Genomic DNA, 71651 nt, shown 5'->3' on the forward strand with positions numbered 1-71651 from the left:
TCTATCTATCTATCTATCTATCTATCACAGGCTCTGTGCAGCTGAGTACTTTCAAGTCTCTGCTAAAATATTAGCATAGAGAGGAGCCCTGGTCATTTCTCTCCTATATGGAGCCATTTCTCTGCTCCTTTCAGGGTCTGTGTGAGTGAGGCAGCTGCAGGGTCTGTTCAGCAGGAGGAACTCTGGGGATGGTCTTGCTTCACGTCTCAGCTGCGTTGACAGCTCTGGCTAGGAGGGGCATGGGGTGAGTTCCCCTTCTTCACATCTCATTTTGCACTGTCCATGATCCCGTCATCAACCTCCTCTTCACCCTCCCATGGTGGAGACTTTCCCTGTTCCTGTTTCTCTGGCCCGTTTGGGTTGGGGTCTCTCCCTGTGAAAGCTCCGGAGCCATTTCTCTGTCACAAGAGAACCGACCCCCTCATACGGCGGCCTGATCCCAAGGCCAGTGAAGTCAGTGGAGGGTTTCCATTGACACTAAGGGGCTTTGGATCAGGCCCTTTCTGGGCAGGATTATCTGAGCTCCAAGCAGGGCCCGGCTGCCATCCAAGGGTGCCAGCAGCTCAGCCTGACCCAGAGCCGCAGGGATCACTCTGGGCTACAGCCACCAGAATGTTCTACTCTAAAAATGATCTTTTTTAAAAAAGAGAGTTTTTGTCAAACATTTTCTTTTTTTCCAAAGTTTCAATTTTTTCAAAGAAAAAATTAAAACTGTCTTGGGGGGGTTGTAAAAACGAAACTGGAAATGTTTAAAAAAAAAGATGAAAATTTTCATTTAAATGACTGACTTTTCAGAGGTTTTTTTTTTTATTTCAGGTTTTGGTTTCCCCTTCCTCCATTTTTAGCATTTTGCCACCAAGAGAGAGGAAAAAATGGGGGAAATATTTTCCACACAAGGTTTGATATAATGATTTTTAAAATATTGCGAAAATATTAACACTTTTTCACCCTGCTGTCTTCTGGCCACTGCTCATAACAGGCAGTCTCAGAGTATGTCTACACTACAAAATTAGGTCGATATTATAGAAATTGATTTTATACAGTCGATTGCATATGTCCACACTAAGCGCATTAAGTCGGCGGAGTGCGTCCTCACTACCGTGGCTAGCATCAACTTACAGAGTGGTGCACTGTGGGTAGCTATCCCACCGTTCCCACAGTCTCTGCCGCCCATTGGAATTCTGGGTTAAGCTCCCAATGGCTGATGGGGCAAAAACATTGTCGTAGGTGGGTTTTGGGTACATGTCGTTAGGGCCGGCTCTACTGTTTTTGCCGCCCCAAGCAGCGCGCCGAATTGCCGCCGCAGACGGCAAGGGCAGTCCGTGTGCCTTTAGGGCGGCACTCGCATTTCCGCGGTGGCAGCAATTCGGTGGCAGCTCCTGTCTTCAGCCGGTAGACAGAAGCCGCCAAATTGCCGCCGCGGGCAGCTGAACATAGAAGCTGCCGCCGAATTGGCGCTGCCACGGAAAAGCTCATGCCGCCCTAACGGCACACGGACTGTCCCCGCTGTCCACGGCGGCAATTCGGCGTGCTGCTTGGGGCAGCAAAAACACTCGGACTGCCGCCCCTTGCAGATTGCCGCTCCAAGCACTGCTTGGAATGCTGGTGCCTGGAGCCGGCCCTGCATGTCGTCAGTTGCCCCTCCCTCCGTGAAAGCAACGTCAATCGTTTCGCACCTTTTTCCCGTGCAGACGCCATACCATGGCAAGCATGGAGCCCGCTCAGCTCAATTCACCATCACCACTGCTGTTGTGTCCTGGGCGCTGCTGTCAGCAGACGGTGCAGTAGGACTGCTAACCGTCGTCATCCACTGCTTCCGCTGAACTCTGCTCTCCTGCTCTTGTAAATGTGTTCAGTCTCAATAGCAAATTTCTCCAAGTTGTCAGAAATCTGCGCAGTGCTAACCGTCGTCATCCACCGCTTCCACTGCAACTCTGCTCTCCTGCTCTCCTGCAGACACCATACCACGGCAAGCATGGAGCCCGCTCAGCTCACCGTCACCGCTGCTGTGTTGTGAGCATTGTAAACACCTCGCGCATTATCCTTGAGTATATGCAGAACCGGGTTAAGAGCATGAGGAGGATTTTGATGAGGACATGGACACAGACGTTCCTGAAAGCACGGGCTGTGGCAATTGGGACATCATGGTGGCACTGGGCTCGTTGATACAATGGAACGCCAATTCTGGGCCAGGCAAACAAGCACAGACTGCTGGGACCGCATAGTGTTGCAGGTATGGGATGATTCACAGTGGCTGCGAAACTTTCGCGTGCGTAAGGCCACTTTCCTGGAACTCTGTGAGTTGCTTTCCCCCACCCTGAAGTGCAGGAATACCAAGATGAGAGCTGCCCTGACAGTTGAGAAGCGAGTGGTGATAGCCCTGTGGAAGCTTGCAACACCTGACTGCTACCGGTCAGTCAGGAATCAATTTGGAGTGGGCAAGTCTACTTTGGGGGCTGCTGTGATCCAAGTAGCCAGTGCAATCGTTGACATTCTCTTATCAAGGGTAGTGACTCGGAAATGTGCAGGTCATAGTGGATGGCTTTGCTGCAATGGGGTTCCCTAACTGTGGTGGGGTGACAGATGGAACGCATATCCACATCTTGGCACTGGACCACCTTGCCAACCAGTACGTAAACTGCAAGGGATACTTCTCAATTGTGCTGCAAGCACTGATGGATCACAAGGGACGTTTCAATGACATCAACGTGGGATGGCCAGGAAGGTGCATGATGCTCGCATCTTTAGGAACTCCGGGCTGTTCGAACAGCTGCAAGAAGGGATTTACTTCCCAAACCAGAAAATTACCACTGGGGATGTTGAAATGCCAATAGTTATCCTTGGGGACCCAGCCTACCCCTTTCTCCCATGGCTCATGAAGCCTGACACAGGCAGCCTGGACAGTAGTAAGGAGCAGTTCAACTGTAGGCTGAGCAAGTGCAGAATGGTGGTAGAATGTGCCTTTGGACGTTTAAAAGCTCGCTGGCGCTGTTTGACGACTAGGTCAGACCTCAGCGCAACCAACATTCCCATTGTTATTGCTGCTTGCTGTGTGCTCCATAATATCTGTGAGAGTAAGGGGGGGACGTTTATGGCAGGGTGGGAGGTTGAGGCAAATTGCCTGGCATCCGATTATGAGCAGCCAGACACCAGGTCGATTAGAAGAGCACAGCTAGGTGCACTGCGCATCAGAGAGGCTTTGAAAACCAGTTTCATGACTGGCCAGGCTTCGGTGTGCAGGTGTGTGTGTTTCTCCTTGATGCAAACCCGCCCCCTTTGTTGATTTTAATTCCCTGTAAGCCAACCACCCTCCTTCCCTTCAAAATAAAGTAGCTATTGTTTTGAAACCATTAATTCTTTCTTTAGTAATTTTTTTTTTTAAATAGATAACGGACAAGGTAGCCCAGGTGCGGTGGGGGAGGAGGGAAGGACAAGGTCACATGGTTTATTGTAGCCACACTACAAATCAAATTGCTTGAATGACAGCCTTCTGTTGCTTGGGCCATCCTCTGGAGTGGAGTGGTTGGGTGCCCAGAGCCTCCCCCTCCCACGTTCTTGGGCATCTGGGTGAGGAGGCTATAGAACTGTGGAGGAGGGTTAGCGGTTATACAGTGGATGCAGTGGGGGTCTATGCTCTTGTTGGCTTTCCTGCAGCTCTAACACACGCTTCATCATGTCCGTTTGCTCCTCCATTAGCCTCAGCATCGTGTCCTACCTCCGCTCTTCACGCTCACTTAATTCTTTCCTGGCCTCTGCCACTGAATGCCTCCATGCATTGAGCTGTGCCCTATCAGTACGAGAAGACTGCATCAGCTCGGAAAACATGTCATTGTGAGTGTGGTTTTTTTGCCTTCTAATCTGCGATAACCACAGAGATGGAGATGATGGGGGAAGCATAGAAACATTTGCACCTGGGGGGAGATAAAAAGGGAGAGTAAAATTGGGTTGGCTTCTTACACCTTCATAACATGTGGGAATGTTTTCACACTGCAGAGCCCCCCTTTCCCAGAGCAAGCAATGGGTTAGGTTTCACATTTAAAAGGAGGGGCTGCAGTATTCGGGTAGATGTGCAGCACACACCTACCCCCACCCCACCGCATGGCTATTCTCTGGGATGATCCCTTCCCCCCACCTCATAGTTATTCTCCAGGATGATCCCTTTTAGCCAAGTGCAAATGGCCCAGCATGAACGGGGTCCTATTACTGTTCCCTTACAAAAATTCCCCTATTTCAACCAGGTGACCGTGAACACTATTGCTTTTAAACCCTGTACTGTAGTTACAAATGTGCACTCACCAGAGGTGCCTTCTCTGGCTTCAGGGTTGGGGATCCCTCCTTGGGAGGGTATTGGCTCCAGGGTAATGAAAAGTTCCTGGCTGCCGGGGAGAACGGATTCACTGCTTGCCTGCTGCATATTCTCCTCTTCCTCCTCTTCCTTATCTGGAAAATCCTCCTCCATGTTCCATGAGACTCCCCCCTTGCAGGTGTCCACGGACAGTGGTGGGATAGTGGTAGGGTCCCCCCCTAGAATGCCATGCAGCTGATCATAGAAGCGGCATGTATGGGGCTCTGACCCAGAGCAACCGTTTGCCTCCTTTGTCTTTTGGTAGGCTTGCCTGAGATCCTTAACTTTCATGCGGCACTGCTGTGTGTCCCTGGTGTAGCCTCTGACCAAAATGCCCTGTGAGATTTTGGCATATATCAGCATTTCTTCTTTTGGATTGGAGTTCTGCCTGCACAGATTCTTCTCCCCATACAGCAATCAGATCCAGTGTCTCCCGTTTGATCCATGCTGGAGCTCGTTTGCAATTCTGGGACTGCATGGTCACCTGTTCTGCTGAGCTTGCCACGCTGACCAAACAGGAAATGAAATTCAAAAGTTCCCGGGGCTTTTCCTGTGTACCTGGCTAGTGCATTGGAGTTGAAAGTGCTGTCCAGAGCGGTCACAATGGAGCACTCTGGGATAGCTCCTGGAGGCCAATACTGTCAATTTGCGTCCACACTACCCCAAATTCGACGCAGCAAAGTCGATTTTAGCGCTACTCCCCGCGCCGGGGAGGCATACAGAAGTCAATTTTAAGAACCCTTTAGGTCGATGGAACGGGGTTCGTTGTATGGACGCAGTCATTCTTAAATTGACCTAACGTGGCTAAATTCGACCTAACCCCATAGTGTAGACCAGGGCTCACACTGACCCTTACCAGATCATCTGAGTTCCCCCAAACCTCCCCTGTCCAGCTGCTCTGCAGAGCTGACTCCATCCCAGTGGTGAAATGTGCCCAGACACCATCCCAGGACAATCCACTTCTGCATCGATTACCATGAAAAGTTGCTCTGCAAAACTGCTCTGCCTTGTACTCCTGACATATTTCGCTTGAAGCCCTCTGCTGTTTGGCTTCCCACAGAGGTATTAATGTCCATTCACAAGACTTTCTTTCTTTCCCACATTTTTCTTTGGCCTTTTGCCCTGGTTCCCCCACTCACTTAGTCACATTGATTCCAGCTGCCCACCTCCTCAGAGGTCACTTCTGGATGGTCTTCCTCAACTGCCTTGTGTTCTTCCCCATCTGTCAGTGACCTGGTTCCCGTCTCTCCAGGGGAAGCAGAATGAGCAGGGATGCAGAAGGGACCAGTAGGGGAAGGGACCTGGTGCCCATCTCTCAGCAGGGACAGCAGACTCCTCAGGAGCCCAGAATGGGGAGAGGTGGCAGTCAGGGCAGAAGTGGCTGGAGCTGCAGATGGAGGACGGGGCAGGGGGAGACTAAGGGTATGTCTACACTACGAGAGTAGTTCGATTTTACTTAAATCGAATTTGTGGAACCGATATTACAAAGTCGAACGTGAGTATCCACACTAAGAACAGTAATTCGACTTTGTGAGTCCACACTAACGGGGCAAGTGTTGACATTGGAAGCGGTGCACTGTGGGCAGCTATCCCACAGTTCCCGCAGACCCCGCTGCCCATTGGAATTCTGGATCGAGCCCCCAAGGCCTGCTGGGTGAAAAAATGTGTCGAGGGTGGTTTTGGGTAACTGTCGTCATTCAACCGTCACTACCGCCCTCCCTCCCTGAAAGCGCCGGCGGGCAATCAGTTCGCGCACTTTTCTGCCGAGTGACAGCACGGACGCCACAGCACTGCGAGCATGGAGCCCGCTGCGATCATCGCTGCAGTTATGGCCGTTGTCAACTCCTCGCACCTTATCATTCACCTTTTTCACAGCCAGATGCAGAGAAATCGGGCGAGGAGGCTACGGCAGCGCGGTGAGGACATTAAGTCTGAGAGGGGCACAGACCTCTCACAAAGCACGGGACCCCGCGCCGTGGACATCATGGTGGCAATGGGTCATGTTGATGCTGTGGAACGGCGATTCTGGGCCCAGGAAACAAGCACGGACTGGTGGGACCGCATAGTGCTGCAGGTCTGGGATGAAGCACAGTGGCTGCGAAACTTTCGCATGCGTAAGGGAACTTTCCTTGAACTTTGTGAGTTGCTGTCCCCTGCCCTGAAGCGCAAGGACACCCGGATGCGAGCAGCCCTGACTGTCCAGAAGCGAGTGGCCATAGCCCTCTGGAAGCTTGCAACGCCGGACAGCTACCGGTCAGTCGCGAATCACTTTGGCGTGGGCAAATCTACCATGGGGGTTTCTGTGATGCAAGTAGCCAACGCAATCGTTGAGCTACTGCTGTCAAAGGTAGTGACCCTGGGAAACGTTCAGGTCATCATAGATGGCTTCGCCGTGATGGGATTCCCAAACTGCGGTGGGTCTATAGATGGAACTCACATCCCTATCCTGGGACCGGACCACCAGGCCAGCCAGTACATTAACAGAAAGGGCTACTTTTCAATGGTGCTGCAAGCACTGGTGGACCATAGGGGACGTTTTACCAACATCAATGTCGGACGGCCTGGCAAGGTTCATGACGCGCGTGTTTTCAGGAACTCTGGTCTGTTTAGACGCCAGCAGGAAGGTATTTTCTTCCCGGACCACAAAATAACTGTTGAGGATGTGGAGATGCCTACAGTGATCCTCGGAGACCCAGCCTACCTACTAATGCCCTGGCTCATGAAGCCCTATGCAGGCGCCCTGGACACTGACAAAGAACTCTTCAACTACCGGCTGAGCAAGTGCAGAATGGTGGTGGAGTGTGCTTTTGGACATCTCAAGGGGAGATGGAGAAGCTTACTGACTCGCTCAGATCTCAGCGAAACCAATATCCCCATTGTTATTGCAGCTTGCTGTGTGCTCCACAATCTCTGTGAGAGCAAGGGGGAGACCTTTATGGCAGGGTGGGAGGTTGAGGTAAATCGCCTGGCTGCTGATTACGCCCAGCCAGACAGTCGTGCGATTAGAAGAGCCCAGCGGGACGCGCTGTGCATCCGGGAGGCTTTGAAAGCCAGGTTCCTCAGTGAGCAGGGTAACCTGTGACTTAAGTTTGTTTAAAGAGAAGCTGAAACTGCCCCTGTTTCTTTACCCAGTTAATGTTGACTATCCTCTCCAGTTACATACCCCGTTCACCCCGTTCACCCCCTTCCAACACACGTTTAAAAATAAAATAAATGGAACTTTGTTCATTAACACCGTTCTCTTTATTACTGATTTTGCGGTAAAGGGTTGAAACTGGGACGCAGACTGTGGTGGGGAGGGGGCGTAGTGATGTAAAGACCGCTTCTAAACTCGAGGAATGACAGGCTCCTGCTCCTAGAGCGGTCCGCAGTGGCGGACTGGTTGTTTCAACGGAGCCTGCCACCCCTCCTTTTCGGGACTCTGTGTGTGGGGGCTATGTGACTTTGTGGCGGGGGAGGACGGTTACAGATCCCCTCCTGCGTGGCTCTGTGATCCAGGATAAGGACCGCTGCATAAGATCTGTAACCGCCCTTCCCCTGCCACAAAGTCACATAGCCCCCCCCACACAGAACATGAAAACCACCTCCATCACTGATCAGGGTGCCTAGTGACTGCACTGTGTGTGGTACCTGCTGCTGAACCTGCCCCCGTGTCTGTGCCCTGGTTAAGGTGATTGTCCTCTCCAGTTACCAACCGCCTTCCCCCCCTTCAAACACACTGTCCTCTAAAAGAACATGACGGAAACAGTAATTAACAGAAATGTATTTTTTATTATCAACTTGACAGTTAGGGGATGAAACTGGGACGGGGGCTTGGGTGAGGCGGGAAGGAAAGGACTTATCAAAATTTTGGGAATGACAGCCTTCTTGTACTTGAGCACTCTGCAGGGGTGGAGTGACAGTTTTCACGGCCCCTGCCACCCCTCCTTCTTGGTACTTTGGGTGAGGGGGGTATGGGACTTTGTGGCGGGGGAGGGCGGTTACAGATAGACTGCAGCGGGGCTCTGTCCTCCTGCCTCCGGTCTTGCAGAACATCCACAAGGCGCCGGAGCGTGTCCGTTTGCTCCCTCATTAGTCCAAGCAGCGTTTGAGTCGCCTGCTGGTCTTCCTGCCGCCACCTGTCCTCCCGTTCGCTGTGTGAGCGCTGGTACTGCGACATGTTCTCCCTCCACTGGGTCTGCTGGGCCGCCTCGGCTCGGGAGCAGCCCATAAGTTCTGAGAACATCTCGTCCCGTGTCCTTTTCTTTCTCCGCCTAATCTGCGCCAGCCTCTGTGAGGGGGATGTTGGGGTAGGTCGAGAGACAGTCAGAGCTGTGTGATGGCAAAAAGGGAGTGAATTCCTTACAAAGATACATTTTTGCGAACAATGAACATAGTCTAGTCTGTCTCTGTGAACAAGACCATGCACAGCACCTATCACATGCGCACTCAGGACAAGGTCGAATTTTCGGCCTTCCCATTCAGTGCCTGGGGTCTTGCAGTGGAGATCAGACAAGCGGGGCAGGACAGCGGAATTCGTGCAGCAGGCTGACATGGTAAGCCGTGGACTTTTGGCTGCTTAAAACTTAATTTATAGCAGTGCTCTCCTTTCACGGTCAAAGCAATGCTCCTAGCATTGTCCAGTTCCTGCTGCCGGCAATCCAGCAAGCATGAACTCTGCCCCTGTCCCACCCCCTCACGGCTGTCCCCGGGAAAGATCCCTGTATGCTGCCCCTGTCCCTCCTCCACCGCGTGGCTGTAAACCACCGGTTACAGTTTAGTAAAGGAAGCAGTCCCAATTACTAACATTCCCCTAATTCAAAGCAGGTCACCATGAGTGACATCACCCTCATGAGGATCACTGACCCAGAGAAAGACCGCATGCTGCGGGAAAGCCAGCAGAAACCAGGGCCGTATGCCGCCATGCTCTGCGAGGCAATGATCCCCGAGTACCTGATGCTAGCCTGGCGTGGAAAAGTGTGCTACCACGGAGGACGCAATAAGGCCGCTCTCCCCAGGAACCTCATGCAGAGGCTTTCCAATTTCCTCCAGGAGAGCTTCGTGGAGATCTCCCATGAGGATTTCTGTTCTATCCCCGGACATATTGACGCTCTTTTCCAGTAGCTGCACTGGCAAGGGCAGAAAAGTAGAGCACCCAGGGAAAACTAATCATGAGAAACCGGACATTGTTAGATTCGTTTGCAGTACTTGCACTGCCAAGGACTAAAAAATTACACACCTCGGGCAAACTAATCATGCAAAACCCATTGTTAATATTCCTGTTCTTTTATAAATAAATGTTTACATGTTTAAAGCACTTACCGACTGATCCTTCCCCTGATTCAGGGTCCGGGTTAACGGCTGGGGACGGTTGGTAGGGGATCTCCGTGAGGGTGATGAAGAGATCCTGGCTGTCGGGGAAATCAGCGTTGTAAGCGCTGTCGACTGCCTCGTCCTCCTCATCTCCTTCCTCATCTTCCCCGTCCGCGAACATCTCCGAGGAACCAGCCGTCAACACTATCCCATCCTCAGAGTCCACGGTCAGTGGTGGGGTAGTGGTGGCGGCCGCACCTAGAATGGAATGCAGTGCCTCGTAGAAATGGCATGTCTGGGGCTGGGATCCGGAGCGTCCATTTGCCGCTTTGGTCTTCTGGTAGCCTTGTCTCAGGTCTTTGATTTTCACGCGGCACTGCGTTGCATCCCGGCTGTATCCTCTCTCTATCATGGCTTTGGAGATCTTCTCGTAGATCTTCGCATTGCGTTTTTTGGAGCGCAGCTCGGAAAGCACGGACTCATCGCCCCACACAGAGATCAGATCCAAGACCTCCCGATCAGTCCATGCTGGGGCCCTCTTTCTATTCTGGGATTGCACGCCCATCTCTGCTGGAGAGCTCTGCATCGTTGCCAGTGCTGCTGAGCTCGCCACGATGTCCAAACAGGAAATGAGATTCAAACTGGCCAGGCAGGAAAAGGAATTCAAATTTTCCCGGGGCTTTTCCTGTGTGGCTGGTCAGAGCATCCGAGCTCGGACTGCTGTCCAGAGCGTCAACAGAGTGGTGCACTGTGGGATAGCTCCCGGAGCTATTACCATCGATTTCCATCCACACCTAGCCTAATTCGACATGGCCATGTCGAATTTAGCACTACTCCCCTCGTCGGGGAGGACTACAGAAGTCGAACTAAAGAGCCCTCTATGTCGAACTAAATAGCTTCGTTGTGTGGACGGGTGCGGGGTTAATTCGATTTAACGCTGCTAAATTCGAACTAAACTCCTAGTGTAGACCAGGCCTAAGAAGGTGGGGAAGCCAGTGCAGTCCCGTGGTTGCTGTTGTCTGTGGGGGAAATTCACCCCTGTGCAGAGGGTCCAACTCGAGGCCCAGATGCCGTTTATGTCCCCTTAACCCCAGAGGGTGAATTTCCCCCTGGGGGAGCTGGGTCCTTTTCACCAGGGACTGGAGACCAGGTTGGAGGCAAAAGGTTCAGGCTCATCCAACATCCCAGGCCCCCCAATCACCGGGTGACCTTTCACCCTGGCCCAGCTGTGCCTTTAGCCAGGGGGCTGTCTCGGTCCCCAGGCAGTGAGATGGGACGGGAGACGTTTCCTCAGTGATATGTTTAGTCTCAAACAAGCAAACCAGGCCCCTTCGGTTCTCAATCTTCCAGCCCTAAATAGAGACGCTGTGGCCGGTGCAGGGTTGCGCAGTGCAGGAAATGACCGATACATCCAACCCTGGGGAGTAGAAGGGGACAGATCAGAGCAAAGAGAGAGAGACCAGAGCTTCCCTTCTGCTGAAGTGAGACAGGGCAGTGGGAGCAGATCAGAGCAGGGAGCGACTGCAGATTGTCCCCTCCCGATCCCATCAGAAGCAGACACTGCTGGGACGTTTCCATCCTGATTAGTTCCCTCCACCAGCCTCATGATACTGTCTCTGTGCCTCTTGCTGCCCGGTGAGTATCCAGGAACTCTGTGCTAATTAGTAGCAGGTTGGGAGGAAACAGAACCAAGAGCAGCCCCTGGCCCAGACTGTCGGCAAATCCTCTTTAGTGGGAGAGAAATGGGAACCAGTGTAAACACTGAGTATAAGAGCTACTGGGCCAGATCCACAGCTGGTGTGAATGGGTGTCGCTCCACTGGAGTCAACGAGGGCACATCCCCAGTTGGTGTAAGTCAGTGTAGTTCCAATGGAGTCAATGCCCGTTTACTAGAGAGTTTCTCTAGAGAGCTGAAGGGAAAGGTGGTTCCCAGCTCAGCCAAGGTCTGTGTGTGCGAGGAACCTGCCATGCCCCAGAGCTAACGGCCTGCCTGGTTTGCTTCTTCAGAAAAACTTGCATCAGGAAATTTTGTCCTATCTATTAAAGGCAGTTTTTGTCCCTGAAGAGGGACCTCAGAAAAGGGGGGGATTTTATCTCCAGCACTAACCACACGGCACCTTTCTGTTCCCAGCGCTGAGTCCCAGCAGCCAGGAGATCTGCTCAGCTCCCGGTGAGTCTGTCTGTCTGTCCATCCCCAGACACATTCATCCCTTTATCTATCATGCTAGAGGAGTTTGTGTTGAAAGAAAAGGCTTCCTGCTACAGAAGATTATTATTAATTATCATTATTACTGTGGCCCCCAGACACCCCACTCACGATCAGGGCCCCATCACACCAGGTGCTGCACACCCCTATGTGATGCTCTGGTCCATGCCCCCGAAGAGCTGACAGTCTCAGATCTGACATTATCCCCCCGGTACCCAGCTGTGCTGAAATAAGAGCTTGCTTCAGAGACATTTCCCAGACCCCACAGGCCTGGTGCAGGCTCAGTACGTCTACAGTGCAATTAGAGGCCTGTGGCTGGCTCATGCTGTGCAAGCAGCCCAGTAGCCCGAACACTGTGAGTTCGAGTCAGCAGGCACGGGACAGCCACAGGTTTTTAACTGCAGTGTAGACGTACCCTTAGCAGCCGAGAGCTGCTTCCACAGTATCCAACTTCCTTTGGCAAAATGCTCCCTGGGCTCCCCCTAATATGGGGGACACTGACAACCCCATTGACAGCTCTGACTTATTCCCCTTCCCAGGTGCTCTCCCTGTCCCCACCCTCTACCTGAGCCAGACGTCTGCCTGGCCAGGGGTCTCCGTGTGGCTCCAGTGCTCCGTGATTTCCCATGCCTCAGCCACCCGCATCGTCTTCTGTAAAGACGGGGAGGAGGTTACATCCCAGAAGGGCTCAAAGGAGAAGGTCATCTACAGCTGGGACCATGTGGTGTCCATGCACAGCTCCGGGAATTACTCTTGCGGGTACGAGATCAAGGACAGCGTCAACCAGGTGAACAGATCCCAGCTCAGCCCTGCCCAGCACCTCAGTGTTACCGGTAAGGAGAGTGAACGGCAGAGTAAGTACAATTGTCCATGAAATGGCAGAGAGAGAATCCAGATGCAGATAGCTAAGCAACAGGGGTGTCAGGCAGAAGAAATACGTTGTTATCCTCCATATGCACCAGCTCCTAGTTGCAGACACGACACTCACTTTGTCTGTTGGTCAAACAACTGTTAGTTAGACAGCAGTGGGTTATTGGTTCCCAGGACTTCTGGGTTCTCCTCCTGGCTCTGGGAGGAGACTGTGGTTAGTATTAGAGGCAGCATAGCCAAGCACATAAATTCGGTACATTCCCTCTTAAAGGTACCAAGACAAAATAGATTCAACTGGCATTTGCTGTGTGAAAACCTCCCTTCTAACCCCAGCACTGCCTCATGTGACCTTGTGCAACTTTTCCTTATCTATACAAGGGGTGAATGACAGCTGTGCCCTATACCATAGCGGCATGAGCTAGCGGCTGTGAAGTGCAGAGAGGAGTTACTAATAGTCAGTGGAAGAGCTGGGCCTAGAGCACAGGGTCTCCTGGCTTGTAACTCAGAGTCACCCCCAGGTTCCAGGACTCCGTGTGGGGAGTACATGCCCACACCCACAGCTCCTACACAGGGGGACAGGGCTGACAAATGCCCATAAAGTCCATGGCCTTTGGCTGGGCTGATTGAGGGCAAACATCCGATCTCCTGAAACTATTCCGCCAAACATTTGAGCCCCCCAACCATGAGTTCCCCCAGCCAACCCCCAAACATCTGAGCTCCCCCAAAAGAAGCCTAGAACATCTGTGGGCCTGGTCTGTCCCTGAAACATCTGAGCTCCCCCGTCCATCTTCTGAACATCTGAGTTCCTCCAACCTTCCCCAACATCTGAGCTCCACAAAACATCCCCCAAACATCAGAGTCCTTGGTCCATTCCCCAAACATCTTAGCTCCCCCAATCATCCCCTGAATTTCTGAGTTCATCAAAACATCCCCCCAGACATCTGTGCCCCTGGTCCATTTCTGAGTCTAGCAACCATCACCAACATCCCCCAACCATCTCCCAAATATATGAGCTCCTGTGACCTTGTTGCCTGGAGGGGCCACACTGAGAATGCTTACTCAGGGCAAACTGCAAGCAATAGGGCAGACAACCCCCAAAACTGATAGTTTATTCTATCATTAGATTCACCAAGCCAGTAACCAAACAGCTTCTGTAATATCACACTGGTTACCAAGAAGCCAAACAATAGTCCCCTTTAAGCAATCCAGCCTTTGGCTCCCACCCAGACAGCCAAATCTAATATAGTGAAGGTCTATTGAAAACCTTATTTACCATAATTAAAGTTCTACCAATCCTAAAAAAACAGAAAGCGAGTTATATATAGTTAAGAGATGAATATACATACAAATGTGTATAAAGTCCTTAGGTCAGTTTCATAGCAGAGATGGTGGGGTGCTGATTAGTAAAAGTCCTACTGGAATCAATTAAAAAAGTTATAGCCCAATAGGCAGTTCAGATGTAGACCTTAGATCTTAGTCCATTCGTGCTTTGCTGCACATTGGGCTACCCACATTTACCATCCTTGCCTGTCAACTGCCCTTCTCTCCAAATCTTCCCATTTCATGTGGAGGTGCTTGATGTTGTTCAGAACTGTTCGTTTCCATGTTATTCGTGGTCTTCCTCTTTCTTCTTGCGTTTTCTGGCTTCCATTCAAGAGCAGTACTTGGTAAGCATTCTATTTCCATTCCCAGCACGTGCCCCAGCCACTGATGTCGTCTTTTGTAGATGATTTGTGAGAGGGTGCCTTGTCCAGTCATTTTTCTGACTTCTTCATTCGTCTCCTTATCTCTACGTTGTTCAAATCCTTCCATGAGAATTCCAGGGTGAATCCAGAGCAAACCTAGAGACCTCAGTCCTGTGGCTCAGTTCCTGTCAACGTTTAAGTAGATCTGAGATTAAAAGGATCAGGCCCCAAGCTTTATTTTATAGTTCTCTAGCAGGCTGGTAGCCTCTTGACAGCAATTGTCCCAGCAAGCCCTTTGCTTTGAAGTTAATCTTCTGTTTCCTATGCACACACAGGTAACTAGTTACATTCATTCACCTAAGGCAATTATAACAGGAGTACTTGTGGCACCTTAGAGACTAACAAATTTATTAGAGCATAAGCTTTCGTGGGCTACAACCCACTTCTTCGGATGCATACTCTGAAACCTGTCAGTAAGGCAATTAGCCATTCAGACTATCAATGCCATAGGAGCCCACTTGGTGGGTGCTCTGGGGAAGGAGATGAATACAATTAGTATCTACTTTTGATTCTCTAACACAGGCAAACATGTTAAATATTTGAGTCTACTTAACATGGCTTTGAAAATATCTCCAAGGAATGGCCCTGTTGATCATTTCAGCGCCTCCTGTTAAGTTGTTATGGGTCACACACAAGTTGACCAGGCTGTCAGTGTCACAGCTCACCTGACCATCTCTCAAACATCTGAGCATCCCGACCATCCCCTAAACATCTGAGCTTCCCCAACCATCCCCAGCATCTGAACCCCCAACCATACCCTGCACATCTGAGCCCCTGGCCCTTACCCGAAAAATCTGAGGCCCACAAAAATCCACAACATCTGAGCCCCCTGATCATGCCCTGAATATCTGAGTCCCCCAACAATCCCCAACATCTGAGCTCCCCTCACCATCTGAGTTTCCCTGACCATCCACCAAACATCTGAGTTCCCTCAATCATTCCATTCCCTAAAACATTCCCCAAACATCTGACCCCCCCTACGATCCCCGAGCATCTCACCGAACTGGAGTTCAACAGTCGACGGGAGAGCGATTGGGGATCAATTTATCGCATCTACACTACATGTGATAAATCGATCCCCAATAGATCGATCGCTACCCACTGATCCGGCGGGTAGTGTAGATGTACCCTCAGGGGCCACAAGTACTTCTGTTATTTTTGCAGATACAGACTAACAGGGCTGCTACTCTGAAACTTGAGGCACTCGGCTGTTTGGCTTCCTGCAGAGGTGTTAACATCTGTTCACAAGACTTTCTTTCCTACATGTTTCTTTGACCTTTTACCCTGGTTCTCTCACTTGATTAGTCACACAGATTCCAGCTCCCCACCTGCTCAGAGGTCACTTCTGGATGCTCTTTCACAACTGCCTTGTGTTCTTCCCCACCTGGCAGTGTCCTGTACCCAGCAGGGACAATAGACTCTTCAGGAACCCAGAACGGGCAATCAAGGTGGGGTGTGCAGAAGTGGCTGGAGCTGGGTTTTGAGGATAGGGTGATGGAGACTAAGCAGGTGGGGAAGCCAGTACATCCCCATGGTTGCTGTTCTCTGGGGGTGAAATTCACCCCTGTGCAGAGGGTCCAGTATGAGGCCCAGACCCTATTTATGCCCCTTTTAAGACCAGAGGGAATTACCCTATGGGGGAGCTGGGTCACTCCCATCAGGGACTGGAGACCAGGATGGAGGCAAAAGGTTCAGACTCATCCAACATCCCAGGCCCCGCAATCACCCAGTGACCTTTCACCCTGGCCCAGCTGTGCCAGCCCCAGGGGCTGTCTCGGTCCCCAGGCAGTGAGATGGGATGGGAGGTGTTTCCTCAGTGACATTTTAGACTCAAACAAGCAAACCAGGCCCCTTCAGTTCTCAATCTTCCAGCCCTAAATAGAGACGCTGTGACCAGGACGGGAAAAGGGGATGGCGCGGGGCAGGAAATGGGGAGCGGTGACAAATATCAGACTCGAGGAGGGGACAGAGCAGGACAGAGAGAGGCTGCAGCGTCTCTGCTGCCTGTGCCCTGCAGACCCCAGGGGGACTGGGTGCAGGGAGAGGGGCTGGCTGGAGTTTCCTACCAAGGGGAGCAGACAGGGGCAGATCACAGCATAGAGAGACTGGAGCTTCCCCTCTGCTGAGGTCAGACAGGGCAGTGGGGGCAGGTGGGAGCAGGAAGTGAATGTGGAATGTCCCCTGCTGACCCCGGCAGCAGCAGATGCTTCTTTGCTGTTCCCATCCCTTGAGATTCCCCCCAGCGCCCCGATGCTCCTGTCTCTGTGCCTCTTGCTTCCTGGTGAGTATCCGGGAATCCTGTGCTAATTCGTAGCAGGTTGGGAGAAAACAGAACCGAGAGCAGCCCCTGGCCTGACTGTCGGCAAATCCTCTTTTGTGGGAGAGAAATGGGAACCAGTGTAAACACTGAGTGTGAGAGCTGCTGGTGTAAATGGATGTCGCTCCACTGGGGTCAAAGGAGACACATCCCCAGGTGGTGTAAATCAGTGTAGTTCCACTGGCGTCAATGCTGGTTTACACAAGCTGAGGATCTGGCCCTCTGGAGAGCTATAGGAAAGAAGGTCCCAGCTCAGCCAAGGTCTGTGTGTGCGAGGAACTTGCCATGCCCCAGATCTAACGTCCTGCCTGGTTTGCTTCTTCACCAACACACAAATCAGGAATGCTTTCCCTGTCTATTAAATGCAGCTTTTGTCCCTGAAGAGGGACATTAAAAAAGAGGAAGATTTTATCTCCAGCACTAACCACACGGCACCTTTCTGTTCCCAGCACCTAGTCCCCACAGCCAGGAGATCTGCTCAGCTCCCGGTAAGTCCGCCCATCTCTCTGTCCCCAGACACACTCACCCCTCTGTCTGTCTGTCTATCTATCTTGATAGAAAAGGCTTCCAGCTACAGAAGTTTATTATTATTACTGTGGCCCCAGACGCCCCACTCAGGGATCAGGGCCCCATCATGCCAGGTGCTGCACCCCCCTATGTGAAACTCTGGACCCTGCCCCCGAAGACCTGACAGTTTCAGATCTGACATTATCCCCCCGGTACCCAGCTGTGCTGAAATAAGAGCCTGCTCCAGACAAATTGCCCAGATCCCGCACCCCATGAGCAGGCACAGTACGTCCACTCTGCAAGTAGAGGCCTGTGGCTGGCTTGTGCTGTGTAAACAGCCCCGTAGCCTGAACCCTGTGAGTCCGAGTCAGCTGGCATGGGTCAGCCGTGGGTTTCTGATTGCAGTGTAGACATACCACTGCAACCAGCTTCCTTTAGCAAACTGCTCCCTGGACTCCAGCTGAAACGGACCGAGCTCCACCAACAGCCCCATTAACAGCTCTGACCAAATCCTCTTCCCAGGCGCTCTCCCTGCCCCCACCCTCTATCTGAGCCAGACGTCTGCCCGGCCAGGGAACTCCGTGCTGCTGCAGTGCTCCGTGATCTCCCAGGCCCCAGCCACACACATCATCTTCTGTAAAGATGGGGAGGAGGTTTCATCCCAGATGGGCTCGGAGGAGAACGTCACCTACAGCTGGGACCATGCAGTATCCAGGGGTAGCTCCGGGAATTACTCCTGTGCTTACGAGATCATGGACAGCGACAACCAGGTGACCAGATCCCAGCTCAGCCCTGCCCAGCACCTCAGCATCACTGGTAAGAGGGGTGATCAACACGGCTAGTGCAATTGTCCATGCAATGGCAGAGAGAATCCAGATACAGATAGCTCAGTGACAGGGGTGCCAGGCAGAAGAAGTAGGTTGTTATCCTCTGTGTGCATCAGCCCCTTGTTGCAGACACAATGTTTGTTTTGTCTGTCGGTCACACAACTGTTAATTAGACAGCAGTGGGTTGTTGGTTCCCAGGACTCTTGGATTCTCTTCCTGGCTCTGGGAGCAGACTGTGGTTAGTATTAGAGGCAGCATAGCAAAGCACATAAATCTGGCACATTCCCTCTAAAAGGCACCAAGACGAAGTGAATGAGACTGGGGTTTGCTATGTGAGAACCCTCCTCTCTATTGCCAGCACCACCTCAAGTGACCCTGTGTACTCTTCATTATCCATACAAGGTGTGAATGACAACTGTCACCTAAACTGCAGGGACAAGAGCGCTTGGATAGTACTAGGGGCTGTGAAGTGCAGAGAGAAGTTAATAACACTCAGTGGATGAGCTGGAAAGACAGCATAGAGTCTCCTGGCTGGTAGCTGAGAGTCACCCCCTAGCTCGAGGACTCCTGGTGGGAAATGCCCCCACACACACACACACAACCCTTACACAGGTGGGAGAGGGCTGCCAAAAGCCCGTGAAGTGTGTGACACTTGGCAGGTCTGACAGACCCAGGATAAGCCCCTTTGGGGAGTTTTCCATTTGGGGAACAGTCATGTCCCATTTGACTGGTGTAGGGGGCTGGGCTCAGCCATCGCAGCCGCGTTTCTCACACACTGAGTGTCACCTGGAGGCACTGACAGGCCCAGATTCTCCTTGTCCCCATTGCACAGGCCAGGCGAGCAGCAGTGGAGAGGAGTCAGACCCCACAGCTCACGGAGACGCTCTTGGGCCAGACCCTGGGGATCCGAGCCCAGCTCTGTCCCCCCAGCTCTCCCCTCACTGCATAGAGACTTTGGGGCAAACTCACCCCTGGGGTAACTCCTCTGTCTGCAGCACTTACAACAGGGGCAGATCCAGGGACCAGCTCCTCGGCTGGTGTAAACTGGCGGAGCCCTATGGACTGCAATGGAGGGATGCCAAGTTACACCATCTGGGGATCTGGCCCATTGATTCCAGTAGAGTGGTGCTGACTCACACCCACTGGGGATCTGGCCCTAGTGGCTGGTAGAACCGCTCTGTCTGTCACTGGGAGGGGCGTCCCTGCGGAGGCTACAGGCGTCTCTCCCACACGGTGCGATTCTCTTTGCCCTTGTCCCACAGGCAGCGCATGCAGCAGCAGAGGAGGGGAGGAGCCAACCCACACAGGTAACGGACTATTGCTCTGTCACACCCTGATTATCAGAGCCCAGCTCTGTGCCCCCAGCTCTGACCTCAGGGATGAGTAACTCCTCGGTCTGCAGCACAGTCAGCCTGGATGGGATGGGCTCTACCGATGCAATTCCCCCAGGGCAGAGGGACAGCACAGCCCCCTAGTATCGCTTATATCCCACGTCCGCCATCTCCTGAGCACACAGCTGGTTCCAAGGCGTCGTGCAGCCCCTGTGCCCAGGGCGGGGTCACCCCTGCAGTGAACTGCCAGCCACACTGGAGAGGGGCGATAGGGTCTGGGCTGTGGCATCTGTCGCTGGCTCTTGTGAGGCCTTTGCACAGAGTCCCAGTGCAGCCTGAGCAAATCTGGGCCGTTCCCTGCTCCTTCGCCCCCTCAGGGCTGTGCTGGGCAAAGGGAGGAGCCGCCACAACAGCCTCCAATACTTAGGCCTCCCATCAGGGGGACATGCCCCCCTGCAGTGTAATCCCCCCTTAGAACTAGCTCCCCCGACTATCCCCTGATTAGCTGAGCTCCCCCAATCTTACTGTGAACATCTAAGCACCTTGCTAATTTCCATCATCCGATCTCTGCAAAACATCCCTCAAACACAGCCTGCAGTCCATTCCCCAAACATCTGAAACCCTGCCTATCTCCAACATCTGATCTCCCCAATCATGAGTTCCCGCATCATCCACCGAATATTTGAGCTCCCCTGATCATCCCCTGAACATCTGAGCCCTCTGCCGTTTGGCCTCCTGCAGAGGTGTTAAGATCTGTTCACAAAATTTTCTTTCTTTCCCACATGTTTCTTTGTGTGGTTCCCCCACTTGCTTAGTCACACTGATTCTGGCTCCCCATCTGCTCAGAGGTCACTTTCTTTCTCAATTCCCCATCCGGCAGTGCCCTGGGACCCGCGTCCCAGCAGGGACAGCAGAATGAGCAGTGATGCAGAAGGGACCAGGATGGGGGAAGGGACCTTGTTCCCATCTATCAGCAGGGACAGCAGACTCCTCAGGAGCCCACAATGGGGAGCGGGGGCAGTCAGGGCAGAAGTGGCTGGAGCTGGGGATGGAGGACGGGGCAGGGGAAGACTGTACAGATCAATGGTTGCTGTTCTCTGGGGCACAAATTCACCTCTGCGCAGAGGCTCCCACAGGAAGCTCAGACCCCATTTATATCCCCTTAACACCAGAGGGTGAATTTCTCCCTAGGGGAGCTGGGTCCTTCACACCAGGGATTGGAGACCAGGGTGGAGGCAAAAGGGTCAGGCTCATCCAACATCTCTGACCCCACAATGACCTGGTGACCTTTCACTTTGACCCAGCTGTGCTTTTAGTCAGGGGGCTGTCTCTGTCGCCAGGCAGTCAGATGGGAGAGGAGGTGTTTCCTCAATGATCTGTTAAGACTCAAATATGCAAACTAGGCCCCTTCAGTTCTCAATCTTGCAGCCCTAAATAGAGACACGTGGCCAGGGCGGGGAAGGGGGCAGCGCACGGCAGGAAATGGGGAGCAGTGACAACTATCAGACCCAAGGAGGGGACAGAACAGGTCAGAGAGAGGCTGCAGTGACTATGCTGCCTGAGCCCTAGAGACCCCAGGAACTGGGAGAGGGGCTGTTTGGAGTGTCCTACCAAGGGGAGCAGACAGGGGCAGATTGAAGCAGAGAGAGAGACCAGAGTTTCCCTTCTGCTGAATTCAGAATGGGGAAAGGGGGCAGGTGCCATCTGGGAGCGACTGTGGATTGTCCCCTCCTAACCTCATCAGGAGCAGAAACCACTGGGCTGTTTCCATCCTGATCAGTTCCCCACACCGCCCTGATGATCCTGTCTCTGTGCCTCTTGCTTCCCGGTGAGTATCCGGGAACCCTGTGCTAATTCGTAGCAGGTTGGGAGGAAACAGAACCGAGAGCAGCTTCTGGCTCTGATTGTCCACAAATCCTCTTCAGTGGGGAGAAATGGAGACCAGTAGAAGCACTGAGTATGAGAGCTAATGGGCCAGATCCTCAGCTGGTGTGAATGGGTGTCACTCCACTGGAGTCAGTGGGGGCACAACCCCAGCTGGTGTAAATCAGTGTAGCTCCATTGGAGTCAATGCCGGTTTACACCAGTGGAGGATCTGGCCCTCTGGAGAGCTGAAGAGAAAGGCGGTTCCCACCTCAGCCAAGGTCTGTGTGCGCGAGGAACCTGCCATGTCCCAGATCTAACGTCCTGCCTGGTTTGCTTCTTCAGCAACACACAAATCAGGAATTTTTTCCTGTCTATTAAAGGCAGTTTTTGTCCCTGCAGAGGGACCTCAGAAAAGGGGAGGATTTTATCTCCAGCACTAACCACACGGCACCTTTCTGTTCCCAGCGCTGAGTCCCAGCAGCCAGGAGATCTGCTCAGCTCCCGGTGAGTCATCCACCTGTCTGTCCCCAGACACACTCACCCCTCTGTTTATCCATCATGCCAGAGTGGTCTGTATTGACAGAAAAGGCTTCCAGCTAGAACAGTTTATTTTTAATTATATTTTTTACTGTGCTCCCCAGATGCCCCTCTTAGATATCAGGGCCCCAACACACCAGGTGCTGCACACCCCTATGTGAAGCTCTGGTCCCTGCCCCGGAAGAACTGACAGTCTCAGATCTGAAGTTATCCCCCCGGTACCCAGCTGTGCTGAAATAAAAGCCTGATCCAAAGACATTGTGCAGACCCCACAGCCCTGGAGCAGGCAGAGTACATCTACCCTGCAATTGGACGCTAGCGACTGGCTCATGCTGTGCAAACAACCCCATAGCCTCAGTCTGCTGGCACGGGCCAGCGACAGGTTTTTAATTGCAGTGTAGACATACCCTTAGCAGCTACACCTGCTTCCACAGCAACCAACTTCCTTTGGCAAACTGCTCCCTGGCTCCACCTGAAATAGGCACCACATTAACAGCTCTGACCCATTCCCCTTCCCAGGTGCTCTCCCTGCGCCCACCCTCTACCTGAGCCAGACATCCACCTCACCGGGGAACTCCGTGCTGTTGCAGTGCTCCGTGATCTCCCAGGCCCCGGCCACACACATCGTCTTCTGTAAAGATGGGGAGGAGGTTTCGTCCCAGACGGGCTCAGAGGAGAACGTCACTTACAGCTGGGACCATGTAGTATCCAGGGGTAGCTCCGGGAATTACTCCTGTGCGTATGAGATCATGGACAGTGATAACCAGGTGACCAGATCCCAGCTCAGCCCTGCCCAGCACCTCAGCATCACTGGTAAGGGCCAGGCGAGCAGCAGTGGAGAAGAGGCAGACCCCACAGCTCATGGAGATGCTCTTGGCTCAGGGCTTCCTGGGGCATTTTCATCCCCATGGAGCTTCGACCTCAGTGCCAGGTGCCAGGGATCAATGAAATGACGGTTTGTTAAATGGACAGTGACGTCCTCCCTGAGTCTGCAGTGGGGAAACTCAGTGTGAAACGCAGAGCAAGAGAGAGAGTCCAGGGACCAGCTCCTTGGCTGGTGTAAACTGGCAGAGCCCTAAGGACTAATAACACAAGAACTAGGGGTCACCAAAGGAAATTAAAAGGCAGCAGGTTTAAAACAAACAAAAGGAAGTATTTCTTCACACAATGCACAGTCAGCCTGTGGAACTCCATGCCAGAGGCTGTTATGAAGGTCAAGACACTAACAGGGTTCAAAAAAGAATGAGATAAGTTCATGGAAGATACAGCCTTCAATTGCTATTAGCCAGGATGGGCAGGGAGGGTGTCCCTAGACTTTGTTTGCCAGAAGCTGGGAATGGAGAACAGGGACGTATCACTCAATGAATTGCCCTGGTCTGTTCATTCCCTCTGAAGCATCTGGCATTGGCCACTGTGGGAAGACAAGATACTGGACTAGATAGACCATTGGTCTGACCCAGGATTGCCATTCTTATGTTCTTATGACTCCAGTGGTGGGGATCTGGTCCATTGACTCTAGCAGAGTGATGCTGATTTACTCCCACTGCGGATCTGGCCCTAATGGCTGGTAGAACTGCTCTGTCTGTCACTGGGAGGCTGCAGGCGTCTCTCGCACACGGTGCGATTCTCTTTCCCCTTGTCCCACAGGCAGCATGAGCAGCAGCGGAGGAGGGGAGGAGCCGACCCGCGTAGGTAAGGGGCTATTGCTCTGTCACACCCTGATTATCAGAACCCGGTTCTGTGCTGCCAGCTCTGACCTCAGGGCATAAAGTCTGGGCCAAACTCACCCCAGGGTGGGTAACTCCTCGGCCTGCAGCGCAGTCACCCCCGATGGGCTGGGCTCTGCCGGTGCGATTCCCCCAAGGCAGAGGGGCAGGACAGCCCCCGGCATCACTTATGTCCCACTTCCACCCTCTCCTGAGCACACAGCAGTTGCCAAGGCCTCGTGCTGCCCCCATGCCCAGGGCAGGGTCAGGGCTGTGCTGGGCAAAGGGAGGAGCCTCCCCAACAGCCTCCAACATTTAGGCCTCCCATCAGGGGAACATGTCCCCCTGCAGCATGATCCTCCCTTACAGCTAGCTCCCCCGACCATCCCCAATCATCTGAGCTCCCCCAGTCATACCCTGAACATCTAAGCACCCTGATCATTTCCATCATCTGATCTCTGCAAAACATCCCTCAAACACAGCCTCCAGTCCATTCCCCAAACATCTGAAACCCCACCTATCCCCAACATCTGATCTCCCCCAACCATGAGTTCCCCCATCATCCACTGAATATTTGAGCTCCCCTGACCATCCCCTGAGCATTTGTGCTCCCCCAAACCTCCCCGTCCAGCTGCTCTGCAGAGCTGAGTCCATCCCAGTGGTGAAATGTGCCCAGCCACCATCCCAGCACAATCCACTTCTGCATCAATGACTGCAAAGTTGTTCTGCAGAACTGCTCTGCCTTGTGCTCCTGACAGATTTCCCTTGAGGCCTTCTGCTGTTTGGCTTCCTGCAGAAGTGTTAACGTCTGTTCACAAGACTTTCTTCTTTCCCACATATTTCTTTGTGTGGTTCCCCCACTTGCTTAGTCACACTGATTCCGGCTCCCCACGTGCTCAGAGGTCACTTCTGGATGCTCTTTATTCCCCATCCGGCCGTGCCCTGGTACTCATCTCGCAGCAGGGACAGCAGAATGAGCAGGGATGCAGAAGGGACCAGGATAGGGGGAAGGGACCTGGTGCCCGTCTCTCAGCAGGGACAGCAGACTCCTCAGGAGCCCACAATGGGGAGTAGATGCAGTCAGGGCACAAGTGGCTGGAGCTGGGAATGGAGGACAGGGCAGGGGGAGACTGTGCAGATCCATGGTTGTTGTTCTCTGAGGCACAAATTCACCTCTGTGGAGAGGCTCCCACAGGAAGCTCAGACCCCATTTATATCCCCTTAACACCAGAGGGTGAATTTCTCCCTAGGGGAGCTGGGTCCTTCACACCAGAGATTGGAGACCAGGGTGGAGCCAAAAGGTTCAGGCTCATCCAACATCTCGGGCCCTACAATGACCCGGTGACCTTTCACTTTGACCCAGCTGTGCCTTTAGCCAGGGGGCTGTCTCTGTCCCCAGGCAGTCAGATGGGAGAGGAGGTGTTTCCTCAATGATCTGTTAAGACTCAAATATGCAAACCAGGCCCCTTCAGTTCTCAATCTTGCAGCCCTAAATAGAGACATGTGGCCAGGGTGGGGAAGGGGGCGGCGCACAGCAGGAAACGGGGAGCAGTGACAACTATCAGACCCAAGGAGGGGACAGAACAGGTCAGAGAGAGGCTGCAGTGACTCTGCTGCCTGAGCCCTGCAGACCCCAGGAACTGGGAGAGGGGCTGGCTGGAGTGTCCTACCAAGGGGAGCAAAAGGGGGGCAGGTCGGAGCAGACAGAGAGACGAGAGTTTCCCTTCTGCTGAATTCAGAAAGGGGAAAGGGGGCAGGTGCCATCTGGGAGCGACTGTGGATTGTCCCCTACTAATCTTGTCAGGAGCAGAAGCCACTGGGCTGTTTCCATCCTGATCGGTTCCCCCCACCGCCCTGATGATCCTGTCTCTGTGCCTCCTGCTTCCCAGTGAGTATCCGGGAATCCTGTGCTAATTCGTAGCAGGCTGGGAGGAAACAGAACTGAGAGCAGCTTCTGGCTCTGATTGTCCACTAATCCTCTTCAGTGGGGAGAAATGGAGACCAGTAGAAGCACTGAGTGTGACGGTGCTGCCCATGGGAGCCCGCTAAGGTCACTCAATTAGGGTGAACTGCAAACAAAACGGGGCAGACAAACCCCAAAAGCTGGTGGTTATTTCAATACTTAGATTTACTAAGCCAGCACGAAACAGCTTCTGTAGTACCTCACTGGTTACTTAGAAGTCCAAACAACGCAGTTCCCTTCAAGTACCCAGCCTCAGGCCTCCGTCCAGACACACCTGTTAGATACGATGATGATTACTGAAAATCTTATCTCATCGTATAAAAGAAAAAGTTCTTCCAATCCCAAAGGATCAGCCACATACCCAGGTCCAATTATAACTTAGGTCTTGCCCAAAATACACGCTATAGTCAATTCTTATTAACTAAACTAAAATTTATTAAAAAAGAAAAGAGAGAGAGTGTTGGTTAAAAGATCAATATACATACAGACTTGAATTCAATTCTTGAGGTTCAGATACATAGCAGAGGTGAGCTTGTAGTTGCCAAAAGTCCTTTTAGATATTGTCCATAGGTTATAGTTTAATGTCCATCTTCAGGGTGGCTCCAGTTAATGACTGGGGATCTCAATCCTTGTGGCTTAAGGTTTCCCCCTCTTGAAACCCAAAGCAGATCTGAGATGAAGTAGGATCATGTCCCAGGGTCCTTATACATTTCCAGCAGCCTTTCGGCCTGAGAAAACAATAGGTTTAATTTTCCTTCCAAACATCCTGGCAATTGGCACAGGGTAATTTATCCATTAAACAGTTTAGATACAGGTTACCACAACCTTCAAAGAGACATAGAGACAATAATACTATTTCCCTCAAGTATCATTATAAATGTTAATATTCCTTTTTGATCTTTGAATTAAAGTTACAGCAATAGACAAGACTTGTTTGTTTACATCACAAGACCTGAGCAAACATCTACCCTTGAGATCTCTTACAATGCAGATTTACATTTCAAAGCTCTATTAATTTACATATCTTCCTAACCAGTCCTTAACGTTCACCCATGGGTCAAGTCAGTCAGTGAGTTAATTAACTTTTTCTGGCCCTGTTATCTTTCAATGAGATATTATATTACACTCATAACGTCACACTGAGTATGAGAGCTAATGGGCCAGATCCTCAGCTGGTGTGAATGAGTGTCTCTCCACTGGAGTCAATGCCAGTTTACACCAGCTGAGGATCTGGCCCTCTAGAGAGCTGAAGGGAAAGGCGGTCCCAGTTCAGCCAAGGTCTGTGTGCATGAGGCACCTGCCATGGACCAGATCTAACGTCCTGCCTGGTTTGCATCTTCAGCAACACACAAATCAGGAATGTTTTCCCTGTCTATTAAAGGCAGTTTTTGTCCCTGAAGAGGGACCTCAGAAAAGGGGGGATTTTATCTCCAGCACTAACCACACGGCACCTTTCTGTTCACAGCGCCGAGTTCCAGCAGCCAGGAGATCTGCTCAGCTCCCGGTGAGTCCATCCACCTGTCTGTCCCCTGACACACTCACCCCTCTGTCTATCCATCATGCCAGAGGGATTTGTATTGATAGAAAAGGCTTCCAGCTACAGCAGTTAATTATTAATTATAATTTTTACTGTGGTCCCGAGATGCCCATCTCAGGGATCAGGGCCCCATCGCACCAGGTGCTGCACCCCCCTATGTGAAGCTCTGGTCCCTGCCCCCGAAGAGCTGACAGTCTCAGATCTGACATTGTCCCCCGGTACCCAGCTGTGCTGAAACAAAAGCCTGCTTCAGAGACATTGCGCAGAGCTCACAGCCCTGGAGCAGGCAGAGTACGTCTACACTGCAATTTGACGCTCGCGACTGGCTTGTGGTATGCAAACAATCCCATAACCCGAGCCGTGCCAGCCTGAGTCTTCTGGCACGGGCCAGCCACGGGTTTTTAATTGCAGTGTCGACGTACCCTTAGCAGCTACAACCTGCTTCCACAGCAACCAAATTGCTTTGGCAAACTGCTCCCTGGCTCCACCTGAAATAGGCCCCCCATTAACAGCTCTGACCCATTCCCCTTCATAGATTCATAGATTCTAGGACTGGAAGGGACCTCGAGAGGTCATCAAGTCCAGTCCCCTGCCCGCATGGCAGGACCAAATACTGTCTAGACCATCCCTGATAGACATTTATCTAACGTAAATATCTCCAGAGATGGAGATTCCACAACCTCCCTAGGCAATTTATTCCAGTGTTTAACCACCCTGACAGTTAGGAACTTTTTCCTAATGTCCAACCTAAACCTTCCCAGGTGCTCTCCCAGCGCCCACCCTCTACCTGAGCCAGACGTCCGCCCGGCCGGGGAACTCCGTGCTGGTGCAGTGCTCTGTGATCTCCCAGGCCCCAGCCACCCACATCATCTTCTGTAAAGATGGGGAGGAGGTTTGGTTCCAGACGGGCTCGGAGGAGAACGTCACCTACAGCTGGGACCATGCAGTATCCAGGGGTAGCTCTGGGAATTACTCCTGTGCATATGAGATCATGGACAGCGACAACCGGGTGATCAGATCCCAGCTCAGCCCTGCTCAGAGCCTCAGCATCACTGGTAAGGGACAGGAGCTGCAGAGTAGACGTACCCTTACCAGCTACAACCTGCTTCCACAGCAATCAACTTCCTTTTGCAAACTGCTCCCTGGCTCTACCTGAAATAGGCCCCTATTAACTGAGTGTCACCTGGAGGCACTGACAGGCCCAGATTCTCCTTGTCCCCATTGCACAGGCCTGGCGAGCAGCAGTGGAGAGGAGTCAGACCCCACAGCTCACGGAGACGCTCTTGGGCCAGACTCCAGGGATCTGAGCCCATCTCTGCCCCCACCGGTTCTCCCCTCGCTGCATAGAGACTTTGGAGCAAACTCACCCCTGGGGTAACTCCTCTGCCTGAAGCAGTTACCCCAGGGGGAGACCCAGCTCTCTGCAGTGAAACCCGGCCTGTGTAGAGGGGCCAGCCCCAGGGCCAGGCAGCACTTAACTCTCCTGAACCCTCAGCATTGGGCGTGAGCAGGGTCTAGGCCTGGTGCTGCCCCTGGCACAGGAGCGGCTGGGGAATGTCGCCTGTGCACACAGCCAATCACACAACCCGTTCTGCCCACCAGGCGAGCCCCGGGCTGTCTGAAGGGAGCAGGGCTCACCTGCACATTCAGGTCCCCGAGGGTGCTCCACAGACAAGCATGTCTGATTGGGGGTCAGGGAAATCCTGGCTCAGGGCTTCCTGGGGCATTTTCACCCCCATGGAGCTTTGACCTCAGAGCCAGGTGCCAGGGATCAATGAAATGACGGTTTCTTAAATGGACAGTGACGTCCTCGCTGAGTCTGCAGTGGGGAAACTCAGTGTGACACTCACAGCAAGCGAGAGAGTCCAGGGACCAGCTCCTTGGCTGGTGTAAACTGGCAGTGCCCTATGGACTACTAACACAAGAACTAGGGGTCACCAAAGGAAATTAAAAGGCAGCAGGTTTCAAACAAACAAAAGGAAGTATTTCTTCACACAATGCACAGTCAACCTGTGGAACTCCTTTCCAGAGGCTGTTATGAAGGTCAAGACACTAACAGGGTTAAAAAAAGAAGGAGATAAGTTCATGGAGGATACGGCCTTCAATTGCTATTAGCCAGGATGGGCAGGGAGGGTGTCCCTAGCCTTTGTTTGCCAGAAGCTGGGAATGGACAACAGGGGACGGAGCACTCAATGAATTGCCCCGGTCTGTTCATTCCCTCTGGGGCACCTGGCATTGGCCACTGTCGGAAGACAGGATACTGGACTAGATGGACCATTGGTCTGACCCAGTATGGCCATTCTTATGTTCTTATGACTCCAATGGAGGGGATCTGGTCCATTGACTCTAGCAGAGTGATTCTGATGTACACCAGCTGGGAATCTGGCCCCAGTGCCTGGTAGAACCGCTCTGTCTGTTCCTGGGAGGCGCGTCCCTGTGGAGGCTGCAGGCATCTCTCCCACAGGATGTGATTCTCTTTCCCCTTGTCCCACAGGCAACGTGAGCAGAAGCAAAGGAGCGGAGGATCCAACGAACACAGGTAATGGGCCATTGCTCTGTCACACCCTGTTTATCAGAACCCGGCTCTGTGCCCCCAGCTCTGACCTCAGGGCATAAAGTCTGGGCCAAACTCACCCCAGGGCTCCAGCACAGTCTCCCCGGATGGGATGGGCTTTGCCGGTGCGATTCCCCCAGGGCAGAGGGGCAGCACAGCCCCCGGCATCGCTTCCGTCCTACTTCCACCCTCTCCTGAGCACACAGCTGGTGCCAAGACGTCGTGCTGCCCCTGTGCCAAGGGCGGGGTCACCCATGTGGTTAACTGCCAACCACACTGGAGAGGGGCGATAGGGTCTGGGCTGCTGTATCTGTTGCTGGTTCCTGTGAGGCCTTTGCACAGAATCCAGGTGCAGCCTGAGCAAACCTGGGCTATTTTCTGCTCTTCCAACCCCTCAGGGCTGTGCTGGGTAAAGGGAGGCGTCTCCCCAACAGCCTCCATCACAGGCCTCCCATCAGGGGAATGTGCCTCCCTACCCCCTCTTACATCTAGTTCCCCTGACTAGCCCCATATCATTTCAGCTCCCCGAACATCCCTCAAACACCTGAGCCTCCCTAACAATCCCCTGTCCAGCTGCTCTGCAGAGCTGAGTCCATCCCAATGGTGAGATGTGGCCAGCCACCATCCCAGGACAATCCACTTCTGCATCAATTACTCTGCAAAGTTGCTCTGAAAAACGCCTCTGCCTTGTAATCCTGACACATTTCCCTTGAGGCCCTCAGCTGCTTGGCTTCCTGCACAGGTGTTAACGTCTATTCACAAGACTTCCTTTCTTTCCCACATTTGTTTGGCCTTTTGCCCTGGTTCCATCACTTGCTTAGTCACACTGATTCCAGCTCCCCACCTGCTCAGAGGTCACTTCTGGATGCTCTTTCTCAACTGCCTTGTGTTCTTCCCCGTCTGGCAGTGCCCTGGTGCCCGTCTCTCAGCAGGGACAGGAGACGCCTCAGGAACCCAGAATGGGGAGCGGGGGCAGTCAGGGCAGGACGAGCAGAAGTGGCTGGAGTTGAGTGTGGAGGACGCAGCAGTGATGACTAAGCAGGTGGGGAAGGCAGGTTTAGTCCCAGGGTCGGTGTTCTCTGAGGCTGAAATTCACCCTGTACAGAGGCTCCCCACTTTTTTCTCACTTAAAACCAGAGGGTGAATTTCCCCCTGGGGGAGCTGTGTCCTTCTCACCAGGGACTGGAGACCAGGGTGGAGGCAAAAGGTTCAGGCTCATCCAACATCCAAAGCCCCCCAAGCACCCCGTGACCTTTCACCATGGCCCAGCTGTGCCTTTAGCCAGGGGATGTCTCAGTCCCCAGGCAGTGAGATGGGATGGGAGGCATTTCGTCACTGATATGTTTAGACTCAAATATGCAAACCAGGCCCCTTGGGTTCTCAATCTTCCAGCCCTAAATAGAGATGCTGTGGCCAGGGCTGGAAAGGGGGAAGGCGCGGGGCAGGAAATGGGGAGTGGTGACGACTATTGAACCCGAGGAGGAGACAGAGCAGGACAGAGAGAGGCTGCAGCATCTCTGCTGCCTGGGCCCTGCAGATCCATGGGGGCCTGGGAGCAGGGACAGGGGCTGGGTGCAAGGGCGGTGGGTGACCCACTGCCTTGGGGAGACTAGCCCCTGACCGGCCCCGTCCCTCCTGCCTGAGGCCCCACCCTTCCCGACCCCCTTCCCCACTGGAGCCCAGAGTTCCCGCTCCCTGTGGCCATCAGCCAGACGCCACCCCAGCACGCCGGGCAGGCGGCGCATGGCCATCCCAGCTCCTGAGCGCTGGGCAGGTGGCGAGTGGTGCCCCTAGCCCCAGTGCCCCCAGCCCTCCCTCAGCACAGGGTGGGAAGCACCAGCAGCCCCCCCCTCCCCACTGAGTGCTGGGTGGCATGGCTCCAGCACCTGGGAGCCCTCCAGCGCTGGGCAGCCCCAGCCACCCCCAGTCCTGACTGCGGCCACCCTCGCCCCAGCCCCAGTCCCAGCATGCAGCGCTTCCCTGAAGAGGAGCATCCAGCCTGCCTGGGGCCAAGGGGGAAGGGCAAGCAGGAGGGGGGCCACGCCGGGCTGTTTGGGCACAGCCTCCCCCAGCCTACAATACGTGCCGCCCATGGCTGGCTGGAGCATCCAACCCTAGGGAGCAGACAGAGGCAGATCGGAGCAGAGAGAGAGACCAGAGCTTCCCTTCTGCTGAAGTCAGACAGGGCAGAGGGGGCTGGTGGGAGCAGGAGCGACTGCGGATTGCTGCCTCCTGACCCCATAAGGAGCAAAAGTAGTTTCTGAACCGCTTCCATCCCTTGTGGTTCCCCCGCAGCCCGATGATCTCGTCTCTGTGCCTCTTGCTTCCCAGTGAGTATCCGGGATTCCTGTGCTAATTCGTAGCAGGTTGGGAGGAAACAGAACCCAGAGCAGCCTCTGGCCGAGGCTGGTGGCAAATCCTCTTTAGTGGGAGAGAAATGGGAACCAGTGTAAACACTGAGTGTGAGAGTTACTGGGCCAGATCCCAGGTTGGTGTAAATCAGTGTAGGTCCACTGGAGTCAATGCCGGTTTACGACAGCTGAGGATCTGGCCCTCTAGGTCAGCAGGTCTCAACTAGGGGTCCAGGGCCCCTGGGGGGTGGTGAGCAGGTTTCAGGGGAGGCCACCAAGCAAGGCCAGCATTAGAGTCGCTGGGGCCCAGGGTAGAAAGTTGAAGCCCCACTACACGGGGCTGAAGCCCAGGGCCCGGAGCCCCCCCTCCCCCGACAGAGATGAAACCAAAGCCTGAGCAATGGAGCTTTGTGGGGGCTTCAGGCAATTACCCTGCTTCTTACCCCCTGATGCCAGCCCTGTCTTTTATATGCAGAAAAGCAGTTATTGTGGCACAGGTGGGCCATGGTGCTTTTATAGCATGTGAGGGGGGCCTCAGAGCGAACCCCTGCTCTAGAGAGCTGAAGGGAAAGGCAGTTCCCAGCTCAGCCAAGGTCTGTGTGTGTGAGATGAACCTGTCCTGTCCCAGATCTAACGTCCTGCCTGGTTTGCTTCTTCACCAAAACACAAGTCAGGAATTTATTTCCCTGTCTATTAAAGGCAGTTTTTGTCCCTGAAGAGGGACCTCAGAAAAGGGGGAGATTTTATCTCCAGCACTAACCACACGGCATCTTTCTGTTCCCAGCGCTGAGTCCCAGCAGCCAGGAGATCTGCTCTGCTCCCGGTGAGTCCGTCTGTCTGTCTGTCCCCAGACACACTCATGCCAGAGGGGGTTGTATTGATAGAAAAGGCTTACAGCTACAGATGATTATTATTAATTATTATGATTACTGTGGCCCCAGATGCCCCCTCAAGGATCAGGGCCCCACAGCGCCAGGTGCTGCACCCCCCTATGTGAAGCTCTGGTCCCTGCCCCCGAAGAGCTGACACGCTCAGATCTGACATTATCCCCCCATTACACAGCTGTGCTGAAATAAGAGCCTGCTCCAGACACATTGCGTAGACCCCGCAGCAGGCAGAGTGCATCTACACTGCAGTTAGACACCCACAGCTGGCTTGTGCTGTGCAAACAGCCCCATAGCCCAAGCCCTGCCATCCTGAGTCAGCTGGCATGGGTCAGCCATGGGGATTTGATTGCAGTGTAGACATACTCTGAGCAGCTGTGAGCTGCTTCCACAGTAACTAGCTTCCTTTGGCAAACTGTTTCCTGGCTCCCCCCGCAAACGGGCACCACCAACAGCCTCACTGACAGCTCTGACCCATTCCCCTTCCCAGGCGCTCGCCGTGCCCCCACCCTCTACCTGAGCCTGACGTCTGCCTGGCCAGGTGACTCTGTGCTGCTCCAGTGCTCCGTGTTCTCCCGGGCCCCAGCCACCCGTGTCATCTTCTGCAAGGACGGGGAAGAGATTTCATCACAGAGAGGCTCAAAGAAGGTCATCTACAGCTGGAACCATACAGTGTCCAGGGGCAGCTCCGGAAATTACTCCTGCGGGTACGAGACCAACGACAGAGACAACTGGGTGAGCAGATCCCAGCTCAGCCCTGCCAAGCAGTTCAGCATCACTGGTAAGAGTGATGAACGGCAGAGCAAGTACAATCGTTCATACAATGGCTGAGAGAGAATCCAGAGACACACAGCTGAGTGACAGGATGATGGGCAGAAGTAGGTTGTTATCCTCCATGTGCACCAGCCCCTAGATGGAGACATGACACCTGCTTTGTATGTGTGTCACTCAATTGTTAGTGAGACGGGAGGGGGACATTGGTTCCCAGGACTCCTGGCTTCTCTTCCTGGCTCTGGGAGCAGACTGTGGGTAGTGTTAAGGGCAGCATAGCCAAGCACATAAATCTGGCACATTCCCTCTGAAAGGCAGCTAGAGAAACTAGATGGGACTGGCGTTTGCTGTATTCAATACATTTTCTGTATTCCCAGCACTGCCTCAAGTGACCTTCTGCCACCACATTGATCTGTACAAGGAGTGAATGACAATTGTCATCTGTACCGTAGAGGCAGTACCTGGGGCTGTGAAGAGCACAGAGAAGTTAATAACACTCAGTGGAAGAGCTGGGCCTAGAGCGTAGGGTCTCCTGGCTCGTAGCTGAGTGCCACCCCCTGGCTCCAGGACACTGAGTGGGGAGTCCAGGCCCACACCTACAGCTTCTACGCAGGGTGACAGGGCTGCCAAATGCCTGTGATGTGTGTGACACTTGGCAGGTCTGACAGAGCCGGGGGAGCCCCTCTGGGGAGGTTCCCATTCGGGTAACAGTCATGTCCCATTTGACTAGTGTAGGGGGCTGGGCTCAGCCATCGCAGCCTGTTTCTCACACACTGAGTGCCACCTGGAGGCACTGACAGGCCCAGATTCTCCTTGTCCCCTTTGCACAGGCCAGGCGAGCAGCAGTGGAGAGGAGTCAGACCCCACAGCTCACAGAGACACTCTTGGGCCAGACCCCAGGGATCTGAGCCCGGCTCTGTCTCCCCAGCTCTCCCCTCGTTGCATAGAAACTTTCGGTCAAACTCACCCTGGGGTAACTCCTCTGCCTACAGCACTTACCCCAGGGGCAGACCCAGCTCTCTGCAGTGAAACCCGGCCTGTGCAGAGGGGCCAGCCTCAGGGCCAGGCAGCACTTAACTCCCCTGAACCCTCAGCACTGGGCGTGAGCAGGGCGTAGGCCTGGTGCTGTCCCAGGACCAGGGGCGGCTGGGGAATGTCACCTGTGCACACAGCCTATCACACAACCCGCTCTGCCCACCAGGCGAGCCCCGGGCTGTCTGAAGGGTGCAGAGGTCTCCAGCACATTCAGATCCCCGGGAGTGCTCCACAGACAAGAGCATCTGATTGGGGGTCAGGGAAATCCTGGCTCAGGGCTTCCTGGGCCATTTTCACTCCTGCAGAGCTTTGACCTCAGTGCCAGGTGCCAGGAATCAATGAAATGTTGGTTTGTTAAATGGACAGTGACGTCCTCGCTGAGTCTGCACTAGGGAAACTCAGTGTGACACTCAGGGTATGTCTACACTACGAAATTAGGTCGAATTTATAGAAGCTGGTTTTATAGAAATCGGTTGTATACAGCCGATTGTGTGTGTCCCCACATAAAATGCTCTAAGTGCTCTAGTCGGCAGACCGCGTCCACAGTACCGAGGCTAGCGTCGACTTCCGGAGCATTGCACTATGGGTAGCTATCCCACAGTTCCCACAGTCTCCGCCGCCCATTGGAATTATGGGTTGAGATCCCAATGCCTGAATGATGCAAAACAGTGTCGCAGGGGGTTCTGGGTACATGTCGTCAGGCCCCTCCCCCTCCATCAGAGCAACGGCAGACAATAGATTCGCGCCTTTTTACCTGGGTTACCTGTGCAGACAACATACCACGGCAAGCATGGAGCCCGCTCAGCTCAGCTCACCATCACCATATGTCATCTGGGTGCCGGCAGACGTGGTACTGCATTGCTACACAGCAGCAGCAGCTAACTGCCTTTTGGCAGTAGACGGTGCAGCATGACTGGTAGCCTTTATAGGCGAGCTGGGTGCTGGTAGCCGTGGGGCTGCATTGCACCAACCCCTTGCCTTTTGGTAGAAGATGGTATATTACGACTGGTATCCATCATCGTCATATTGCAGTGGCTGTCAATCATGGGCACCTGGGCAGACATGCTCAGTCCTAGCGAACTGTCTTGATGATGATGGCTATCAATCGTAGTATGCCATTTTCTGCCAAGCGCCAATTATTTTCTGCTAAGCACCCAGAAGAGGCCGAGGGCAATCTGGGTGCTGGCAGACATGGGGCTGGCAGACGTGGGGCTGCATTGCTACACAGCAGCAGCCCCTTGCCTTTTGGCAGTAGATGGTGTATTAAGATTGATATCCGTCGTCGTCATATTGCGGTTCGATCAGAGGCACCTGGGCAGACATGCTCAGTCCTATTGAACTGTCTTGACGATGATGGCTATCAATCTTAGTACACTAACTGCCAAGCGCCCAGTATTTTCTGCCAAACACCCAGAAGATGCCGAGGGCTATCAGTCATGCTGCACCGTCGTCTGCCAGCTTAAGATGTAAAAAATAGATTTGTTCTGTATTCATTTGCTTCCCCCTCCCTCCGTGAAATCAACAGCCTGCTAAACCCAGGCTTTTGAGTTAAATCTTTGGGGGGGGCCATTCTGTGTGACAGTTGTTTGTGTTTCTCCCTGATGCACAGCCACCTTTGTTGATTTTAATTCCCTGTACCTGTACGCCATGTCGTCACTCGCCCCTCCCTCCCTCCCTCCTTCCTCTGGTCCGTCAGATACTAGTTTTGCGCCTTTTTTCAGACCAGACGCCATAGCTAGCACTGGGATCATGGAGCCCGCTCAGATCACCACGGCAATTATGAGCACTATGAACACCACGCGCATTGTCCTGGAGTATATGCAGAGCCAGGACATGCCAAAGCAAAACCAGGACCAGCCGAGGAGGCGATTGCAGCGCGGCGACGAGAGTGATGAGGAAATTGACATGGACATAGACCTCTCACAAGGCACAGGCCCCAGCAATGTGGAAATCATGGTGTTACTGGGGCAGGTTCATGCCGTGGAACGCCGATTCTGGGCCCGGGAAACAAGCACAGACTGGTGGGACCGCATAGTGTTGCAGGTGTGGGACGATTCCCAGTGGCTGCGAAACTTTCGCATGCGTAAGGGCACTTTCATGGAACTTTGTGACTTGCTTTTCCCTGCCCTGAAGCGCCAGAATACCAGGATGAGAGCAGCCCTCACAGTTGAGAAGTGAGTGGTGATAGCCCTGTGGAAGCTTGCAACGCCAGACAGCTACCGGTCAGTCGGGAATCAATTTGGAGTGGGCAAATCTACTGTGGGGGCTGCTGTGATCCAAGTTGCCAGGGCAATGAAAGACCTGGTGATATCAAGGGTAGTGACTCTGGGAAATGTGCAGGCCATAGTGGATGGCTTTGCTGCAATGGGATTCCCAAACTGTGGTGGGGCCATAGACGGAACCCATATCCCTATCTTGTCACCGGAGCACCAAGCCACCGAGTACATAAACCGCAAGGGGTACTTTTCAATGCTGCTGCAAGCCCTGGTGGATCACAAGGGACGTTTCACCAACATCAACGTGGGATGGCCGGGAAAGGTACATGATGCTCGCGTCTTCAGGCACTCTGCTCTGTTTCGAAAGCTGGAGGAAGGGACTTTCTTCCCGGACCAGAAAGTAACCATTGGGGATGTTGAAATGCCTATCGTGATCCTTGGGGACCCAGCCTATCCCTTAATGCCATGGCTCATGAAGCCGTACACAGGCAGCCTGGACAGGAGTCAGGACCTGTTCAACTACAGGCTGAGCAAGTGCTGAATGGTGGTGGAATGTGCATTTGGACGTTTAAAAGTGCGCTGGCGCAGCTTACTGACTCGCTCAGACCTCAGCAAAAAGAATATCCCCATTGTTATTGCTGCTTGCTGTGCGCTCCACAATATCTGTGAGAGTAAGGGGGAGACATTTATGGCAGGGTGGGAGGTTGAGGCAAATCGCCTGGCCGCTGATTACGCGCAGCCAGACACCAGGGCGGTTAGAGGAGCACAGCAGGACGCGGTGCGCATCAGAGAAGCTTTGAAAACGAGTTTTGTGACTGGCCAGGCTACGGTGTGAAACTTCTGTTTGTTTCTCCTTGATGAACCCTCCGCCCCCCCCCCCCACCCGGTTCAGTCTACTTCCCTGTAAACCAACCACCCCACCCTCCCCTCCTCCCTTCGAGCACCGCTTGCAGAGGCAATAAAGTCATTGTTACTTCACATTCATGCATTCTTTATTAATTCATCACACAACTAGGGGGATAATTGCCAAGGTAGCCCGGGATGGGTGGGGGAGGAGGGAAGGAAAAGGACACACTGCAGTTTAAAACTTTAACTCTTATTGAAGGCCAGCCTTCTGATGCTCGGGCAATCATCTGGGGTGGAGTGACTGGGTGGCCGGAGGCCCCCCCACCGTGTTCTTGGGCGTCTGGGTGAGGAGGCTATGGAACTTGGGGAGGAGGGCTGTTGGTTACACAGGGGCTGTAGCGGCGGTCTCTGCTCCTGCTGCCTTTCCTGCAGCTCAACCATACGCTGGAGCATATCAGTTTGATGCTCCAGCAGCCGGAGCATCGACTCTTGCCTTCTGTGTGCAAGCTGACGCCACCTATCATCTTCAGCCCGCCACTTGCTCTGTTCATCCCGCGATTCACCCCGCCACCTCTCCTCTCGTTCATATTGTGCTTTTCTGTAGTCTGACATTGACTGCCTCCACGCATTCTGCTGTGCTCTGTCAGCGTGGGAGGACATCTGGAGCTCCGTGAACATATCGTCCCGCGTCCTCCGTTTTCTCCTTCTAATCTTCACTAGCCTCTGTGAAGGAGAAACATTTGCAGCTGGTGGAGGAGAAGGGAGAGGTGGTTAAAAAAGACACATTTTAGAGAACAATGGGTACACTCTTTCACGTTAAATTTTGCTGTTCACATTACACAGCACATGTGCTTTCGTTACAAGGTCGCATTTTTCCTCTTATATTGAGGGCCTGCCGGTTTGGTGTGAGAGATCACTCACGCAGTACCAGGCAACAGATTTCGGCTTGCAGGCAGCTATGGTAAGACACAGTCTTTTGGCTTTTTTAACCTTCTTAACATGTAGCGCTCTCATTTCCCATACCAATCACCCGTTGGGTTGGCCATTTAAAATGGGTTTGCAATGTAAAAGGAGGGGCTGCGGTTTCCGGGTTAACATGCAGCACAAACCAAACTAACTCCCCTCCCCCCCCACACACACCCAATTCTCTGGGATGATCACTTCACCCCTCCCCCCCACCGCGTGGCTAACAGCGGGGAATATTTCTGTTCAGCAGAGCAGGAAGGGGCACCTCTGAATGTCCCCTTAATAAAATTGCCCCATTTCAACCAGGTGACCGTGAATGATATCACTCTCCTGAGGATAACAAAGAGCGATAAGGAATGGATGTTGTCTGCATGCCAGCAAACACCGGGACCATACGCTGCCATGCTTTGTTATGCAATGATTCCAGACTACATGCTACTGGCCTGGCGTGGTAAACTGTCCTACCATGGCGGACGGGATAAGGCAGCCCTCCCCAGAAACCTTTTGCAAAGGCTTTGGGAGTACATGAAGGAGAGTTTTCTGGAGATGTTCCTGGAGGATTTCCGCTCCATCCCCATACACGTTAACAGACTTTTCCAGTAGCTGTACTGGCCGCGATTGCCAGGGCAAATTAATCATTAATCATTAAACACGCTTGCTTTTAAACCATGTGTAATATTTACAAAGGTACACTCACCAGAGGTCCCCTGTGTGCTCTCAGGGTCTGGGAGCACGCCTTGGGTGAGTTCGGGGGTTACTGGTTCCAGGTCCAGGGTGATAAACATATCCTGGCTGTTGGGGAAACCGGTTTCTCCGCTTCCTTGCTGCTGTGAGCTATCTACATTATCTCCATCCTCATCTTCCTCGTACCCCGAACCCGCTTCCCTGTGTGTTTCTCCAGTGAGGGAGTCATAGCACACGGTTGGGGTAGTGGTGGCTGCACCCCCTAGAATAGCATGCAGCTCGCGTAGAAGCGGCATGTTTGCGGCTCTGCCCCGGACCTTCCGTTTGCTTCTCTGGCTTTGTGATAGGCTTGCCGTAGCTCCTTAATTTTCACGCGGCACTGCTGTGCGTCCCTGTTATGGCCTCTGTCCTTCATGGCCTTGGAGACCTTTTCTAATATTTTGCCATTTCGTTTACTGCTTCGGAGTTCAGCTAGCACTGATTCATCTCCCCATATGGCGAGCAGATCCCGTACCTCCCGTTCTGTCCATGCTGGAGCTCTTTTGCGATCCTGGGACTCCATCACGGTTACCTGTGCTGATGAGCTCTGCGTGGTCACCTGTGCTCTCCACGCTGAGCAAACAGGAAATGAAATTCAAACGTTCGCGGGGCTTTTCCTGTCTACCTGGTCAGTGCATCTGAGTTGAGAGTGCTGTCCAGAGCGGTCACAATGAAGCACTGTGGGATAGCTCCCGGAGGCCAATAACGTCGAATTCCGTCCACACTACCCCAATTCCGACCCGCTAAGGCCGATTTTATCGCTAATCCCCTTGTCGGAGGTGGAGTAAAGAAACCGGTTTAAAGGGCCCTTTAAGTCGAAAGAAAGGGCTTCGTCGTGTGAACGTGTCCAGGCTTAATTCGATTTAACGCTGCTAAAGTTGACCTAAACTCATAGTGTAGACCAGGCCTCAGAGGAAGAGAGAGAGTCCAGGGGCCGGCTCCTCAGCTGGTGTAAACTGGCATAGCCCTATGGACTCCAATGGAGGGAGGCCAATTTACAGCACCTGGGGATCTGGGCTCAGTGACTCCAGCAGGGTGATGCTGATTTACACCCACGAGGGATCTGGCCCCAGTGGCTGGCAGAACCGCTCTGTCTGTTGCTGGGAGGCCGGTCCCTGCGGAGGCTGCAGGCATCTCTCCCACATGGTGCAATTCTCTTTCCCCTTGTCCCACAGGCAGCGCGAGCAGCAGCGGAGGAGGGGACGAGCCGACCCGCACAGGTAACGGGCTATTGCTCTGTCACCCCCTGATTATCAGAGCTCGGCTCTGTGCCCCCAGCTCTGACCTCAGGGCATAAAGTCTGGGCCAAACTCACCCTGGGGCAGGTAACTCCTCAGCCTGCAGCGCAGTCACCCCCGATGGGCTGGGCTCTGCCGGTGCGATTCCCCCAAGGCAGATGGGCAGCACAGCCCCCGGCATCGCTTACGTCCCATGTCCACTCTCTCCTGAGCACACAGCTGGTGCCAAGGCCTCATGCTGCCCCTCTTCCCAGGCGGGTCACCCCCACGGTGAACTGCCAGCCACACTGGAGAGGGGCAATAGAGTCTGGGCTGCTGCATCTGTTGCTGGCTATTGTGAGGCCTTTGCACAGAGTCCTGGTGCAGCCTGAGTAAACCTGGGCCATTACCTGCTCCTCTGACCCCTCAGGGCTGTGCTGGGCAAAGGGAGGAGCCTCTCCAACAGCTTCCATCACAGACCAGCCCCCTGCAGCATGATCCGCCCTTAGAGCTAGGCCTCTGGGAGCTCACACGGGGTCCCCGTTACACTGCAGCTGCCCTGTATCAGTCCCACACGCTGCTTTACAGACATAACCGGATCCCGTTCCATGTTGCAGGGCCGGTCATGTCCCCTGCCGTCTGGGCCGCTCGCTGTGTCCTGGTCCTGCTCCTCCTGGTGTCTGCGCCCATCATCACCTTCGTGCTGGAGAAATGCAGCCTGCCCGAGCCTGCAGGGATGCATGGGGGAAGCAGCTGCATCCTGGGGGGAGAGGGACTGAGAGTGGGGAAACCCCATTAAAAAGCCATGAGCAGGGGAGATACCAGTGACCGGCACTGAGCGGGGTTTTGGGGAGTCACCATTGGTCAGTGCTGCACAATAGGTCCCTGTGGTAACAGTCTTTGCCCAGGTAACTCCTCCAGCCTCCTTCAGTACCCCCCCCCCCATTGGGGACGCTGTTAGTCACTCCGCCCTGCAACCTGCAGACCTCTGCTCACCCCCAGCCAGGCCAGGGCCACGCCGAGCTCTGTCAGATCTTAGCCCTGCCATGAACTGTCCCAGCCAGACAGCCCAGCCTGGCTCCTTCCTTCCGTGCAAATAATCCCTCCTGCAAAGAGGCTGTATGATTAGGGGGAAAGGCTGGGCTCATGGTTAAGGCACCAAGGTGACACTTCTGGGAGATTGGGAGTCATGTCCCAGCTCTGCTGCAGAGTCCTTGGGCCTGTCACTTCATGTCTCTGGGCCTCAGCTCCCCATCTGTGAAATGGGGATAATAAGTCTGCCTTGTCTCAGGGGAGAATTTCCAAAGCCCCTAAGGGATTTAGGAGCACAAGTGTGTGACTGTGCTCTGTGCCCACTGCCTCGTGCTCCTAAGTCCCTCAGGTGCTTTTGAAAATTCCCCCCTTGGAGTGTGAACTCTTCCAGGCAGGGGCTGTCTCTCACTAAGGGTTCATCTGCATAGGGAAATGGACCAGCAGAACCACACTGGTGTAATTAAACCATTACAGTCATCCTGGGATAACTCTCGGTGGGGACACTCTTCTTCCAGAATCAGAGAGAGAGCCTTGGGCAGGGTTAGTTTACACCAGTTTCAAAGTGACATGAGCTAAACTGGACCAAGCCCCTCGTACACTGGAATAAGAGTGTCCCCATGGGGAGCCATCCCGGGTTAGCTGTAGTGGGTTAGTTAGACCAGTATAGTTCTATTGGTCAATTTCCCCATGCAGACCAGTCCTTAGTGTCTGCGCCGCACCCAGCGCAAAGGGGCCCTGACCTTGGCTGGGATCTCTGGTCGGTCCCATTATATAAATAATAACAGTAACATGCAGTCGGGGCTCAGTGGCCAGGTGCTGGATGAGAAACCAAGGAACGAGGTCTCTGTCCCTGCTTCGATATTCTGTACCCGAGCTGGGTTTTCTTCTGTCTCCAGTGGAGGCTTGGGATTCAGCTGTCAGACTGTGAGCTCTGTGGGCCGGAGCTGTCATTTGCTCTGTTTTTACAGCGCCCAGCACAATGGAGCCCTGACCGGGTCAGTCTCTAGGTGCTACCACAATAGAAATGTTACCTTATAACAGCGCAGAGTGTCTGAGTGAAAGGTCCCATCTCCTGTTAATTATTTGGGTTTCTCTTGTTAGTTTCCTTGGTGTTTATTTTTTGATCAGTGTAAAGTTCCCGTCAGGTGAGTCACAGGATGAGTGGCCAGAGAACAGCAACTGGGGCTAATCTGTGGGTGGGTGTGGGGGCGATTGCCATCACTGATAGGGCACATGGCCCCTTGGATGTCTCACGTCTGCCCTGTCCAGCTAAGATCAGGGCCCCAGCATGCCAGACGCTGTACAAAGAGTGGGAGATTGTCCCTGTCCCAGATGAGCTCAGGGCCCCATCACACTGGTGCTGCAAAGACATATAGTGGGAGATAGACCCAGCTGAGATCAAGGCCACGTTATACCAGGTGCTACACAGACAGAGAGTGGGAGGTAGCCCCTGTCCCAGCTGAGATCAGGACCCCATGGTGCCAGGTGCTGCACAGACACAGAGAGGGAGGTCGCCCCTGTCCCAGCTGAGATCAGGGCCTGTCACACCAGGTGCTACACAGACACAGAATGGGGGCTAGCCCTTGCCCCAAAGGGCTCACTGTCTAAACAGACACACACAGGGTGGGAAACAGAAGGATCGTGTTCCCCTTGTACAGCCTGGGAGCTGAGACACAGATGCTCTGATCTACAGCGGGATTTAGGCACCTCTGTGAACCACAACCCCCCCCCCCCCCAGCGACTGCCACTCTCTAAATTTAAACTATGTCATCTCTGTCTCCGCCATTTTGGTCCGCCATCTTGGATTTTCTAAATGTAAACTATCATTAATTTCTACTTATTTAGAGCCTTAATCTTAAAACTAATTACTGTTTTATGAAAATCAGTGTCCCGATACTGTCACCATCTTAATTATGTCCATTGGGAGAGTTGGAATTTTTGCGATATTTAAACCCTTTCTGAGGTTTTTCTGCAAGCCTCTGTGAAGGTGCTGCAAGGTATCTCCGAACATTGACAGCAAAAATCTCTCGGAGCTTGTATGTTGGGCCTGAGCCGGGAGGCGTGCTCAGAGGCTACTTGACTCCACCCAAAGGGAGGCAGTGATCTCTCTAGTGGTTAGGGTGCTGCCCACCCAGGATGTGGGAGACCCCTGCCTCAAGTCTCCTCTCTGCATGATGGAGAGAAGGGATTTGAATAGGAATCAGCCCCCTATCAGCTAAGTGCCCTAATCCATTTGGCAAAAGACTGCCTGGCTTCAGGAGAGGGCTCCTGGCTTTGGATCGCAAAATAGGTGCCAAAGTCCATGAGAGGGACACAGTTTAGGACAACCCTTGTGGGCATCCCCCCTTAGCTAGCTTAGCCGGCCCCCACCTAGCACGCTCCCATTCTCAGGTGCCCATAGAGCTGTGTGTGGGGGGAGCCCAGGGCTGGCATAGCAGTGGGGATGTCTTTGAGGTGCATCGTCAGAGCTGTGTAGAGAGTCCAGGCCTGGAAAGGCAGGAGGGGATGTGCCCAAATCCAGCATGGAAAACTGGGGAGCTTAATAGCCAGGAAACCAGTCAGGTTCCTTAGCAATGACTAGGGCACAAGAGAAACAACTGTAACCTCCTATAGAGCCAGAGGAGAGCGAGACCCTGTCCATAGAATTCCAGGGCAGGACTCTACCATCCTACTTACTTCAGACCATTTCTCCAGTTTGTCCAGATCATTTTGAATTTTAATCCTATCCTCCAAAGCACTTGCAACCTCTCCCAGCTTGGTATCATCTGCAAACTTTATAAGTGTTCTCTCTATGCCATTATCTAAATCATTGATGAAGATATTGAACAGAACTGGACCCAGAACTGATCCCTGTGCGACCCCGTTCGATATGTCCCTCCAACTTGATTGTGAACCACTGACAAATACTCTCTGGGAACGGTTTTCCAACCAGTTATGCACCCACCTTATAGTAGCTCCATCTAAGCTACGAACGTCACTCGCTAAGCAGTGGGCAGTGATGCCAAAGCCCTGGGAAAGTCTGAGGCGACGGGAAGAGACGGTCGTGTTTGGTGCTTTGGACTGCGATTAAAGAGTGATAGATACTGTCCACCGTGCATCTTTAGTGCTTGAAAACACAGCTGCTCAGATTCAATTTAGACTTCTTGTTTCTATTTAGTTCTCACTCGAGATGCACTTACTGATAAGCTGGTCTAGAGGGTGAGCGCCTTAGAGCTGGTGTTGGGACAGAGCTGGGGGGAAAGATAACCAAGAGGTTGCAGCAGCCGTGTGGTGTTCTGCTGCCCAGTGAAATCCCTCAGTGCTGAGATTGCTAAGAACTGGGCTAAGAGGCAGAACCTTGAACCATGGCCTTGCAGCGAGCGGCAGAAGTGGCAGCAAAGGCAGTGAGCAGCAACCAGCCGTGAGTGGGGTGCAGTGGAGGGAAAAAGGGATCTCCGTCCATTGGACTTTCACACCACAAGGTGGGAACCTGAGGCAAAGGACATTGCCCAAGATACTGTGAGGCGGGTGTTTCACTTGTTGTCTCTTTTCTATCGGTTACTTACTTTTGAGTCATTGTGGTGCTTGTGAGTGGGGAAGTTTTGCCTCTTTGAGGTGCCATGGGGTGGGGTTTAGTTTTATTACCAGGCGGGGTCTCGAGCCAGTTCTGTTAAGAGGAACCCCTAGATATGGAAACCAGCCCTTTGTTGCTGCTGACACCGCCTGGCCGAAGGGTGACATAGAGCAAAGTAAATCCTCTAGGACTTTGGCTAAGGGTTTTGCATGGGTGTTACTTATATATTACTTATTTGTCGAAGCCCCAACCGCATGGTGCAAGGTGCTGCACAAACCTAGAGCAGCAGGAGGGCTTAGAATCCAGGGAAGGCACGACATTGCGTGGGTCTCTCCTTGGGCCTGGCTTGTCACGGGGCGACTGGAGGTTTGGCTGAAGGTGACCTGAGAACCGCTCTGGCCCGTTCTCATGCCCTGCTCCATTGCTACTCGGAGCAGAGCTCCCCGCTTCCGGTCTGGCTGCGGCTCGGCGAGCGGATCGCGTGGGAATGGAGGGGACAAAGAGCAGCGACTACACCACCAGCAGAGCGAGCGTGCAGCTGCCGAGATCTGGCCCCAGCCTGCTATTTCTGCACCGGACACTGCTACCGTGCAAGCTGCTGCCTGCGGGGACGGGCTCCCGCCTGGGGATACGGCCTGCAGCAGCCACAGCCAGGGGTGCTGTGAGCACACAGGCCAGGGATGTGACTTCGTGCAGAGCAGGGGCGCACGTGCGTCTGAGCCACGACTATAAATAGCTCCCTGCACACGGGGCTGGCCTGGCCGCGGCTTTGGTTCCTGCATTTACACTTTGCTGCAGCTTCAGCCCTCTCGTTGCGTGAGCTGGGCCTGGTACTTCCAGTCAGCCGGCAGCCTCCTTTATTCTGGGGCTGCCCATGAGCGCCCAATGGGAGCAGCCCCCCGGGGCCACAGGACCCCGCCCCCCAGGCGCAGCTGCAGCACGGCTGGAGCCATCGAGCTGCTTGCTACAGTTCAGACACTGGCCATCGCTCCTGTGCGCTGATGGGCTGTGACAGATGGGCCCTGCCCCCATGGACCTCTGGATATGCAGCGCCCAGCACAAGGGGTGGGGGCCTGCTCTCAGCTGGGCCCAGCTGCCCCCGTGCTCCACCAATGGGATCCAGGCCTGCCCGCAGCTGGGAAATAGCCAGCCCTGTCGGGGAGGTGTCACAGCCTCGGCCAGACCAGGCGTCTGCAACCTGGCAGAGAGCATGAGGTGGGGCGGCCGCTCCCTGCACCCCAGGCTCAGCCACACACAGAGGCCTCCTGGCGACCCCCAGGGAACCTTCAGGATCTTCTCAGCCCCAGGTGCCGGGGCTCAGTGGGGGCCCCATAACTCCTGTCATGAGCCTTGCACCTCAGGAGGCTGGTCCGGGACCACATACTGCCCCCTGCCCAATAGCTATCACCAGCTGAGCTGTCCCTGGGATGGAGACTCAGTGTGGGGTGTTTTGCAGCTGAGGTGCCACCAGAGACTCGGGGGTGTATGAGCCCCACATGCCCAGCACCCACTGACACACACAAAGCCGCTAACACACTGAGACCCACACACATGCACCTGACACAGCCCAGACCAATCGGATGTACTACAGCACACACAGACACACACACCCAACACACCTAGACCCACTGACTGACAGACAGACACACTGACCCCTCCTACCGCACACAAAGCCCCACGCACATCCGCTCGCTCAGACCTACAGACACCCGCCAAACCAACACCCTACATCAGGGGTGGGCAAACGTTTTGGCCTGAGGGCCACATCGGGGTTCTAAAACTATATGGAGGGCGGGTAGGGAAGGCTGTGCCTCCCCAAACAGCCTGGCCCCCACCCCCTACCCACCCCCTCCCACTTCCCACTCCCTGACTGTCCCCCTCAGAAACCCCCACCATCCAACCCCCCCGCTCCTTGTCCCCTAACTGCCCCCTCCTGGGACCCCCCCGCCCCTAACTGCCCCCACGGCGAGCTGAGGCTGTGGGGGAGGGGTGACAGTGGGGGAGGGGATGGGGGGCTAGTCTCCCTGGCCGGGAGCTCAAGGGCTGGGCAGGACGGTCCCGCGGGCCACATAGTTTGCCCACCTCTGCCTTACAAGCACCATTAACATTCATCCTCACCTAGCCAACCTGACACACCCCCAGTGTAACTGACGCTGCTTGGGTCTGCTGAGAGCCTGAGCCTGTCGCTGTGAGGGGGAGCCACCCCAAGTGTGACTGATGCAACTATGCAGCCTGAGTCTGCTGAGAGCCTGAGCCCATTGCTGTGAGGGGAAGGAACTGCCCTTGATCATCTTGCTAGACTGTTAATTCTGAACCCTACAGATGACAACCTGCAGCACACTAGACACTACAAATATGGGGACAGCATCAAATAAATGGTATTTACTATCAAAATACAGAGCACCGGGTGTTGCTGCTCTGGTTGGGCAGTTCATTTCATACTGACTTCAGTAAACCCTCCATTGATAAAACATCCATGCAGAGTCCCCCCAAGAGCAGCAGACTTCTTCAGTTTTAATGCCAGAGGAGTTGTGTTAAACAAACCCCTTTTATTCAGAGTGGCACAGACGCCCAGCAGCCCCCAGCCCAGATCCTGCTGCGGGCTGCACAGCCATGGGAGCAATGCTGATAGATCTCCCCAGCTCACCCCCACACCCTTCCCCACCAGGAGCAGCTCCCCACACAGCTGTCCCCCCAGGCTGGTCCAGCCAGCTGTAGAGTCCATGGGGCCTTGACTGCAGCCATACGTTTGTAAGCGTCAGCGCTGAAGGCCCGATTCAGCCCTGCAGCCTCCCAGGGACTTTCATCAGGCCCAGAGGGAGCGATTCAGGGCCAAAGGTTTCTGAGCAGCACACAACAAAACAGGGATGTGCAGACACGAGGGCATCCGCCAGTGGGCCCCGGCCCAGAAGCGTCTCAGACGGCCTGGTCCCTAACTGGGTGAAATTCAACAGACCAGATCCCCAGCGGGTGTGAATCAGCCATGCGCCATTGGAGTCATTCTCCCAGCAGAGGATCCAGCCCTTGGTGTCTGATGTGCTGGGGCCCTGAGAAGCTGTGGGAGAGGCAGAGCACAGGAGCCGTTGCGGTTTCTGTCCCACACAGCCCCCGAAGCGCGGGAGGCGGTCAGAGAGTGACTGATTTGGAGGTAGGTCAGAGAGTGGCTGTTGCTGGTATTTAAGCCCTAGGGGGCTGGAGCTGCTGGGCTGTTTGCAGAGCGGATGGGGACCAGGGATTCTCACCATGTTTCTGCCTCATGGCCTGTGGATCCTTGGTGAGTGTCGGCCGCGTTGTCGGGCTGCAGGATAACGGGAGGACGGGCTGGCTGCCTTTGAGCCCTTTGGCTGGCGCGTTGCTGACCAGCCAGTGACTAGCCAGGGCGACGTGTTTCTCAGGGTATTTTCTTCTCCGTGCGAGTCAGGGACGTGCCGAGTGGGGAGCTCTCCAGCTGTCTGGGCGCGTCAGCACCGAGTTGGGGTCCTGAGCCCTGGGCTGCATGCGGGAGTTGTCTCCGCACTGCATCTCCGAGTCTGAGCTTTGCTCTGGCAAGGCGTGAGCTGGTTGTTAAAACTGTGACAAAATCAAATGCTTTCTGCCCCACCGCACCAGCTGGCCTGTGGAACTCATTGTGAGAGGAGAGTGTTGAGTTTAGCGGGATTCGAAAAACAGGACGGAGAACAGGATTCCCATTTCTCCCCATGTCTGTGGAGAACAAGAGTGTCCAGAGATAGTGCAGTGAAGATTAAAAACGATACCGAGGCGTTTGGGAAGGGACACAAGGCCTATCTGCTGCAGGGGGGTGCTGAGCGGTACCCACTGAACGCTGGGTGGGAATTTGCCTTGGGGGCAGGTTAGCCCAAAGCTGCAGGGATCTTTGCCCTTTGCTTTACCGCATCTGGTGCTGTCGCTGTCAGAGATAGGATCCTGGGCTAAGGGGACCGCGAGACCATCCAATCTGGGGATTTCTCCATCCCTGGGACAATTACAGGGCAGGGGTGTTCTGAGCAAAGCCAAAGCACCCTGTGAGATGAAGGCCCCAGCTGAGCGTCTCTCTCGGGCTGGGACGCTCTGTATAAGATGCACACAGGGCTGCATGCAATGCTATTGCAGTATAAAGCTGCACAAGCACGTTTCGATGTAGCGAATGTCTGTGTGGCTGTAACGCAGCTCGGGCAGTGTCACCTTTCCACAGCTGCGGCCGCGTCACAGCTGGATTTTCTGGGCTAGCTCCTCAGCCGGTGTAAACTGGGGTAACTCCAATGGAGCGGGGCCGATTTACACCAGCTGGGGATCTGGCCTTCGGTTCCAACCGTCGCTGGAGCTGTTTCCCCTCTCTCAGGTTTGTTGTGGGGCAGGATATTCGCTGCTGGCTTCATCCCTGACGCCAGCTGCTTGGAGAAGGGTAGCGACGGGGCACGAGCTGCGTTTACAACGGCGGCTCCCCTTGATTCGTGAAACCGGCGTCCTCGCTGACGTTCACCCCTAGCATGCACAGGGCCCCCTCTGCACTACCACCAGAGCAGGTGTAATTGTTTATTGCTCTGCCCAGCGAGGACTGGCTGGATGCAGGGATCACCAGAGGAGATTTGCTGGTGTTTGTGTTGCAAGAAGTCAGGCTAGGTCAGGGTTAGTCAATTGGTGGACCGTGGACCAAATCCGGACCACCACCTGCTTTTGAACAGACCCCCAAATCTTTTTATTTATTATTATTATTATTGTTCTCTCTGGAGTCTGGACCTTGGCTATACCTTGACAAGACATTTGGCCATTGACACAAAATAATTGACTACCCCTGCACTAGATGGTCATAATACTCCCTCCTAGCCTTAAAACCTGTGAATGAGGTAGGGGCTGCGGGTCAGGATTGTGGGGTATTGTCGGGGTGGGGGTCTGTTAATCAGGATTGGGGGGGCTTTGTTAGGGGTGGGGGAGACACACTCAGTCCCTTGAACACAGCACCGAGATGGTTTATGGTAAAATGGAGACTAAGTTCGTTAAGAAAGTGCAGAGACTTACGTGGCATAAGCAGAGCGAACAGAAAGAGAAAATAGTTACCAATACAACCAAATAAAACTCTTATCACAAAGTGACATTTTGTACCTTTTGGTAATAGATGGTGGAGTTTGGGTCACATCTGGGGCAGTCAAATTTTTGGTTGGGGGGTTTTCAGTTAAAAAAATCAAAACTTTGTGGCCAGAGTGGGAATGTTTGGTTTGGCCAGAAAACCGACTTCCATCGCAGCGTTGTTTTCATGGAGAAACGTCCCTCAGCTGCAGCCCGAGAGCGGGAGTGGCTGGAATAGCGGGTGGGGGAGGGGGCTGTCCCGATGCTCCCGTTTATCCATAGTCCCTTGTCCCGAGTCACTTTATCTTGGCCCCAGATGTGACCCAAACCCCACCGTCTATTACCAAAAGGTACAAAATGTCACTTTGCGGTAAGAGTTTTCAGCCTTCGGCTTTCCAAACCCAAACATTTCTGCTGGACGCTGAATATTTCTACCCCCAAAATGGTTTTCAAATGCCCCAGATTTGGGGATTTTTTAAATACAAAATTGAATTTGTTGGTAGAAATTTTTTAATGATTTTTTTCAACGTTTCCTGCAAAAATACTTGGCATTTTTGAGCAGCTCTATCCAGGGCATGAACCCGCCCGTAACCGATCGCGGAGTGGAAGGAACTTTTAGTGGCAGAAATTATCCCACAGCTGCTACTGCGAGTTTCTTGCACCTTCCTCCTCAGCGTCTGGTTCTGCCCCTGTCAGAGTCGGGATGCTGGGGTAAGTGGACCTCGGTTCTGACCCACTCTGGCAGTTCCTGTGGTTTTAACTGAGGCACGGAAAACCAAGCCGTGTGGTAATTTTCCAGTCAGCCCCAAACAGACAGGCTGTATCCAGATCCCATTAGACCCAGCAGGAGCTTTTCTGTTGGTTCTGATGAGCCCTGGGTGATCTTGCGAACATGGGGCCGGATGCCGACCCCTTGACTTCACAGGTAGCCTGTGCAGGGTCAGTGGGGCTCTCCCAGAGCCCAGCGCTGTTCAGGGACCCCGCGGCGCAGGGCCTGGCCCTGGATATCCGGGTGGGGGAGATTTACCCTCCCTGATAAGCTCTCTCACCTGCTGTCCCTGAGATGGCCATGGTGCTCTCACTGGGACACACCCTGCTCTGGGATCCCCACACGGCCCTCGCCACATTCTCACCCCTGTCCCTTCCCTCCTGTCACAGGTCTCCCTCTGGCCATGGCCAAGATCTGCGGCTCCCCAGGTGAGCGTGTTCCCGTCGCACCTGCAGCCCAGCGGCGAGCCCGGGAGAGAGGCAGCCGCAGAGACGCTGGCCAGCTGGGAACGGCTGGGGCCAAGCCCTGCTCACCTGAGTCACCCTGGAGCCCGGCTGCCTGCGACAGGTCCAGCTGCGGCCAGTGGGAGCTCATCCCTTGGCTCCAATGGAGATACACACAGGGCTGGGCTCTGAAAGGGCAGCACAAGTGGAGGCTGGCCGGGGAGGGTGGCCTAGTGGGTAGGGTGCTGTGCTGTGCTTGCATTCAGGAGATCTGGGTTCAATTCCTGACACAGACTCCCTGTGTGACCCTGGGCAAGTCCCTTAATCCACCCTGTGTCTCAGTGCCCCCTCTGTGCCATGGGGGAGCATTCCCTGCCTGCCAGCAGAATATAAACCGTGAAGTCCCATGGTGGGTAGGGCTCGGGGATGTACTAGGCAGAGAAGAGAATAAACGCTCTCAGCAGTGATTGCAGAGTGGTTTAGTCAGGAGAAAGAAACACAGCACCTGAGCCTGTCTGGCCTGCAGGACTGGACCCAACACCTCCATGGCCAGAGAGCTGGGAGAAAGACAGAGACAGGCCCTTAGGCCTTCACCATACAGCCCCCTCCCTCCCAAGCCACTTCCCAATCAGCAATAGGATGAGTGTGACCAGGACATGAACTGGCAGCTCCTCACAGCCAGGAGGAGTTTGTTTGTTGGTGTCCAGTGAAGGACCCTGAAACATACCAGGATGGGACCCCACACACACAGCAGGTGGTTCCACTTCAGAGATTCACCTCCAAGACAAAGAAAATCCTCTACACCCCAGTCACTGCAGAAATAGGAGCAACCAGAGGAAACCCTGAGTGAGCTGTTAACAGTCTAGGGCAGGGATCAGCAACCTTTGGCACACGGCCCCTCAGGGAAATCCGCTGGTGGGCCAGGACGGTTTGTTTACCAGCCACGTCCACAGGTTCAGCTGATTGCAGCTCCCACTGGCCGCAGTTTGTGGTTCCAGGCCAATGGGGGCGGCGGGAAGTGGCGTGGGCCGAGGATGTGCTGGCCGCCGCTTCCCGTAGCCCCCATTGGCCTGGAACAGCGAACCGCGGCCAGTGGGAGATGCAATCCGCTGAACCTGCGGACGCGGCAGGTAAACAAACCGTCCTGGCCCACCAGCGGATTTCCCTGAGGGGCCACGTGCCAAAGGTTGCAGATCCCTGGTCAAGGGGTAGAGAAAGCTGTGTTAAAAGTGTAAACTGTCCCTTTAAATTCTCCAGTGTTCCTGGTCCTGCTTTTCAGGGCAGCAGAGTGATTTCTGCAGATAGAGAGCTGGGGGGAGTTGGGCCCCGCGACCTGAGGGAGCAGCCTGCTTTGTCTCTCTCTGGATTTGGTTTTGTGTGTTATCGTTCTGGATTCTAAGCAGCAATGAAGCCGTGTTGTGCTGCAGCCTTCCAGCCAGAGGAATCATGTTTTTATTTAACTCCTCTGGGTGTGTGGGGAGCATAACACTAACTAGTGAGCGGCCTGCTGCAATCCGTAGCCATCTCTCAAAACACAGAGACGGGGGTTGAGTGAACTGTCATTAACCAGCTGAGAAACCTGGCTGAGACAAGGGCTGCACTGCGCCAGGCGCTGCACACGGACAGTGACACACAGGCCTGCCTCCAGGAGGCTAAGTAGACCGGGCAGACCAAGAAAGGCGGATTAGCCCCATGTCACAGATTGGGAGCTGAAGGCAGAGCAATGCAGTGCCTGGTCCCAGGTCACACAGCGACTCTGTGGCAGCACCCAGAATTGAACCCAGGTGTCCTGAGTCCACTGTTTAACCCACAAAGCCACCCTTCCTCCATACACAATCTGTTCTCAACAGCCGCTCCTGTGTTTTCCAGGGGATCTCCCAGCCCCACAGATACTGCTAGACACGGTGGCCAGTCGCCCCGGGGACACCGTTGTGGTGAAGTGTAAAGTGCCTGCTTTCTCTCCTGCTACCCGGGTTATATTCTGTCGAGACGGGAAGGATCTCGCAGTCCAGCCAATACAGGAAGGCAAATTTGCCTACGACCTGCGCTATGGCGTGAGGGCAAACCGCTCCGCGAGCTTTGCCTGTCTGTATCAGCACAAAGGCAATCAGAACCAAGAGACGAATTCGATTCTGAGCACCTCCCAGTTCCTGCGTGTGACAGGTGAGTCCACAGCCAGCCAACGCGGGCAGCACAACGTACTGCCCCGTGGGTGTCAGGGATGCAGATCAATCACCTATAGCTCGGTTACAAAGGACCCCTAGTTCTGTGGCCATATCGTCATCCTGCAGCTGATTTATTGACTAGACGCTGTCCTTGTTTAGTAGCTGCAGGGACACAGCTCCGCGGCTTGGCCAGGAGGAGCACTTTCCAATTGGCATTAAGAAAATACTAAAGAAAAAATACTGGGGCCTCCAGGGCTCTTTGCACAGGCACTGAGTTGTATTTTTCCCGGTAGGTGCTCCACCCCACTCCGCCCCGGAGGCCCCGCCCCTGCTCTGCCCAGTCCCCCGAGGTCCCGCCCTCGCTCTGCCTCGTCCTGTCCCTGTTCCACCCCTTCCCCGAGGCTCCCCCGCTTGCCTGTCTCTCCCTCCTCTCCGTCTCCCCTCCCCCAAGCATCTCCCTCCCACCAAACAGCTGATCGGCAGCCAGCCCCCAGGGCTGGAACCACTGTGGCTGGAGGGTGCTGAGCAGTGCACCCTCTATTCTTTTCTCTGTGGATGTTTGAGTCCCAGAGCACCCACTGAGTCGGCGCCTGTGGCTCTTTGATCTAGCGGTGAAAGGCCAAGCGAGAACCGATGGCCAGAAGCTGAAACCAGACAAGTTCCAGTTAGAAACAAGGCACAGTTTTTTCCCAGTGTGGGAACGGGTTCGGATCCAGGCTGGAGGCCTTTGTGGAAGATGCTTTAGCCAAACTCAAGTTAAGGAGTTTGACAGCGGGAACTGGGGAGAATTCTCCAGCCTGTGACACACGGCAGGTCAGATCAGACGAGCTAACGGCCCCGTCTGGCCTTACACACCACAAACCGATTTCTAGGCTGTTTGCTCAAACACAGTTAAGCACAGTGCATGGATCTGAACCCCTGCCCCAGGTTAGCCATCCTGACACCTCATAACAACTCTCGTTCTCGCCCTACAGATTCCACAGCTGATGCCGAGCCTGAAGGTAACGGGGTGGTTCGGGCAGACACTGCTCACAGAGGTGTGTGACCGTCCCAGGGTCTGGGCGCTCTAGATTGGCCAAAGCAATGTAGGGCCGAGGGCAACATCGTCATCACTCCGCTCCAGGCCGGGTCCCTGCTGTTCTCAGCAGCCCCTGCTCTCGCTGGCTCTGGTTCTGCTCCCACGCACCTGGATGGGGGCAGGTGCAGGCCCATTGAGGCCCGGATGTTCAGCAAGACCCAGATCCTACAGCTGGGCCCAGTTTCCCAAGCGCTCCATCCCCTCTGAGGCACTAACCAGCGCTCGCGCCGGCGGTCCCTTGGGAATCCGGGCCTGCCTGCGCATGCTGAGTGCTTGGAAACCAGAGGGGCCTGATTGTGCCTGATCCTTCAGTGGGGCACCCTCTGTGCCCCGGTGCAGTGTATAAGGGCCAGCGTGCAGTGCATGCTGGGTAACTCAGGGAGGCTTCACCAGCTGTCCCGGGCCACTAGAGAGGGCAGAGAGCCCATGGTGTGAGGATTGCAATCAATCGTGCAGCAGCCTGAGATTCCCTAAAGCGCGGTGTGATTTGGGGGTTACCAGGAGACCCCTTCGAAGCCCTGAGTCCAGAGCAGGGCCGACTCCAGGCACCAGCATTCCAAGCAGGTGCTTGGGGCGGCAATCTGCAAGGGGCGGCAGTCTGTGTGTTTTTGCCCCCAAGTAGCGTGCCGAATTGCCGCCGTGGATGGCGGGGGCAGTCCGTGCGCTGTTAGGGCGGCACGCGCGTTTCCGCGGCGGCGGCAATTCGGCGGCAACTTCTATGTTCAGCTGCCCGCGGCGGCGCAGCTTCTGTCTTCCGGCTGAAGACAGAAGCTGCTGCCGAATTGCCGCCGCCGCGGAAATGCACGTGCCGCCCTAACAGCACATGGACTGCCCCCGCCGTCCACGGTGGCAATTCGGCACAGTGCTTGGGGCAGCGAAAACAGTAGAACCGGCCCTGGTCCAGAGGCAGGCGCTCGGCACTGTCTGAAAATCCGTCTCTCGCCGCTCACTGGGTCAGACTGGGGCGTCCCAAAGCTGCGAACGTGGCAAAGCTCTGATGTCCTGGCGTTTCCCCGGGATTGAATGGAAGGGGCAGGGGGCAGTTCTGGGGGAAAGGCCCATTGTGACTGCAGACAGCATGGCAGGGGTCTCAGCTCTGTGTCTGTCAGCAGCCACGCGGGATGGGAGCTGTGATATGCTGTGGATGTACAGAGCGCGTAACGCCCCCAGCCCGCGCTGCGCAGACACGATGTGCTAAGTGTGGCTAATGCCACAGGCTGTTCTCGGAGCGCCGGGGTCAGCGGCACGAGCAGAGGGCAGTCTGCTGATTCAGCACACCTCGGGTTTGTTCATAAACAAAGGCCAAGTCGGGCTGGTTGCCAAGGCGCCCGGCCAGGATTATTGTCGCCAAAGCACGATCCTAGCCCCCCCGTAGGCGCTACAGGGACACTAACCTGAGGTTGCCAGCGATCCCTTATTAGAAGGGACGTCCCTTGTGTCTTCATCTCTGTACAACAAGATCAGGGATTGCTGAGTGCTGCAAAAAGCAGCAAGAAATACCCCTGGCAAATGTCGGTGAGTTATTCATTATTATTATTAATGCTAAGAATCATAATGATAATACTGGGAGGAGGAGTAGGGTGGGGGTGCTAGGAAAACAGTCCCTTATTTTTGAAATACAATGTTGGCAACTCTAAGTAACACCCGGGGCCCTTACTTTTATTTTTCCCCGGGGGTGCTCCACCCCTGCTCTGCCCTGAGGCCCCGCCCTCACTCCACCTTTTCTCACGAGGCCCCGCCTTCGCTCCGCCTCTTTCTGTCCCCACTCCACCCCCTCCTGAGGCCCCTGCCTGCCCCCCACTCGCTGCTCTCTGTCTTCCCCCAAGTGCCTTCCCCAGCCGCCGAACAGCTGTGGCTGGTGGGTGCTTCAGCACCCATGGAGTTGGCACCTATAGTAACACCGGCTCCATCAGCGTGCCACAATGTCGGTGTTACTATTCTGCCAAGATCTGCTCTGGTTCCTATGCCCAGGGCCCCTGGCAGAGTCCCTGGCACTGCAGTTACAGCCCGGACACAATCCATACCCCCGCTCTGTCCCCATAAACGGTCCCAGCTGCGATCTCATGGCCCTTGTCTTTTCCCACGTTCCAGGCCCTGCCATCCCGCTTTGGGTTTGGATCCTCCGCAGCACTTTGCTCCTGCTCCTACTGGCGTCTGCCCCGCTCATCACCTGGGTGCTGGAGAAAGTAGCCGCCGCCCGGCCTGAGCCAGCCAGACCGGGGGGACACCGTGGGAAGTGAGAACTGACCAGCCGAGGGCAGAGGGGGGCAGCAGAATCATGCCGGCAGGGACTGGGGGGTTCTGGGGATGCTGCTGCAGGGGAGCGGCGTATTCAGAGGGGTCTGGGGTTGCCAGAGAAATGCCACGGCTCAGATGTGCCAGTGGAGATTTACATGTGGCCCCCAGTCAAGCCCGCATTGCACCAGTGCTAGCAGCGTGGCCGCCCCGAGCTCTCACACGGTCAGGCCCCAGATCACAAGACTGGCTTAAAATCCATCAAGCATTTTTCAAATGAATAATTATTTTGGTGGGGTGGGGAAGAGGGAGGGGCTGCTGCTGCCTTCTGGTCTCAGCCTTTCGGGGCTGCTCGGGTCACGTTTTCCAGCTTTCCTCTGTGACCGTGAGGGCTAGAAACTTGCTTATTTCTTAAATGAAAGTGGAATGGCTCAAATATCCCTCACCTCCCCCACACACTTGTTTTTCACCCACTCTACAGCTGGTTAAAATTGAGCCGGTGAAATTTTGGATTTCAGCCAAAAAAGACTGGGGCCGAGAATTCCCATGATGCACAGCTTCCCTTCGCCACCAGGGGAGATGGCCAGGGTTTGACTGGGGAGCCTGGCCAATAAAGAATGGTCCATGGAGCCCCTGAACTACGGCCACCATGAGGCCCCCCTGCAGCCTTTCAGAACTGAAATATTTTGGTTTTTACAGGCCTCTCCACACCCTGGCAGCTAGCTGGCCTGTGCCAATGTAATAACCCCCATCCTGAGCCAGCAATAGTAGCGTTTGAACCTGTGACTTTCAGCATAAAAAGGCAGAGAATGCTGTCAGTGGAGCTAAAGGAGCAGCTCCGTCAGCTAGTAGCAGTAGTAAGCTATTATCCATGTGTGTCCCCATGAGTAGGAGGATGTGCCAGCGCTGTGTCGCCTGACATTGTGCGTGCACTGAGTGCAATAGATCGGCCAATGAATAAACAGATCCCTGCAGATGCTCAGTGTGAGGAAAAAGCCCAGAAAGGTGTGAGGGGGGACAGTTGAGTGGATTCTGTGGGGCAGCTCAGACAGAAAACATTGGCACCTCCCTCACGTCTGGGGGTTAGACTCAGGGCTCGCAGCATCTGGGTCAGGGACACCCTCGCCCAGCACAGAGGGGGAGCCCACAGGGGAGGGGGCACTGAAACAGGATGCTGGGTGTTTCAAAGGAGACCTGGGTAGAGCTAAACCAGCCACTCCCCTGGATCATCAGCCGTGACTGGACAGAACCGGAGATGCTTTGGCAGAACTGGTGGAAATTCTTTCATTGAAACATTTTGTGCATGAAAAAAAGGCATTTTTGATCAAAACAAACATTGTAATCCAGTGAACATTTTCCATTTTTTGTGTGAAAAACCAGAAACCAAAAATAAAAAAATAATTTCTGGAGAACAATTCGGGGGTTGGTTAAAGAAAGGCAGGTGGTTAAAGAAAACAACAACTTTCCCTGGACTCCAAAACTTTTTGAGCAAAAAACTTGTTTTGAAAACAGATTTTTTTTTTCAAAAATCCTGTTTTTTTTACAGAAAACCGTAAGTTTTGGAAACCTGACTGTATCATCATAGTCAACTTTGAGTTTTCATCCAAGAACTGACAAATGTTCATGGGATGTTTAGACAAAAATGAATTTAAAAAAAAAATCCCTCAAAAAATAATCAGCGTTTTTTACCATGTCTCTTCATTAGGTGTAAGGCCCCTCTTGACATTGTGGGGGGCCTGTACTCCCCATGACTGCCCCAGGGCGATGCTGTGAGGGGCCTGCATCTGCCACGTCTGCCCCAGGGTGACATTGGGGGGGAGGGGGGCACTGATCTTTCCCAAGTGGAGACAATCCATGTATTATTTCCCGTATCACAGCAGCACCCAGCCGGGGTCAGGCCCATCCGCACGTGCCTACCTCTCAGAGCGCGCTCAGTGCCATCGGAGTCGATGCAGCTGCCCCACCCCCACCCCCGTGCCCCCTGAGGAGGGAGGGAGTTGCTCAGGGCCAGGTGTGCTAAGGGATTTGGGCTCCCAAAGAAGCAGATCAGCACCTGAGCCACTTCCCAAAGCCCTCACACAGCCCCTGACAGCCATCGGTGTCAATGGGACTGAGGCGCCAAACCTCCTTGGGTCCTTAAAAATCCCAGTGGGGCCTCTCTGCTTCCCTACGCACCGAAATCCCTTTGAAAGCCTGGCCCTACGGGTACGTCCACATTGCAATCGAGACGCCCGGCACGGCCGCGGCTGGCCCAGCTCAGGGCTGTAGAATTGCAGTGTAGGCGTTCAGGCTCGGTCTGGGCCCTGGCTCTGGGACCCCGCAAGGACGGTGGATCAGAGATCCTGGGCTCCAGCCGAAGTCTGAACATCTATCCTGCAATTCTATAGCTCTGGGAACCCAGGTCAGCTGAGCTGGGCTCTGGGATTCCGTGCAGCTGGTTTCTGATCGCAGTGTAGACGTACCCAGTGGCTGAGGCGCCTAGGGCTGGAGTTACACCGGGTCTGAGACTGACCCCGCATTGATCTGGGTCCACGTTGCCTGAGGTAGGTGCCTCTCTCTGCTTGGTATTCTCGCTCCGTCTGGGGCCCGTAGATCTCTGAATCGACCAGCTGCACCGGGGCACTGGCAGCCGGCTGCATGCACAGCCCGGCCTCTTCTCCTGGTGGCTGGGGATGCTGCAGAGTGAAAACAATGGGACATCACCTGCTGCAGGAGTGTCTGAGCCTTTCCCAGGGGCTGTGCTCCCCAACCGCCCCCGCACACAGGGGCCAGCACAACACACAGGCCCCACTGACCTCCCACTGGACCTTCAAAATAGGGTGCCTGGGCCTCGTGCTCCCTCTGCACAGGGGGAATTGCACCCCATAGCAGAGGGACATCTAGAGGCACGGAAGCAGCTACATAAAACAACCAGGACGGGGAGACAGAGAGAAGGAAGCGAAGAGAAGTGGCAGGAAATGTTTCCATTTGCACACGTGCTTGAAAGAACCAGCTGTGACTGCCTGGACACCAAACACCCCTCGTCCTCCGCAGGGCAGGCGTCTGCCTGGTGCAAAACAGCACGGTGGCCACCAGCATGTCCAGGTAAACCAATGAAGCTCTGGCGACTCACACCAGCTGGGGATCTGGCCCGGGAACAGATCAGAATCTGCAACAAGATCAGGCCCGATGTTCTGGAGTGATCTCACCATTGGTTACGGATGTGATCACGAAACAAAATTCAGCCTGGGAATCCCTGAGCATAAAGAACGTTGCAGATCTGAAATGGATGGAGAGGGCTTTTAATATACAATGGGACTTACCGGGGTGCTGGGGGTTGCCAGGGCTGAGGGGGCTGCAGAAGAAATACAATGACTTTATTATTAATTATTAGCATTATTGCATTGGGGCCCAGAGGCTCCAGCTGTGATTGCGCTGGGCCCTGTATAAACACAAAATCAAAGGCAGCGCCTATGCACAGATTAAATTCCAGAAGGGACCACTGTGATCACATCCCAGTCTGACCTTCTGCATGACAGGCCAGAGAACTGCCCCCAGTAATTCATGTGTCTAGCCCAGAACTTCCGGCTGAGCTAAATCGTACACCTCGACCCCGATATAACGCTGTCCTCGGGAGCCGAAAAATCTTACCGCGTTCTAGGTGAAACCGCGTTATATCGAACTTGCTTTGATCCGCCTGAGCGCGCAGCCCCCCCACCCCCCAGCACTGCTTTACCGCGTTATATTCGAATTCGTGTTATATCGGGGTAGAGGTGTATCTATTAGTATCCTCGGATACTGATCTAAAGACTCCAAGTGTTGGAGAATCCACCTCGTCTGTAGTTAAATCATTCTGACGGTTAATCACCCTCGCTGTTAAACATTTATACGGCTTAGTTCCAGTCTGAATTTACCCAGCTTCAACTTCCAGTTATTGGAGGTGGGTTCTGCCTCTGTAAAGAGCCCACTGCTGTCAGCCAGTATTTATATCGGATTCTATTGATAAATCCTTGACTAAGGGTCGATTAACGATTATTAGGTGCTGTAATGGTTAACCGAATGTAATCGGTGGTTCTAGAGTCCAACAGACCAAATGGTCACTTCTAACCATGGGTTATAGACATCTGCAGCCCCTCCAGCTGACCTGCTTCTATCCACTGATAATATAAGAGCGGCCAGACTGGGTCAGACCAAAGGTCCATCTAGCCCAGAATCCTGTCTCTTGACAGTGGCCAGTGCCAGGTGCTTCAGAGGGTCAGGAGCCCACCTCAGTCCTCGAAAAGGAGCTGATTTCCCCAGCACGCTGAGCACCGAACTCTGGGGTTTGGCCCCTCAGAGGCATCTCAGTGTGGGCTCCCCAACCTCGCTGCCCCCAAAATCATTCAGCACTTGGCTAAACCCAGACCCTTGTTTTTCTGTGGGTGGGGGAGGCTGTTCCCTGTCCAGAGGGGCTGACACATGCCGAGCACCACAAGAATCCTTCAAATGGGTGGGGAGTGGGATGTAAGTGTGTCCTTCCCTATACCACACCACCTGTCTCTACGCCAGCGCCTTTTCCCCCAGGCCCCCGCCCTCCTCCCCAGACCCCACTGCCTGCCCCTAGGCCCCTGCCTTTCCATCTAGACCCCACTATCTGCCCCTAGACCACTGCCCTTCCCCCTAGGCCCCACTGCCTGCCCCTAGACCCCACTGCCTGCCCCTAGACCCCTGCCCCTCCCCCCGACTCCACTACCTGCCTCTAGGCCCCTGCCCTTCCCCCCAGACCCCACTGCCTGCCCCTAGACCCCTGCCCCTGCCCCCGACTCCACTTCTTGCCCCAAGGCCCTTGCCCTTCCCCCTAGATCCCACTGCCTGCCCCTAGGCCCCTGCCCTTCCCCCCAGACCCTACTGCCTGCCCCTAGACCCCTGCCCCTCCCCCCGACTCCACTACCTGCCTCTAGGCCCCTGCCCTTCCCCCCAGACCCCACTGCCTGCCCCTAGACCCCTGCCCCTCCCCCCAACTCCACTACCTGCCTCTAGGCCCCTGCCCTTCCCCCCAGACTCCACTGCCTGCCCCTAGGCCCCTGCCCTTCCCCCCAGACTCCACTGCCTGCCCCTAGGCCCCTGCCCCTCCCCCCGACTCCACTACCTGCCTCTAGGCCCCTGCCCTTCCCCCCAGACTCCACTGCCTGCCCCTAGGCCCCTGCCCTTCCCCCTAGACCCCACTGCCTCTCCAGTCCCTGCTGCTCTTACCTCTTGTCCCTTTTCACAGCGGCAGGTAACCCGTCACGACCAGCACCAGCAGCAGGAAGACAGGAATTGTCATTCCCAGCCCAGAATTCAGCCTCCAGCCTAGAAGTTGCAAGCGAGACCCAGCCAAGCCAGACAAAACAACACAAGAGGTTAGAAAGGAAAGGAGAACCCAGAGACAAAGGAACGGCCACGATTCAGCGCAGACCTTAAACCCGTGTTTAACACCAAGCACATGAGCGACCCCATTCTTCACCTGAAAGCACTGAGCAGCTACTGAGCTCTAAGCAACTGAGTCAGAACCTTTGAAGTCAACTGGCTTAAAATTAAACATGTCTTCAAGTGCCCAGCTGAACTGGGATGGGCGAGGCCTTGCAGAAATTTTGGGGATGCAAAATGTTTGTGTCAAAAAATGGGGTTTCAACAGCAACAAAATTTTTCACAGAAAAAATTCCTTTTCTTCGATTTTTTCTCTTTCCGCAAAATTGCCAGCGAAAAACATCCGCCAGAGTTTTTGAGCTTTTAATTTTTGTTTTCATTTTCAATTTTGAAATTGGGCAGAAAATTCCACTTAAAAAATAATTCCCCACCTTTTTCCAGCGGAATTCAGATCAGAGAGAGAAGGAGTTTCTCCCCCACCACAAAGAAATGGAAAATTTCTGACCATCATTTTTCAAAATGAACGTTTTCGAAGTTTCGTTTTGTATTTTTTTCATTAAAAAAAAGATATTGCGCAATTATCATTCACACCTTTCCTGACCTGCTCTAGGCTAGATCAGCTGTCACTAAGATCTTCGCTAACTCTGGGCAGAGACCTCTGAGCTGAATCCCCCACCATCATCCCGATGCCTTTTGACTCCCTGAGTATAGAGCCATTTTTCTGCCTTAGCAAGGGCTCCCCAGCTCAGCTGAGTGCTCCAGGGGGGCCCACGAGCATTTCAAACACCCTGCTGATTCCTGACTCTCCTGTTATACCCAGTGGAGGGGATTTTCAAAGCCAAGCAGGCAGATTCATTTGACCACGGACTGGAAGTCCAAATTCCTTAGGCAACTTTGCCAACCTCAGCCATTGAAGCAGCCCGTCGGGCCATTTAACATGCAGTCTGGGCTTTGCTCACCCTCTACATAAGACCCAGATTCCCCCTGGGTTATCTGGTGAGCCGGCTGAGCTTTGGCTGAAACTTTTTTTTTCTCCATCAAAATTGGCTTTTCGGAGAAGGGAAAATTTGTTTGGCTGTCTAAACTTTCCAACTTCTTGATGAAAATTGAATATTTTTTTCAATAAAAAGCACCTAAGGGACAGATTTTTAAAGGTGTTTATGGGTCTAGTAATATTTTCCAAAGTCTCTAGTCCCCTAGAATTCATTCATTCTGGTCATTTTCTCTGAAACACCTGGTATTGGCCACTGTCAGGAGACAGGATATTGGGCTAGTTGGATCATTGGTCTGACCCAGTCTGGCCGTTCTTATGTTCTTATGATTTCAATGGGTGTTTGTCACTGTCCTATGTGCTTTTGAAAATACCTTTAAAACTCTGGGCCTAAATGCAGGGCCGGATTAACCGTTTGTGGGCTGCCCATGGGGGCAATGGAGCATGGGACCGGCGGGTCAGTCCCCAGAGCGAGGGGCCAGTCAGGAGCAATATGGCATGGCAGAGGTGGCCCCGCTCTGCCCAGTGCAGGGCACTATTTACAAGCTGGCATCAGCCAGATGCACGATGGCCCGCCCGGCCCTGTGCAGCCAGCGTGCCCCTTCCCCTCAGGGGCGGGCCCATGCCGTGTCACACAGCCCCCCTGCCCAACACCAGAACACCCCCCCCTCCTGATTCCCTATGGCCAGAGCCCCGCCGGACCTGCTATGCCCAGCGCCCCCCCAGACCCTGCCACAAATGCACAGCGTGCTGCACAACACCACAACTGTTCAGACCTCACACAGAACCCCCACTCCCTAGTGCCCCAACACACAGAGATCTTCCCTGCCCCCTCACAGCCCAGCACCCCCCCCCCCCCGCAGGCCCTCCAGAGACCCCCCTCCCCCATGCCCTGCCTCCTGGCCCCACTCACTGGCCCTGCTGGGAGGCGACTGTGTCTGCCGGGCTGAGCCGCCAGCGCAGCCAGGGCTGGTCCCGAGGCAGGGAATCACTCCGGCCCCTCGGAAGTGGCACGATCAGCCAGGCCAGGGCCTGCCTGGGCTCCATCAGGACCCACTTGCCTGGAGGGGCCCAGCCAAGCCCCCTACACGCCCCCCCCCCAACTGGCCGAGATTGGCCAGGCTTCTGCACCAGTCCCAGGCGGCTCAGCTCCGGGGAGACAGGTGGGGCCCCACAGGTGGTGGGAAGCAGAGACTGCCCGGAGCCGGAGGTGCACTGGGGTCTGGCCAGGGGGCAGAGAGAAGCCGGTGGATGGGGCAAAGGGGTGAAGAGGAGCCCTCAGCGGGCAGGCCAAGAGGAGCAAATGGTGGACAGGGTGGGGGGAGCCAGTGGGCTGGCGGGGTCTCGGGGCGCAGTGCAAGCAGAGCAGGCCGGGGCCCCTTCTGAGCATGGGCCTGGCTCCGTGGCACCACTGGCATCATTGTAAACCCAGCACAGCCTAAATGACTTTTGAAAATGGCACTCAGGGTCCCTAGTCACGTAGGGGCTTTTGAAGATTTCACCCCAACCCTCGTTCTTTCCAGGATCAGGGTCTACAATTGTTAATGTGGCTCCTTCAACTGACATGAGATTGATAAAAACTAAGATTATATTAAGCATATCATTCTAAAGTGTATTTAGCCCAATGGAAGAGCGCTGAAATCAATTACAAAACCGTAAATTCCCTAGATTCCATCACATGGGCAGAGAACCTCACCTAGCAATTCCTGCATCCAACCCATGACTTGCCGCTGAGCCAGAGTGTATCTTGGGGTAGGTCTACACTTACCTCCGGGTCCGGCGGTAAGCAATAGATTTTCTGGGATCGATCCCGGAAGTGCTCGCCGTCGACGCCGGTACTCCAGCTCAGCGAGAGGAGTACACGGCATCGACGGGGGAGCCTGCCTGCCGCGTCTGGACCCGCGGTAAGTTCGGACTAAGGTACTTCGAATTCAGCTACGTTATTAACGTAGCTGAATTTGCGTACCTTAGTCCGAAGGGGGGGGTTAGTGTGGACCAGCCCTTACAGACAGAGACATCCAGTCCTGATTTAAAGACTTCAAGTGATGGCGAATCTCCACGTAGAGAAAGCCATTTCAGTGATTAACTATTTTCACTGTTAAATATATGCAACATATTCCCAGCACATTCAAACAGCTCTCCAGTTCAGCATTTTTTAGCTCAGCGGCAGCAGCTTATCTGTCGATTTTCCATGACACAAATAACTAATTTACGCAAAATAACAACAGATCACAGAGAGGCCAGTATTTACAACAGCACTAATTCTCTGTAATACACCAGCAGCACCAAGCCTTCAAAAAATCACGAGATAGACCCCAAAATCATGAGACTGGTTTATAAATCAGAAGATTATATGAAATCATACATTTTGGATTCTGTTCTTTTGCTGTGTGGGTTTGAACTGTTAGGGACCCTGTTTCCAAGCTTTTCTCTGCAAACACAAGGCTAGAAATTTGCTTTAAAAAAAAAAAGCTGACAATCTCCCATAATCCCAGGACTCCAGGAGCTTTTGGCTTTAAGAGAAGCACCAAATAGGGCAAGATTTGGGATAAAATCACAAGATGCGGCGACACCAAGTTGTTTCTGAAACAATAGCGACAGTCTGGCTTTTACTGGAAATCCTCAAAGAAAACGAAGGGCTGATGCGGTCCCTATTAGAAGTCACTGAGAGTTTTGCTAGTGATTTCAATGGCCCAGGGTCACATGCAGCAGGAGTAGTTTTTAGGTGCACAGGAAATTAGTTTCCAGGGTGAGATTTCCGTCTTTCCCCTGGACGGGCCCTGGGCCAGCAGAGCATTGACGTGCGTGTCAGGTGCTCCGCCTGGGGCTTTGCTGAATCGGGACAGCGCTGAGGTTTCCAGTCACTGTCACAGCTGAGTGGGGCTTTTTGTCCTCAGGCAGGACATAAAAACGTCCATAAAAGGCGAGGTCTCTCGTGTGACTGTGCCTCCCTTTGAACCACAAACTCTCAGCCCCATCCGGCAGAGAGAGCTCCTGCTCCCTCCTGCTCCATCTGGGAGCTCCTGCTCCCTCCTGCCCGTCTGGGCACCGAGCCAGGCCCAATAACCCTCACACCCAACCTCACAGGCCGCGGTGAGGACACGGGCATTAAAGGAGGCACAGATGGGATGGGGATGGGGAGCCAGATAAGGACCTTGGGCTGAACCCAGCTCAGCTGACTCCTAACACAGAGCTGTGACCCAGCTGCCCCAAAGCAAAACATAGCAAACGAGAGTGACCAGAGCCAGGATTGGCTCCTTTACAGACAGAACCGTCCCCGGGGCAGGAGCCTCTGTCCCAGCGAGGGGGGCACATAACTCAGACCCAACTCCAGTGCTGGGACGGCCCACAGGGCCACCGTGTCGGAGCACCGCACAACCTGCCAGGCAATTGGCGTGGGGATTTGGGGGGAAATAATCCCCCCCTCCTCTCACTTTTTCAATTTCCTGCCCTTTCACACACACACAGAATGCAGGGCTCATCCCCTCCAGCAGGGGGCAGCAGGAACACACACACACACACACACACACACACACAGAGCAGGGTTCATACCCTCCAGCAGGGGGCAGCAGGAACACACACACACACACACACACACACACACACACACAGAGCAGGGTTCATACCCTCCAGCATGGGGCAGCAGGAACACGTGCACACACCCGCACGAACAGGAGGGAGACATTTAAAAAGCAAGAGAAAGTGTGGGGGAGGCAAACCCCTTTTCTAATTTTATTTCAACTGCAAAGTGTGAAAAAGTAAAAGTAAATGTTCGTCTCATATTTTTTAATGTATTTGCCTGTTTCACATATTTGCAGAGGGGGAAAGGAAGTGGGAGAGGTGGGTAAAAAACTACTTTCTCTCCCCACTTTTGTGCCACTGGAAAAGTGGTGAAAAGTTTCACTTTTTAACGTTAAAAAAAACCAGATGTTTTTCGTGGAAACAAGATGGGGACTGACATCAACTGGGGGAAGAAAAAATATTTTTTTTAATCTTTCCCCCCTTTTTTCCACTGGAAAAGTGGGAGGGAATGTTTAAAAAGTGAGATAAAGAACATTTTGCAATGAAAATTAGTTAAAAATTGAGAGAAATTGCTTCCTCCCAACTTTTTCTCACTTTTTCAAGTGGGAAAAAATAAATACATGAAAAAAGCATTTTTACACTCCATTTCTCTAACATTACCACTTCCCCTTTTTGTTCTGTGGAGGGAAAGGAAGGGGCGGGGAGGCAAACATTTGAGAGAAAGTGTTAATTTTCCCACTCTTTCAATATGAAAAAAATTAAAAAGCTTGACTATTTTCTAAAATTTTAATTTAGATATTTTGAAAAATGAAAATTCAATAAAAATGATTTTTTCACAAAAAAATCATTATTGTCAAACCCAGTTTTTTGACAACAAACAGCCCTTTTGGTTGATCGACTCCTGGTGCCACGCTCAGCGTAATTGGCGTGATTCAAGGCAGAAATCTCACACACCGCACACCTGTTCCCAAAGTGTTTCCTTCCCACTCCTGATGCCATTAACCACTCACCAGGAGATCGGCCCGACCCCTCACTGGTAACGTTGGAGTCTGGAAAATAAAACCACAAAGGGGACTTAGGGCAGGAGAAAGACACAATATTTGTTTCCCTCCCAGTATTTAAATACAAACCAAACCCCATTTTAGGACACATGCGCTGCCAGCTCCCGGGATTTCCTCACACCGATCATAACATTCAGAGCTTTTTTAAAGCCCCAGCTTCCAGAATCAGGTGATTATGTGAGACTCTCAGCTCCCATATTTTAATACCTAGTAAGTTCCTAGCACTCGTGGATGTGGACAGAAGCGTGAAGAGGTGACGCCCTAAAGGCTGAAAAAACCGGAAGGCAAATCAAGAGCCCACAACATTTGTTACACGTAAAATCTCAGGATTTGAAGCTGCTCTCATGATCGTCGAGTGCCTGGGGCTGACGATACTGGAGATGGTATTAACACAAGTTCGGTCTCTCCCCATTGCCCCCCAACTCCCCGGTACCTCCCGACCCGTCGTGCGGGCGCACGCCCCTGGCTGGCTCGCCCACCCTCACTCCTGCCGATTTCCACAGCGCTGCTCCTGAACCTAAGGACTCTTCCTGAGGGACAGGGCTTTCACTCACCCCTGGTCAGAGACCTGGATTCCCCTTCAGTTCAGTTCCCATCTCTGGGCACTGCAGAAAAGTCATTTGCCTCTGGACTCCAGAGCTCTCCCTGTTGCCAGGGTGGGTCATTGCAGCCAGAGAACAGCCAGACAACAGGTCAGGATACTGGGGGGTCCCTTGGTGGGGCATCTCAGTGGAGAGACCAAAGACCAGCCAGACCGCTCCCTCCTCGTCCTTCAAACACTTGCCTGGAGCTCACAGGCTATGAGGCCTGTGTATCATGGGCAGCTGGGCATGGCCAGGCTGGCATGAGCAATGATTGCTACCCGCTGCCCGGGCCCAGCTGCATCCAAGTTCTTTGGGGCAAGGCCCACCTAGCGCTGGGCTTCCACGTCTGTGCAGCACCCACACCAGGTGCTCCCCCGATAATAACAATCACAAAGGATGCCCCGTCCGGTTGCGGGGCGCTGCCCTGGGGTTCCCATGGGAGCAGCCCGGTGCACTGCCGTAGCCCCTAGGATCCCTACATCACCCTAGCTACACCGGCATCACCCGCAGTGCAGAGGCAGCCTACACTAATGGAAGGGGATTTTCACACTGAGTGACGGTAGCTATGCTGACGGAAGCATTCGTCTGTCCACACAGCTGCATCTACGCTGGAGGTTAGGCTGGCCCTCTCCCCAATGTAGCTATGTTGACGTAACTTTAAGTGTAGACCAAGACTTCGTGTGTTATGCTGACACCTAGGAGCCCCAGTCACACCCAGGATCCCCACTGTGCCAGGTGCTGTACAAACCCAGAACAACAAAACAGCTGTCATAGAAATTTCTGTCCGTTCCAGCTAAGGAATAAGGAGAGAGGACACAGCTAGCCAAGCAAGGAGCCCCGGGAGGGGTGATCCATTTATTTCAATTGCAATTGGGTTCGAGCTCATAAGTCAGCAAGAACAAAGAAAACACTTACACCAAAGCATTATATGCAGTTGCTTATGATAATCTATCATTCTATGATTGGCCAAAATTTGCCATCATTACCATACATAATTAGCAAGCTACATGTATCTGCCCCTCTTATGACCCCTTATTGTTCATCTATTTGCCCCCTCCTCCTTGCTTATTTTGCAAACTAAGCGGTTAGCTATCTACAGGACGGAGGCACAGAAAGGTCCATTGTCTCCAGGTTTGGAGTTTGGCTACATTTCCTCTTGAAGGAACTTCCTGACTACCTATAGCTGACCCTGCATTTTGTCCATTCTTCTTTCTCCCATGTGTACGTGACAAATTTGCCCCCTGGCAGTTAAGTAGAATAATTTTATATCACAGCCCTTGCTCCAAAGAGTGCAGTACAAGAGACAACAGCTGGAGACAGATGGACAGACAGACAGACTGGAGCCAACCTTGGGCAGCATGAGAGTCAGGGATCTGAGTGAAAACGCTCTGCTCCTGGCCCAGCACGCGGTTACCTGGTTTGCGCCGGTCCCATGGGACGCTGAGAAAGGAATTGGTCACTCGGTTGTGGTCGTCCTTACGCTGATACCCGCAGGAAATCTGTCCTGCCTCCTGGACGGACACTTCCCAGGCTAACTCGTAGGTGAATTTGCCTCGTGTGGCCTTTTGGCTGGACAGTTCCTCCTCGGCCTTACAGAAAATAACCCGAGTCGCCAGCGAGTCATAGGGAACCAGGCATCTCACCACAGCAGAGACCCCCTGGGCAGCGGGGGACTTGCTGAGAAATACCTCAGGAGCAGGGAGACGGCCTAGAAAAACCAAAGGGGGAGTGAAAGACCAGCCTGAGGAGGAGGCTGAATAACTGGGAAAGCACCGAGTGAGCAAATGCTAGAAACTAAACAGCTCATATTGGGGCTCTCAGGGCGCGTTCATGGCTTAACCGGCTATATAGAGAGGTATGTAAATGACTCTCACCACCACAAGTATCATTATTACTAGGCAATAACATCTAGGAGCCCCTGTTAAGGAGCCGGGCCCCATTGCGCCAGGCGCTGTACCAGCAACACCAACCCCAAACGTTCAAAAATCCTAAAGCCTCAAAAAACATCAGATTTCTTTTGAAAGGTAATGTTGGGGCTCTTTTTTTGGCCTTCTGGTTTCTGAACCTTTCGGCCACACTCGGGTCACGTTCCCCAGCTTCTCTCTGCAACCAGTCTCTCACTGGCTATTTAAAACAAGGAAAGCTGAGATTGGGGCCTAATCCCAGGACTCCAGGAGCTAGGGCTTTGAGAACAACGCAAAGCATCGCCAGACCCGTGATAAGCTTGTGAGTGGTGGACATGCTGCTGTATAGACTAGGAACAAGACAGTCCCAGCCGCCAGGAGCTCACACGCTAGATAGGAGCGGAGCGTATAGCTTGTTCAGAGGAGCGGTCAGAAGCCATCTGCAGTGCGTGATAACAGCTGGAGTGAACCCTCAGAGCTATGACCAGTAGATGGCAACTTACACACACACACACACACACACACACACACACACAGTTGTCCTGCCTTCCTCTGTCCCCACCCCCACATCCATTCAGCTCCCCCAGGTGTCGCGGTCGATCTTGATAAGCACTCACCAGGCGCCCCGCAGAACCCCTCGCTGGTAACGCTGGGACCTTGGTAAGGAGACAGGGAGAGAGGGAGATGTCAGCCCGGACACGGTGCGGCTATTTCCATGGGGAGCTCGGCTTCGAGAGAGACGTGTGACTATCAGCCGCACGTGCTGCCATTGGGGGTCTATCGCGTAGGGCCAGACCTGCAGAGATGTTAAGGGCAGACGGCCGGGACCGTCTCGTCTGGCTCCTGCGTAACACCGGCCAGAGATCCCCCCCAGCCATTCCTCCAGCAAGCCCAGAACCGGTGGCTGAGCTAGAGCTCGGCATTCAGAGACACCTGGTCTCGATTGACAATGGAGGATCCGTCGCCTCCCTCGCTCCCTTGTTCCCGAGCCTAATTCCCCTCCCCGCTAGCCACGCTCAGCTCATTTCCAGCTCCCGGCCGCAAGATCTCGTTCTGCCTTTGTCTGCTAGACTGAAGAGCCACGTGCTCTCGGCCACCTGCTCCCCACGCAGGGGCTGCCGGCGCCCACGGAGACAGACAGCGGAGCTGTGGGAAACCACACGGCTGGGCGTGTGCTCCCGCTCCAGAGCAGAGCCGCGCTTCGAACCAAGCAGGGTTAAAGCTGTGGCAACGCACCCCCAGAGACACAGACCACACGGGCTGCGCTGCAC

Source organism: Emys orbicularis, chromosome 21 (genome assembly GCF_028017835.1).
Source record: "Emys orbicularis isolate rEmyOrb1 chromosome 21, rEmyOrb1.hap1, whole genome shotgun sequence".
In the NCBI taxonomy this organism is placed as follows: Eukaryota; Metazoa; Chordata; order Testudines; family Emydidae; genus Emys; species Emys orbicularis.